Source organism: Harpegnathos saltator, unplaced genomic scaffold, assembly GCF_003227715.2.
Source record: "Harpegnathos saltator strain DR-91 unplaced genomic scaffold, Hsal_v8.6 scaffold67, whole genome shotgun sequence".
NCBI lineage: Eukaryota > Metazoa > Arthropoda > Insecta > Hymenoptera > Formicidae > Harpegnathos > Harpegnathos saltator.
In genome coordinates, this window is record NW_020230504.1 from 398,470 (window position 1) to 470,558 (window position 72,089).

Below are 72,089 nucleotides of genomic sequence, written 5' to 3' on the forward strand. Positions count from 1 at the left end.
GCCATTTTTGGATCTCATCCACTGATTATAAGTGCATATCGGACAAGGCGTATTGCATCGACCGGAACAAGTGATAATCGGATGGAGCAATGTTTGGTGAATACGCCAGCCATGCTGCAAGACGTCCCAGCCAAGACTCATTATGATGTCTTTTGTATTGGAAGCAATGTGTGGCCTGGAGTTGTCATGCAACAATTTCACTGGACGTTCTCCTTTGTCAGTATACGGGCGTTTTCGTTCCAATTCTTGACTCAAGCAGATTAATTGACGTTGGTAGCAGTCCGCAGTAACTGTTTCACCCGGTTCCAACAACTCATAATAAAGCACGCCCTTGATATCCCATCAAATGAGAAGAACCTTCTTTCCGAAGCGATTGGGTTTTGCGACCGATTTTGATGATTCGCCGGGATTTACCCATGTTTTTCTGCGTTTCGGATTGTCATAGAGTATCCATTTCTCATCGCCCGTAACGATTTTCCACAAGAAAGACTTTCGACGTTGCTTATTGAGAAGAGAAAGACACGCTGCCACTCGTTGATTTTTGTTGGTTTCAGTGAGTTCATGCGGAACCCATTTTCCTTCTTTCTGGATCTTTCCCATCTCATGTAGGCGTTTGGAAATCGTTTGCTGCGTTACTGCCAACTGTTCTGCAAGCTCTTTTTGTGTTTGAGCCGAATTCTCAGCGAGCAGTTGTTCTAAATCATCATTATCGCACTTCAGAGGGCCTCCAGGACGTTGTTTGTCGATTAGAATGAAATTACCGCTTTTAAACCGCTTAAACCAAAATGCGCACACATCGTACGATACAATACCTTCGCCGAGAAAGGAACAAATCGATTCGCACGCTCTTGCAGCATTTTTTCCTTGTTGGAATTCGTAAAGAATGCAGTGTCGGATATGCACCTTATCTGTTGCCATTTTCGACTGTATTGAACTGAATACTTTTGAAGGTTATGTTGGACCTTTCGCCAAACTATATGTCCTTTTTAACAGCTATATGTCAACATTGCATAATCACAAAAGAGCGGGAAAATCTATTCAATTTAAAATTGATTTCATAACTGCTTAAAATAATTTGGATTATTCATTTGTACACCTAATAGTTCAATGCGATATATATGCTTTTCTATTTAATTATTATCGTGTATATTATTGAAGGAATCTTGAACACAAGCACTACCGAAAAAATAAGCATGCCGCTTTTCGACAACAGCAGAGGATCATTAGCGCGAGTAAGTAAGTAATTCTAACTGATTCCTCAATAAAAGATGCATAATACGAGGAATATTCAAAATGGAAGTAATTAATGCTATAACTAGCTAATGGATGCAATTAAGAAAGAATTAAGTATGTCCTGGTTTTCAAAACGATTTGAACATTTTCTTTGAGGTGCAATTCTCAATATAACCGATGCCCCAGCGAGATAATTTGTTTTTAGAAAATTCTTACAGATTAGGTGTTTTCTCTCATTGGACATCTGCCATGTTCTGAATGCAATAAGAAAAGCATTCCAACTTTTTGAAACATAATGTATACATCTAATCTAATAACACTTGAATTCGGCAATATGAAATTTAGAAGAAATAAGTTTCTATTCTTAAATAAAGTTAGTAATTAGATAAAATCAATCATCAAAATAAAAAGTTGTAGCAATTAACAAATTTTGCGTTACAACTTATGTCTTTTATATATTTTTGTTTTCCATTTGTATTTATATGTTGAGACAGAAAATAATAATGAAAAGACTTATTTATCTTTAATTTAGCCTTAATTTATTTTAACTCTTTTACTGTGAGGTCCATCTACGCGGTATATGCAAAGACTGCCAGGGCCGATTTGATATGCACCTTCTATAAATTGCTTTATAAAGAAGTTAGTAGAATGCTTCACCTTTTACTAAGTGATTGCACACGAGAGACTGAAGAAAAAACGACCGATAAACTTTCAAATAAAAAAGAAATATGATACTAAGCATTAGAGATAATGATTAACCGTGAGCGAAAGCAACTTGACATCGAGAGGAGTGATAATCTAAATGTAAACATACGGAGCCTATGTATCGGCCCGTGGCAGTTCTCGATTACGTATCGATAGATCGGCTCGTTAACAGCCAAAGGTTAAGAACAAAATTGCAAGCAATATTTTTACTCAGTTTGATAAATTCTTCTCGAGTATGAGTGGACATGCGCGACAAGACATTTCGAGGAAAAAAAGATTAGATATGAATTTTATCCATATATGGCCATATAATGATGCATTATCATATACAGGGTGCACGATTTATCTGAAGACATTGAAATATCTCGAGAACTATGCATTGGATAAAAAAAAGTGGTTAATAAAAGTTGTTAGTCTCGAAGGAGGACATCCAATGATACCAAACTCGACCTCCCACTCCACCCCCTGGGGGTGGGGGTTAGGGGCAACTTTGAAATCTTAAATGGAAACCCCCATTTTTTATTGCAGATACGGATTCTACGCCACAAAATACGTAAATTTTGTCCGAAACTTTTTTTTCGATTCGTGATAGATGGCGCTGGAGTCGCAAAAAATTATATTTTCCGCAATTCTCCAGAAATGATCATTGGATTGAGAAATGAAAAATACCTGTTCAATATTTTTAAAGAACATAATAAAAGTTATTCCCCCCCCATCCTCTCGGGGTAAGGTGGGTGATAACGTTCAAATCTCAAATGGGGACCTACATTTTTCATTGCAGAATTAGATTGTACGTGAAATTTTTATTGAAACAATTTTTTTCATTCATGATAGATAGCATTGCACTGCCTTTTATAATAAGCCGTAGTTCGCCATACACCCACAGTGGCGCGTCGAGCAGTTCCCTCTTCGATTCGGGTTCCCATTTGAGATTTGAACGTTACCACCCACCCTACCGCGAGAGGATGGGAGGGGGAATAACTTTTATTATGTTCTTTAAAAATATTGAACAGGTATTTTTTATTTCTCAATCCAATGATCATTTCTGGAGAATTGCGGAAAATATAATTTTTTGCGATTACAGCGCCATCTATCACGAATCAAAAAAAAAGTTTCGGACAAAATTTACGTATTTTGTGGCGTAGAATCCGTATCTGCAATAAAAAATGGGGGTTTCCATTTAAGATTTCAAAGTTGCCCCCAACCCCCACCCCCAGGGGGTGGAGTGGGAGGTCGAGTTTGGTACCATTGGATGTCCCCCTTCGAGACTAACAACTTTCATTAACCACTTTTTTTATCCAATGAATAGTTCTCGAGATATTTTAATGTCTTCAGATAAATCGTGCACCCTGTATATCAGGGGTTTCCAACATCTAAGTCTTCGAGGGCCACAACCGACTACAGTGGCGGGCCATATAATAATTATCTAACATTTGTCATGTTATTCAAGGATAAAAAATGTATTCAATTGAGAAAAAAATAAAAATCATAATTTTGAAGTTTTTCATTGGATATTAAAATTAAAAAAGATACATTAGTTAGACACAAACTTAGGGAGGGAATTAAAATTAAAAAAGATACATTAGTTAGACACAAACTTAGGGAGGGAATGCTGATGCGATTCCCCCAACTCCTCCCTTCGACCCACTTCGACCCACCTGAAAGATACGCCGGAAAGGTTTAGTTGATAAGAATCCGATATAACCCTCGCCTGCCCCCAAAAGAGCTGGGGTATCCATGAGGACCTCCTCCTTGTAAACAAAAAAAAAGTCAGACACAAACTTTAACAACAAAATTAGGCTTGTCAAATTTTTTAATTCCTGCTTTGTCAGATAATTTTATTTGTCATTGTTTAATACTTTTTTCAACGACTTCGCGGGCCGGTAGTTGGTAACCTCTGATATCAGGTGTAGTAAAAAGAAATCCATTATGTTTGCATGAAATTGAAGGCTTTAATTACCGTAGTTAGGATGATCCTATTTAGATCAAATTTGCGCCGTTTTGTTCGATAACTTGTTGCCATTTTGAAGGTAATTTCATTATGCCTCTCTCATAGAAGTCCTCGTCCCTATTGGCAAAAAATTGAGACAGTCTATTTTCACAAGCCTCTCTTGAAGCGAATTTTTCACCAGCAAAATTGTTCGCCATGGACAGGAACAGATGGTAATCACTTGGTGCCAGGTCCGGTCTATAAGGTGGATGCATAAGAACCTCCCAACCAAGCTCCCGGAGCTTCTGGCGAGTCACTATCGATGTGTGTGGCCTCGCGTTGTCCTGATGGAACACAATTCCTCTCCTATTGGCCAAAGCTGGCCGCTTCTGGGCGATTGCTTCCTACAGACGGTCCAATTGTTGACAGTACAGTTCTGAGTTAAGAGTTTTGCCGTAGGGGAGCAGCTTATAGTAGATAATTCCCTGCCAATTCCACCAAACACACAGCAAAACCTTCCTGGTCGTCAATCCTGGCTTGGCCACCGTTTCCGCCGGCTCACCGCGATTCGACCACGACCGTTTTCGCTTGACGTTGTCGTAAGTGACCCACTTTTCTTCACCAGTGACCAACCGCTTCAGAAATGGGTCGATTTTGTTGCGATTCAGCAGCGATTCGCAGATGGAAATTCGGTCCATGAGGTTTTTTTTCGTTAACTCGTGTGGCACCCATACATCGAGCTTCTTTTTGTATCCAGCCTTATTCAAATGGTTCCAAACGGTTTTTTGTGCAATCTTTAGCTCTTGGGCAATCGAAACAGTGCTTACGGGCGGACTCGACAATGTCCATGATTTTATCGATATTTTCGACAATTGGCCTTTCAGTACGTGGTGCATCTTTGACATCGAAATTACCGGAACGGAACCGACGAAACCAAAATTGCGCGTGATTGGCTGTTACAGTATCAGGACCATAAACACTATTCACATTTTCAGCCGCCTGGCTTGCGTTTTCGCCTTTATCGAAGAAAAACTGTAAAATATAGTGTATTTTCTCTTTATTAGTGTCCATCTTTGACGCCCGCTCAAACAAAACTGAGTCAATTAATCACAAAACTGTCACAAAAGTTTTTTTAGTATGAAATCTCATCTTTCTAACGCCATCTAGTGGAACCCGATCAGACTTATACAACGCGAGATACAGATAACTAAAGCCATCTGTTGGAAAAATAATGGATTTCTTTTTATTACACCTGATATATATCAATAATGGAAAAATGCTGTTATACAAATATAATCGAAATGCATGCATATGCTATGCTAACATATAATGTGGTCGTTTTTTTCTTTTTGAATAAAATTGTTTTTTTATTTAACATTATTCTTTTTTCATGTGTGCAATATATGTAACCATTATACAGGTTGTTTAAAAAAAAAGGACTTTAAGGGCAGATAAAATACTCATAAAATGGAAGATAAAGTCCTGATATATGTTAAAAAATTAATATTGTCGAAGTTATGAATAATTATTTATTTAAATTAAATAAAGCTGACTAACTCACTTCTGATGCACAACCATACATGAAATGCATGTCTGCCATTTTTTTATTTCAATAATACGATATTATTCTTATCGTACTATGAAAGCACGAAAGTACCAGCAGCAAATGATTTATTTTAATTAAAATAAATTATTTATAACAACAATATTAGTACAATTATAACATACAACAACACTAATTTTATCGACAATATTAATTTTTCGACCCATATTTATTAAGACATTTTTCCTCTATTTTGTAAGCATTAGCGCATCCTTATATCGTAGAAAACGCTTCATATATTAAAATAAAAATAATCCTTGAGATGTAACTTTTGTAAGTAATTACTATATGTATATTTATTTCAATACAATTTCTTTATATAGAATGTGCGGAGAGTGCGGAAGCTGTTTTTGATTTGGAATTAGTATTTAAGTTTTACCAGATCATCGAGTGAACATGTCGAAATACGCTTTGATAATGAGCAAATTAATCGTCGAACGTGAAGTAGCCGAACCGAGAGAATTTCCGCACATGACAGCCATCAGATTCGAAAATGGAAAGAATGAGATATTGTGGCATTGTGGTGGTAGCCTGATTTCCAACAGAATGGTATTGACAACAGCCCATTGTACTCATAACAAAGATTGGTAAGTCGAAGTATATAGATATATAATATTATATATCTTATCCCTTTCCTCCTTTTAAACCTCAATGCATCTATCTTAATACATTTCCATCCTACATACATCCATCTTAAAGAGGAATCGTGAAGTGGGCACGAGTCGGTAACATGACTAGCGCGGACGAATGGATAATGCAAGAACGCAAACCATCAGAATCGTCGAAAGAATACTGCATCATGACTATCAAATCCTATCGCAGTACTATGATATAGCCATAATGAAGTTGGAAACCTCAGTTACCTATACTGGATGAGCCAGACTGGCATGTCTCCCGGTTGACTTGCCTGATACTGGTACTGATGGCGAAGCAGTTGCTATTGGATAGGGACGTGTTGATTGGGGTAAGAGATAACAAAAATCTTTCCTATAATTATGTAATCTAAAAAACAGGAACTATGTAAATTTTTCATATGATCATGACCTACATACAAAATTTATACTTTGCTTAATCATCAATTAAATACGTATGACTTTGTCAATTATCATAGAAGTAGTCTATTATCATCGAATTAATTAATTAAACTATGATTGTAAAGAGCACACTTTCTTATAATTACATGATTCTGAAAAAAGAAATTATTATAGATCTTACATGATCATATACATTCGCCTACAACACAGTTTGAACATATTCTTTCTATAAAAAATCAAGAGCACATTAAATAAATATCAATTGCGAATCGTTGCTTACGTGCCTAGTGATTGGTTTGCATAGTAATCGATTTTATGACAGAAGTCTTAAATGACAGCACATAGTGCGGATATTGATCCTTTATTATAATTTTATCTAATAGATAAAAGTATATTAAAAATATTTGGGTTTTTTTCTGAATCTCTTGCTGCAGTTATAACGTCGGATATTATCACTTATATCTCGTATATTGTCACTATAGCAAGAGTTAATAATATGTATAACAGATTATTATGCAAGTTGCTTAGCAGCTCATAATTGTAACTATTCATTGTGCTTTTTTACTTTATCGGACAAAATTTTTGTGAACGATTATTGAAACGGGTATATGCTTAATATCAAAACGGTCTGAATATTTCTTTCGATGCAACTTTAAATATAAGCCGATAATCTAACAAAAGAAATTGTTTTGGTTCAATTGTCAGAAGTTAAAGTCTGTCATCGGAGCATCAGCTGTATGTCCCAAACTATAATATGAGGAAAGTGTTCAAATTGTAAAGTACAAAATACATAAGAAATCTACCAATAATTTACGAGATATTTAATATCTTGTACTGAAAAGTATATCAAGATAAAAAATGCAAAACAGCTCGAAAAATATTTATTTTCTTATTACTTTATTTTAGTAATTTTACATGTGGAATATACTATAGAAATTGATTTATGTTAAAAAAATACATATGTTTATTTATTTATTTATTATATAGAGTATATTTAAATGAATATGTTTGCGTGTGTACGTAGATAAGATGGTCCACTTAAATTAAATATCTTAAATTTCTCACTTGTGTGTGTTTTTGATATAGAAAAATAATTGAAAAAAAATTTTGTTAAGGTGAATAATTACGAGAACTGTATGATAAGTACCCGTGTTAGGGAAGAAAACGCATTTTTTTTAATTTTTTAAATTTATTTTTAACATAGCCTCCTTTCAACTCGATATACTTGGTTTAGCGATATTCCAACTTTTTTAAGCCATCCAAAAAATATGACTTGTCAAACTCCGCAAATTAGACTGTTTTAACGATGACTTCCTCATTTGACGTGAACCAAGCCATTTTTTCATGTTTGGAAACAAAACGAAATCTCATGGGGCCAAATCTGGAGAATAGAGTGGATGAGGTAGCAATTCATAGCGTAATTCGACCAGTTTTGCTGTGACGATTACGAACGACTGAGCTGGTGCATTGTCATGGTGAAAGAGCATTATTTTCTTCGCCAAATGAGGCCGTTTTTCATCAATTTTAGCGTCAGCACAATAAATCAGCATAGTACTATTCCGTGATTGTCCTTTGGTCTTCCAAATAGTCGGTGAAGATGATGTCTCGCGAATTCCAAAAACGGTGACCATGTTTTCCGGCCGATAGAACTGTTTTCGCCTTCTTTGAAGCAGGTTCGCCGGATGAAGGCCACTGTTTTAATTGTTCTTTCATTTCTAGTGTAAAGTGATGGATCCATGTTTCGTCAACAGTCATGAAACGCCGCAAAAACACTTTCGAATTGCGTTTAATCATATCCAAACAACGCTCCGAAGTTGTCATGCGATTCTACTGTGAGCCAACGCAGCACCCATCTCATCAACAGCTTTCTTATGCCCAATTTTTTGTTTAGAATATTTTATATGCGTTCAATTGAGATCTTTACAATGTCAGCAATCTCTCTGATCTTCACCCAGCGGTCTGATAATACGATATTATAGATTTTGTTGACCATATTCTCCGCAGTCACCTCAATCGGCCTGGACGCTCGTCATCAAAAACGAATGTTCGGCCACGCGTGAGTTCATTAAACCAATATCTGATGGTAGTCATCGAAGGTGCATTATAAACGGTCCTTATAAACGAAGGTCCTTATAAACGGCATGCAACTTCATTTTGATTTCCTCACATGTCTTCCCATCCAAAAAAAGGAATCGAATCACTGCCCGATATTGCTCTTTTTCTGATGGTTGTAAATAAATACGAACTTGCCCACTATCAAAATAAAACTACTTGATAAATCTGTTTGAAATTTTAACAGGTATCGTTCGAAAGATAGCGTTACACGATGGTATACAGATTTTGGATCAGTGGTATTATCTGTCGTTAACCACGGGTACGTATCATACAGTTCTCGTATGATAACAAAATATTTTCTTCCTAAAGGTCATTTTTTAAGAGATTAGAATGTCGAGGTATAATGTTTTTAAGTGGAACTACATGTTTTTATTTGCGTGCTTTTGTAGGTAACATTGAGAGGAGCTATGACAATATACCTTTTAAATAATCTTGTATATGGTAAAATATAGAAATATAGAGTAAATCATTTACGCATTAAAAGTTTCTTGATTAGAATATATAACATTACGAAGCAAATTGGATTACAAAATATTATAAAACGTATCTTTGTTGTGAATCTTTGAATAGCTTTGTAATTTTGCATTGCTTTGTGCTATAGCCGATGCGAATAGGGCTCCGACTATTTATTAAAAGTGACGCTCAATTTGGTTCCACAACAGTCTTGCAATGAGAGCTTTTTCGATGTCAATAGCATTATCAAGCTCACACGAGGCATTGTTGACGAATGGCAAATATGTGCAGGAGAAAAAGGAAAAGATACTTGTCAGGTAATATTAATTCTTGCTTCGAGTCGAGAATATTTATCTAATAATATGTAAATTACTCTCTCTTTTCAAAATTGTTTTCCCATATTTCCGATAATTAATTTCAACAATATCTTACTGTAATTTCTGAATCTAATTCTAGATTAGAGATGTGCGAACTATTCGAATTCGAATCGAACCGAATCGAATCGAATCTAATGTAATTCAATTCGATTCGAATCCGAATCCCTATGATTCGAATCCGAATAATTCGAATAGGAATCAAATATATTATCGTTTGCGTGCATCAGCTACAAAATAGGCCATTTTGGCCTGTATGTTTGAACCCTTAACTTGTAATTAACTTAATTTATAATTAATAACTTAATTATAAACTACTTTAAATATTTAAATATATATTTTACTTTAAAATGATGTTACAATATCAATATTCCCTTTCATATTAAAATCTTCCATCATTATTTACATATTTAATAGTCATATTAAATTTTTTAATAATTCGATTCGATTTCATTCGATTCGATTCGAATTCGAATGAAATTTCATAGATTCGATTCGATTCGAATTCGAATGAAATTTCATAGATTCGATTCGATTCGAATTCGAATTTAAAAAATGAGATTCAATTCGAATCGACTCGACATAAAAATTCTTGATTCGCACATCTCTATTCTAGATCTAAATAAAATAATCAGTTATATTATTTAATCAATATTAGATGACGTTAGAACGGAAAAGCATCAAAAGATCAGAAGATCCGAAAAATTATTTAAATAATAGTTTCTACCATCCACGCAAAAATAAAAAGTTTCAGTTTTATGTTCCTCTCGAAACCAGTATGTTTTGTGTAACATGTTACATCAGGGTTTGTCAGGGTGACAGCGGAGGACTTCTGGCCATTTTTAACCCTTTAACTGCTGAGATATTAAATGACCAGTATGACCCTCTTTGCTGAGTTATTTTTACAATTATAAAATATTTTATAATGATAAGAGATGGCACTATATGCCCGCTCAATTCAAATGCTTTTTACAAACTAAATTAAATGGGTATTACACATTGAAAATCCAAATCGAGTAAACTCAATCAGCAAGGCCGCCATTTTTTCCACTCGAGTTATCTCGACCGTAACAGTTAAAGGGTTAATATGGTTCATAATTGTATGTATAACATAATTGGTATTACGAGTGTAGGACGACTGTGGAGAAGCATCATACCTGGTACGTACACTCGAATCTATCACTACATCCCCTAGATAGAAAGAGTGGCATGGCCGGAGTACTTCAAAAATAATTAATACAAGGTAAATATGCACATAAGGTTAAGCTCCTCAAAAGTTCATGATCTTTATATATGTTGTCAAGGACATCATTCTGAGTAACATGCAAAAAGTTTTAGCTGTTGTTTATTAAAAAGTTTTAGTTGTTGTTTATTAAAAAGTTATTAACAAAAGAAGTTTCGGTAAAATTCTTATTTAAGGGAAGATATTGCAATGACATTGATCTTGACATATATTGTCAAGGACATCATTCTCAGCAACATGCAAAAGGTTTGAGCCGCCGCTCGTTGTTTGTTAAAAAGTTATTAATAGAAGAATTTTCGAACTTTTATCAAGCATAATTTTTGGACACTATATTTAAATAGATAATCTTTACACATATGTGAGTAGAGAAGAGACTTCGCATTTTTAGAAATACGTACTGTTTATAAACAAAGCAAATGTTGTTGTTTATCAATAATAACTAAATAACTAATAAAAGGCTATACTCTCACCTTATTATTTTTATCGATTCTTTTTCTTTCTCCTTCTCTCTCTCTCTCTCTCTCTCTCTCTCTCTCTCTCTCTCTCTCGCTCGCTTGCACATTTCTCTCCCTAAATAGCATATTCTTATCTCTCTCACTCTCCCTCGCTTGCTCACTCGCACTTGCTGCTGTCTGCTCTTTTAGCGCGCTTTTAGCGCTAACGACACAGAGAGAAATGAGAAAAGAAAGAAAATTTTTGAAAAAAATAAAAGAACTCGGTCAAGAGGCATGGTAGTACCTCTGGTGTCGGAAAAACGAGATGCATGTTTTTCCCCTTTTATATGTCCAGCGTTTCTTACTTTTTTCCTGAATCGAAATTTTCCGTGATGAGGAATTTATCTTAAAATATCTCCATTTGGAGACAACGTACACGAAAAACACTATAACACTTTTCTTTCTATTTTTAAGGCTGAATCGATTATGATTAAAAAGACCTCGATCGGTTCAGCCATTGCTGAGATATGAATACTTCACCTTGTTTTTTAACTTATAGTTTCACGTAATAAAGGCACGGTTTGTCTCACGCCGTTCGGGCGCACTTCGTTGCGCTCAACTTGGCGCGAGGCACTACCATGCCTCTTGACCGAGTTCTTTTATTTTTTTCAAAAATTTTTTTTCTTTTCTCATTTCTCTCTATGTCGTTACATGAGATTCTTAAAGCAAATAAAATGTTACTGGCTGATTCTTGAACGCTGATTGTACTTGCATGATTCAACTGTCGATTATGCACTTGACATTGCATGATCAACTGTTCATAAAAAGTGGAACGTATGAATTTAGGAAGCTTTCAAGAAACTATATTGTGATCAATAAACTATTGTATAAAGTATTGTATGTTATTTTATACATATAAACAAAGTCAGGTGATAAATGGGAAAATTCTCCTGTATATGTAAATTAAATCAAAATAAAATAACTTTGTCATTTTATTCTAATCTACTATCTGATAATCTACTATTTTATAAACAATTATGTAAAAGTTTGTAATTTAATAAAAATTAGTGAATAATTTTATGTGATAGAGTAAATAAGCTGTAACGAAGAGACCTGAATATGAAAATTTAAGAAATGTAGTCTACAAATATAATTTAGTTAATAGCTATAACGACTACAATTAGTACGATGTTTATTAATGCAAAAGTTTCCGACGTTGTATGATCCATACAAAAAATAACGAATTAAATGATAATTATGGAAGTAACAGTATTATACAATTATACGGTTATTAAATTATATTATGGAAATAATAATTGTACAATTATATAGAATAGATTTTAAAATCTAGTATTTGTAGTATTTGTAGTATAGTAATATACTAATGACTAAACTTATTCATCCCAAAGTAAATTATCTTGCTTTTTATCCTTCTACCGTATATCGTATCAAGGTTTTCTTGATAAAATTTCATAAATATATTTCTATTCAGAATAAATTCAGAATAAATGAAGACATCAGTATATAGGATGTTCAATATAAATACACCTGTAATATTCATATAGTAATACTAATATGGTGAATAATTTTAACACAGAGTAAATTAAATTCTTTTTCGTAATTCTTTAAATATTTTTCGCGATATTTTAACGTTATATAAAAAATTCCGCAAATAAATTATAATATAGGAATGTAAACATCGTTAATGCGGGATTTATTTGGAATTAATGCAACATAACAGATTATATCTAACGCAAAAAATTAAATTTTTATATAAATATAGCATTATATTTATTCAATAATATACATAAAATATTTGAACTAGGAATCTAAACCAAATGTAATTGTGTTTAACTTTGAGTGGATATATGTTGTAACAAGATATAAAAAATCTCTATTGCTATTTGTGAAAACGGAAGCATAAAATTTACACAAGATATTATTACGAAAAGTATCAGCTTTTCTTGTAACGGAAAGTTTACATATTGAATTCACCGTATATGTATTGGTTTCCTTTCCACGAAATAATTTACTTTGTGCGTCGAATCTTACATTGATAATTTATCGACTACACACTATTCAGTTCTACGGTAAATGACTGTGAAAATGATTATTTTCCTCGAAAACACACACGCTAATTATATCGGGTGTTTCAGACCACCCAGGTCACACGATTTTTTCGTTAATGTGACATTTTAGAGAAAAATATTTCAGACAAAAGTTATAGGGCTTCAAAATATCTATTTACTGACGCTATGAATTTGACCTTGGGATAACCTTGAATAGTCCAGTCAAGATCAACATAAAAATCTTAAATGGATACCCCAATTTTTTTATTACATCATCTTTTTCTAGCAATTAATTTGAATAACTTTTGTTTGAAACATTTTTTTATTTACCTAATATTTTTTAGATGTTTAAGGAAAACTTGATAACTTTTTCAATATTTAACTTACGATATCTCGCTAATTATTTGTCAGAAGAAAAAAGCAGTACTAGACATTTTTGTTCTATTTGGTCTCAAGAATATATTGTTCTAATAGCGCCCTGAATTTGGTTAATTTGATGATTTTGAAATTTCCAAAAATCAGCAAGTTAACAAAAGTCAGGGCACTATTGTAAAAATATATTCTTGAGACTAAATAGAGCAAAAAACTTTAGTACCACTTTTTCTTCCGACAACTAGTTAGCGAAATATCGTAAGTTAAATATTGAAAAAGTTGTCAAGTTTTCCTTCAATATCTAGAAAAATATTAGGCAAATGAAAAATATTTTAGATAAAAGTTGTCCAAATTAATTGGTGGAAAAAGACGGTGTAATAAAAAATCGCAGTCATTTCAGATTTTTATGTTGATCTTGACTGGACTTTTCAAGGTTATCTCAAGGTCAAATTCATAGCATCAATAAATAGATCCTTTGAAGCTCTACCACTTTTGTCTGAAATATTTTTCTCTAAAATGTTGCGTTAACGAAAAAATCGGATGATCCGGGTGATCTGAAACATCCGATATAGCTTGGAACGAGAAATGAAAAAAGGCTTACATGAGATGATCTCACACTCCACCACCACTTCTATCATGGAACTGTTTGCGACATGGTGGGAACCAGGAAAATTGATAGCAAATGGATATGAGCGAGCGGACAAGTTAGACGAGGTATATCTTCTGCCGCGGAGAGTCCTTGGAACCAGAAACCTGCGACCAAGGCTATTATTAAGAATGTCAACTGGCGTGGCAACCTTCCTACTGACGTTACTGACGTTATTGTCGTTAATCCTGTCACCGATATATGCGAAGATTGTTGGAGGTAGGTAATCATGTGTATTAAGTATACAAATGAATAATTTAAAATTTTCAGCAAAATTCAAGGTTTATTTTAAAAGAAAGTAAAATTTGTCAATGAAAGTATTCGTCGTTGTTTTCTATAACTTTAAGCCATCTTTCAGGCAGCTGATGAATTCCATGTCAGAAAATTGTATCTTTGGGTCATGATAAAGTCGTCAAGCCATTTTCGGATCTCATCCATTGATTTGAAGTGCGTATCGGACAAGGCACATTGCGTCGACCGAAACAAGTGGTAATGGTAGGAGCGATGCCTGGTGAATACGCCGGGTGCTGCGAGATGTCCCAGCTAGGGACCATTTTAAAAGACTCATTATGATGTCGTAGAAATAATGTGTGGCCTAGTGTTATCGCAACAATTTCACAGGACGTTCTCCTTTGCCACTATAGAGTGTTTTCGTTCTAACTCTTATCTCAAACGGATTAATACATGTTATTAGCGGTCCGCAGTTGTTTGTTTCATTCACTCTTAATAGCTTATAGTAAATCACGCCCTTCATATCCCATCAAATGCAGAGCAGAATCTTCTTTCCGAGGTGTTTTGGCTTTGCAACCGATGTTGATGGTTCGTCGGGATTTACCCATGACTTTCTGCATTTCGGATAGTCATACGATATCCACTTCTCATCGCCCGTAACAATTTTCCATAAGAAAGATTTTCTATGCTGCTTTTTGAGAAGGAAGACACAGAGCGACTCCTTGATTTTTGTTGACTTCAGTAAGTTCATGCGAAACCCATTTTCCTCCTTTCTGAATCTTCCTCATCTCATATATGCGTTTGAAAATAATTTGTTGCGTTACTCCTTACTGTTCTGCAAGCTCTTTTTGCGCTTGTATTGAATTCTCAGCGAACAGTTGCTCCAAATCATCCATTTCCGAAAGCCTCTAGGACGTTCTTTGTCACTCAGATTGAAATCGCCGCTTTTAAACCGTTCAAATCAAAATGCACACATATCGTACGGTACAACATCTTCGCCGAGAAAAGAACAAATCGATTTGCATGCTTTTACAGCATTTTTTCCCTTGTTGGAATTCGTAAAGAATGCAATGTCAGATACGCACCTTTTTGATTGATTTTTGATTGTATTGAACTGAATAATTTTTGAGGTTATATTGAGTCTTCCACCATACTAAATGTAATTTTTAATTGCTACATGTCAACACTACGTAACCGTAAAAGAGCTAAAAAATTTGATCTTTTGAAATTTAATTTCTTAATCGCTTAAAAAATTTGAATTATTTATTTGTATACCTAATATATATATGTATATATATATTTATTAGATATACAGGATGTCTCAAAAGTAACGGACCATCCTAATAACTCTTCAGTATTGAAGTTTCAAGGAAAATAATCTGAATAAAAGTTATAGGGATTTAAGTGAGATATCTTATGATGACCTTGACTTTGACCTCGACCTCTATTTTCAAGGTCATTTGAAAGTCAACTTGCATTTTTTTAATAAGAACCCTTATTTTTTATTACACTGTTTTTTTCTACTAGTTAATTTGAACAACTTTTGTCTAAAACATTTTTTTATTTGTCTGATATTTTAGGAAAACTTAATAACTTTTTCAATATTTAACTTACGATATCTCGCTAACTATTTGTCGGAAAAGAAAGTAGTACTAGACTTTCTTGCTTTATTTAGTCTCAAGAAGATATTGTTACAATAGCGCCTTGACTTTTGTTAACGTACTGATTTTTGGAAATTTCAAAATCATCAAATTAACAAAAATCAGGGCGCTATTGTAACAATATATTCTTGAAACTAAATAAAGCAAGAAAGTCTAGTACCAGTTTTTCTTCCGACAAATAATTAGCGAGATATCGTAAGTTAAATATTGAAAAAGTTATCAAGTTTTCCTCAAATATCTCAAAAAATATTAGACAAATAAAAAAATATTTTAGACAAAAGTTGTTCAAATTAACTAGTAGAAAAAAACAGTATAATAAAAAATAAGGGTTCCTATTTAAAAAATGCTAGTTGACTTTCAAATGTCCTTGAAAATAGAGGTCGAGGTCAAAGTCGAAGTCATCATAAGATAGCTCACTTAAACCCCTACAACTTTTATTCAGATCATTTTCCTTGAAACTTCAATACTGAAGAGTTATTATGGTAGTCCAGTACATTTGAGACATCCTAATATATATACAATATATGTATACAAACGTGGACAAAATTAAGTGGACAGGATCATAAATAACAAAAGGTTAATTTAACCCTTTGAGGTCGGCAGATTTCGAAGAGATCGATAAACATTGATATCTGTAAGTTGATCTAAACATTTGAATCGAGAGAATAGTTTTCTTTCATTATCGCTAGCCTCGTTCGCCGTGCCGCACGTCAGGCGGTCATGAATGCCAGCTTGGCGGCATCGACTTCTACGACGACTTGCCACTGCTGCCAATGCTGCCACTGTGACGGCATCGACCACAAAGGGTTAATTTAACTAATAATGTCAAAAAATCAAACCTTTATTGCTTACTTAAATTAACGAAGTATAATTTGACAAAATATAAAAAAACCAATTGTAACAAATAATATATTAGAATTTTTATTGATTAATGATAATAACATAAAACTGCACATATCAAAATTAAGTGGACGCTTTATACAAAATAAGTATTAATACTTTGTATTATAGCCTTTTGCTTTTATTACTGCTTATAAACATTGTGGTATAGTTTCAACAAGTTTTTCCAGATTTATCAATTCTTTGAAATTTTAATTACAATTTATTAAAAAAAAAACTCTTCTTTATTATTGCGTTTTTCTAATAGAATCTCTGCATCCAGTAAACTCCATAAATTTTCGATTGGGTTAAGGTCCGGACTTTGTGGAGATCATTCAAGAACTTCTATTTTATAATTCTGGAAAAATTGTTTCGTTTTCTTTGCTGTGTGCTTCGAATCATTGTCTTGCGGAAACATCCATTCCTTATCAAGATCCATTTTTAGAATTGATTCTTCTAAATTTTCATTTAAAATGTTAATATATTTTCAGCATTCATGATTCTATAGCTACTAAATTTCCAATCCCATACTACGAAAAACAAGCCTATATCATTATTCCACCTCCTCTATACTTGACTGTTGGTACAACATATTACTTCTTTATTCATCCTCTCCCCATACGTCTGCACTCTTTTTTTTTATTCAATAATTCAAATTTACTTTTATCACTCCATATTATTCGTTTCCAAAATAATAATGGCTTATTTACATATTTTTTTGCAAAAGCTAAACGTTTCTTTTTATGCACTTTATTAATGTATGATTTACGTCTACATACCCAACTTTTTAAACCCACTTCTTTTAATTTTCATCCCACAGTTCTTGGAGATATGTTTAATTGTAGTTTAATTGTGTTCAACAATGTTTTGTGACGTTGTCGATGAGTTATGTTGAGCTTCTCTCACAATTCTTCTGTCATCGTATGTACTTGTATTACGTCTCCATTTCCGACCATATACATTTTCGACAGTGTTATATTGTAAATATTTTGTATAAATTTTATGAACTGCGCTTTTCCAAATTTTATATTTTTCGGCTGTTTTACGCTAACTTAGCTTATTTTTGTAGTCTGAAATAATTAGATTTCGCAGATGAACGGAAAACTTTTCTTTTTTGCTTACAAGGGGAAGGCACGTACGAAATCTCACGGATCGGGACGAATCTTTTTGAGGTTATTCCACAACGGTAATAAACCTTCTGTGTAAAAGGATTTGTCTCAACACCTCTTCGTCTCGGAGAAAAAAAATGCAATATTTACGTCTCCTATTCCAGCGGCGGATAGACTAAGTGTGAAGCGAGGCTCTCAAGTCAGTAACTGCAGCGGCTGAATGCGGCGTGTCAACTTTTTGGCTCGAGTTCGATCCTCGGGCCACCAAATTTTTTTTTCGTTTTGTTTTTTTTCATTTTAATAGCACGAAACGGATACGCTAAACAAAGTATGAGAAAGGAATGTATTAAATGGTTATTATATTTAATAGGTATCAATTATATTTCACAAAACATTAAAAGTGTTTTGTGAAATAATGTGAAAATTAAATTTATGCTGGTTTTCCCACTCTCTAAAATTTCATGTAATATTTCGTACTGTATACATTTCCAACGAAAATTCTAAAGGAAAGGAAGAAAATGAACAAAACGATCCAAGGTCGGCCAGTTTCAAAGCCTGCAATGGTTCCTTTTATTCGGACCGAGTGTTCTGTTTGAACTGCGTCTCTCTAACAATGAATAGTATCCCTTTCTAAACGCCATCCCTTCCTAAACAACATCCCTTCCTAAACGGCATCCCTTCTACCTTCTTCAACGTTTCTTTTTAGAACGGCGTTCCTGCTTGAATATTGGAAGGGACATGTAGAATATTCTAGTTTAATATTAAATATTTAATATTTAATATTTAATATTTAATATTTATTCATTTATTTAATAATTATTATTATTTAAATAATAATTATTATTTATTTATTTAATATTTAATATTTAATATTCTAGTTTAATAGCACCATCTATGTCAGCGTTATTGTACACACCAAGAAAGTGTGACTCTCTTTCTTCAGTAACTCCGCTTATGGAACACTGCGAATCCATAGTTGGCATATCACTTATTTCTATCTCCATTCTATCACGAAAATGCGTCTGTTCGCTATGAGTGAGCAAACCAAACTAGAATATTCTACATGTCCCTTCCAATATTCAAGCAGGAACGCCGTTCTAAAAAGAAACGTTGAAGAAGGTAGAAGGGATGCCGTTTAGGAAGGGATGTTGTTTAGGAAGGGATGGCGTTTAGAAAGGGATACTATTCATTGTTAGAGAGACGCAGTTCAAACAGAACACTCGGTCCGAATAAAAGGAACCATTGCAGGCTTTGAAACTGGCCGACCTTGGATCGTTTTGTTCATTTTCTTCCTTTCCTTTAGAATTTTCGTTGGAAATGTATACAGTACGAAATATTACATGAAATTTTAGAGAGTGGGAAAACCAGCATAAATTTAATTTTCACATTATTTCACAAAACACTTTTAATGTTTTGTGAAATATAATTGATACCTATTAAATATAATAACCATTTAATACATTCCTTTCTCATACTTTGTTTAGCGTATCCGTTTCGTGCTATTAAAATGAAAAAAAACAAAACGAAAAAAAAATTTGGTGGCCCGAGGATCGAACTCGAGCCAAAAAGTTGACACGCCGCATTCAGCCGCTGCAGTTACTGAAGCTGACTTGAGAGCCTCGCTTCACACTTAGCCTATCCGCCGCTGGAATAGGAGACGTAAATATTGCATTTTTTTTCTCCGAGACAAAGATATGTTGAAACAAATCCTTTTACACAGAAGGTTTATTACCGTTGTGGAATAACCTCAAAAAGATTCATCCCGATCCGTGAGATCTCGTACGTGCCTTCCCCTTGTTAGACATATCTGTTTATTAACTTTGATTGTACTGGTACAAGGATCAACGTACACTGAGGATGTAATAAGATCACATATTAAATAAAGCTCAACGTTTGTTTATATTGTTCCACTTTGAATATAAAATTTTCTGTTTGTCCACTTAATTTTGTCCAAGATCTAAATGCTAGCCATTTAATAAATAATAAATTTCCTATTAATTTTTCCGACTACAAGCCGCCATATTGGAACCGTCACATTGATTTTCTGAACAGGCTGCGGTTTAAACGAAAGTACACATCCATAGCTTCAAAATGAGCCCGGATACAGTTTTTTGTTGCTCCAATTTTTGGACAAAGGGAGTGTCAGATGTGACAGAGAATGCCCCATATATATTTTTTTCTCTGCTCTCTCTCTCTCTCTCTCTCTCTCTCTCTCTCTCTCTCTCTCTCTCTCTCTCTCTCTCTCTCTCTCTCTCTCTCTCTCTCTCTCTCTCTCTCTCTCTCTCTCCCCTCTCCCCTCCCCCTCTCTCCCTCCTCTCCCTCTCTCCCTCTCTCACTCTCTCCCTCTCCCCCTCTCCCCTCCCCCTCTCCCCTCCCCCTCTCCCTCTCCCCCTCCCCCTCCACCCTCTCCCCCTTTTCCCATCACCCCCTCTCCCCTATCCCCTATCACCCTCTCCCTCTCTCCCTCTCTCCCTCTCTCCCTCTCTCCCTCTCTCCCTCTCTCCCTCTCTCCCTCTCTCCCTCTCTCTCTCTCTCCCTCTCTCCCTCTCTCCCTCTCTCCCTCTCCCTCTCTCCCTCTCTCTCTCTCCCTCTCTCTCTCTCTCTCTCTCTCTCTCTCTCTCTCTCTCTCTCTCTCTCTCTTTCTCTTCCTTTTTCCTTCTTTCTTAACAAAAGTATATGATTTTCATTCAGTGAATGAAACTCATGATTTTTTCTGTTTTTAACAGATTAGCTGATATCTCGTAATTATTAAGAATCGCGAGAAGATTATGATGCATATATTGGGGACTTGAATAAGTTCTCACTGTTTTTTCGTGAAAATAAATGCTTTATTTAAAAAAATTAGTAAAGAACATGTCATTGAAAATATTGTCCATCACTAGCCACTACTTTCTCCCATCTTTCTGACAGCATACGAATACCATGTCGAAAGAACGACTCAACTTTTGAGATTATCCACGAATTGACCCATTTTTTGGCATCTTCATAAGAATGGAAGTACTGCTCAGCCAAGCCATGAGTCATCGATCGGAATAAGTGGTAATCGGAAGGAGCAATGTCCGGTAAATACGACAGGTGGAGTAAGACTTCCCATTTGAGCGTTTCCAAGTGGTTTTGACCGATTTTGCAACATGTGGCGGAGCGTTGTCATGCTGCAAAATTATTTTGTCGTATCTCTCCTCGTATTGCGGCCGTTTTTCCTTCAATGCTCGGCTCAAACACATCAATCAATCAATCAATTGTAGTCGATAGCGATCTCCCGTGATGGTTTCGTTGGGTTTGAGGAGCTCATAATATACTACACCGAGCTGATCCCACCAAATACAGAGCATGAGCTTGGACTCATGGGTATTTGGTTTTGCCGTCAACGTTGATGCATGGCCGGGCTTATCCCACGATTTTCTACGCTTTGGGTTATTGTAGTGTATCCACTTTTCATCGCCAGTCACGATACGATGCAAAAATCCTTTCCTTTTCTGTCGTTGGAGCAGCTGTTCATACGTGAAAAAACGCCATTCGACGTCTCTCGGCTTCAATTCGTACTGCATCCAATTTCCTTGCTTTTGAATCATTCCTAATGCTTTTAAATGTTTGGCAACTGTTGTGTGATCAACTCCTAATGATTCTGCAAGTTCATTTTGCGTCTGACATGGGTCTTCACCGAGTAATACTTCCAATTCTTCGTCTTCAAACTTTTTCGGTGCGCCAGAGCGTTCTTTATCTTCAAAATCATTTATCATCACATATCATCAAAATCATTATTTTTAAAGCGTCTAAATCAATCTCTACATGTTGTTTCCAACAGAGCATGGTCACCGTAAGTCTCCACAATAATTCTATGTACTTCAGTTGCAGATTTTTTTTTTAAAAGTAATGCAGTAAAATTCCCCGCAAATACTCTTTTTTGGCACGAAATTCGACATGTTCAACGCTATGAAAAAATATGTTGTTTACGCTGCGGCAGAATAACATATACTGTCACTTCGAGCCTAATAGTGGAGCTTCACGATGAAGTTGGCTGTAGTATTGCCCGATGCAAAAAGGTTAAGATAACACCATCTGTCAGGAAACAGCGAGAACTTATTCAAGTCCCCAATATTTTTTTAGAAGAGAAACCGATATTTTCAAATGTACTAAAAAAGCATGATATCTGTTAACAGAATGAATAGCTCAATATCTATCTTCAATGTATGCTTAAAATTATACCGAAGTGGCTACCACATTTTAAACGAAATTAAATGCATCGAAAAGGTTAACTAAAAATATTTGATTTATCAATGTCGAGCAAACATGTGATTCAGTTTCAGGCATATGCGTACATTTATTTATAGCAATGCTCGAAGTTCTATCATTTTCAACATGATTTTTAAAAGCTACGTTTACTTTTTCCCCCTTGCCTCACTCATCGAAGCACACTAACTACGTCAGTATATGCGACAAGACTGTCAATTCTATAAGAACTGTGAAATGCACCTTAGTTTCCAAAAAAATTTCTACCTCTGAAACTAGTCCTCTATACGTGTTATTTCTATATGTTACTAACTATACATTACTATACATTATTCTATACATATTCTACATATTACTATACATTACTAACATTCATATTATTATAATTATAATACAACGAGAGGATACTAGTTTCAATAGGATCTGTTCAATAATTAAAGACCATCTCATAGACAGTTTTATGACTAGTGAAATTAATTGTTTTGAATCCAAGTGCCACAACAGTTAATCGCATAATTTGACAGTTGAACGAGAGAGACAAGAAGAATAAATTCGTAATTCTCAGAAATCGTTTGGAAAATGCACGTAATTTGAAAATTGTTATAGATAAATACACGCATATACGTAAATTGGAATGAACCTAGCATAATAAGGCTTGTGTAAGTTTATAAGCATGTTAAGCAGATTAAAAAAAAAATTTCGTATGATAAAGATTATACATATGTATATAATTTTGTTATTTTCTCTTTTTCGACAAGAACATAAAGATAACATCAGTAAATTTTTTTTTAAGAACATCTAAGGATGTCTCTAATCTTGATATATGTGATTAAAAAAATGTAACAGAGTTTAATATAAATTATGAAACAGTATAATATAGAGAAACATATTGAATATAAAATCAGATAATATGCCCTACATTAACAATATGCTCCACCAGAGGTTTCTGTGAAACCTCTGGTGTATGTATATCGTTTTGTTACAGTTGTTACAGTATAAAAAACCAATTAAAACTAAAATAATTTTAGTTAAATAAATTACAATTCATATATATTAAAGATAATGTAAAAGCGATATTTTACGATATATAAAAAAAATATTTTATTGAACTTGAAAACATTGTGTGGCGTGTTATACAATTGCATTTTATATCTCTAAATATTGTGTTTCTCTATATTATAGTACTCCATAATTTAAATTAAACTTTATTGCATTTTCTTAATCACAATTGTGAATAATATGCTATATTTATACACGCGCGCTTGCGTCTGCAGAAATAAAAAAATTTCTGTTTCTTTAATTTATGCATTGTGGCTATGTTAATTCAGCTTGACCTTGTATTAAGTTATATCTTTAATATTATACTAAACATAGATTTCACATATATTTAATCCTAAAAATATGCTTGAGAAACTTGGAAAACTTTTGCACAAATTTCGACGCGCACATGTTACATTTGTTACATATGCACATTCATCTATGTTCACTTCTTTATATTCTGTAGTATGTTGCATATTATATAATTGGAATTAATTCATTTTTATGTTATAGTGTAAAAATTATACCTAAAAGACAATCGTTGAGTATAACGCAACTGAAAAGAAATAACGTAATATATTTACTTATTTAGAATTCCATATCTTTATTTTCGTCCTTGCAAAATTTGTATATTTAACTAAAATATTTTATATTAAGAATTGATTTTAACTGAAGTACTTACTTTCAGTTTTGATATTACATATTAAAACAAAAACAATATTAAAAAAAAAAAGATGAATGCTATCAGAAGAATATTTAAAAAAAAATAAAACTTTTAATTAATGATAAATAAATAAAATTTTAATTAGTGATAAATAAACAGGTTTAATTAGTGATAGATAAATAAAGTTTAATTCAATTGTAAAATCTGCGTTTTTAATTCAAAGAAAATTTTATTTTAATACACAATATCACTAATGAAAAGAATTATTTACATTTTTAGTTGGAATAAATTTTTCTGATAAAATCAAAATCAAAAGAACTATGATTAAAAAATATATATTTTTATTGTAAAACAGTATTTACTTCATGTAAGAAAGTTAAGTTATAAAACGAGATAACAATTTTCTTGTAAGCATACAAATTGCTAGTTATTTTGTCTTATTTATTTATTTAATTTAAATATTATTCTATGGAAACGAACACTTCTTTTAATGTGTAATGTTATTATTATTATTATTATTATTATTAAGAACTATTGTCGACAAATACTTTTTTATGAAGTGATAATTGTTAAAAAAATATACATGGTTATATACATGGCAGCGACTGTCAAAATGTTAAAAGTAAGTTTTTTTAAAGTTCGCTAATGATACTTTTGTAATTTCCAGAAGGATGTACGATTAGCAATTCAAGCGGGTTCTTGACGTCAGGTGTATGCAAGTTCCTGGAAGACTGCCCGCCAGTTTACGACGCATTGTTAGCCGGAAACTCACCAACTACATGCGGATATATAGATTTTAAACCAATAGTCTGTTGCCCGACAAACAATGAAAACGGAAAGGATATCACCACGGAAAAGATAACGTCAAAACTAACTACAAGCTCCACCGAAAGAATAAACACGCCGCGGACTTTGATATTTGACAGCAGCAGAGGATCATTAGCGCGAGCAAGTAAGTAATTCTAATTCATTTCTCAATGAAAGATGGATAATACGAGAAACGTTGAAACTGTAAGTAATTAATGCTACAATTAGCTAATGGATGCAATTAAGAAAGAATCGTGTACGTATTCGTTCTCAAAACGATTTGAACATCTACTTTGAGCTGCAATTCTGAATATAGCCGATGGCTAGCAGCAGGATAATTTGTTCATAGAAAATTCATACAGATTAGGTTTTTCTTCTCATTGGACATCTGCCATGTTCTGAGTGCAGTGAAAAAAGTATTGCAACTTTTTGAAACATAATATATAACATCTGAATTCGGCAATATGAATTTTGAAAAAATAAGTTTCAATTCTTAAGTAAAGTTAGGACTTAGATAAAAACAATCATCAAAATAAAAAGTTGTAGCAGTTAACAAATTTTGCCTCTTTTATATATTTATATCTTTTATATATTTTTATATTTTCCATTCGTATTTACATGTTGAGATAGAAAATAATAGTAAAAAGACTTATTTATCTTTAATTTAGCCTTAATTTAATTGAAGAACAAAATTGCAAGGAGTATTTTTACTCAGTTTGATGAATTCTTCTCGCGTATGAGTGGACTAATGTATTGAACTAGACATTTCGAGAAAAAAAAAATCATATATGAATATTATCTATACAGGATGTTTGAAAGCTTATCGTGCAGACGAAAGTTGGAGATAGATTGGGTGTAGTCGAGAGAAAAAGTCATGTACCATAATGTCAAATTGGCAATAGTTACCGAGTTATTAATTAAAACATGTGAGCCAACGAGCGCGTAGAGAGCGGAGGGCGACCGCAGTAAGCACGTAGTCATTTGATACAGGCAGAGTCAGCGAGTGCCGGTAGGCGAGCGCGCGCGGCGAGGGGCAACGTAAACGACAAGAGGCGAGCACGCGCGACGAGGAGCGAGCGAGCTTTTTCTTTATAGCTTTTTCCTTACAGCTCGCTCGTTCCTCGTCGTTCGCGCTCGCTCGCTCTTCGTCGCGTTCGCTCGCCTCTTGTCGTTCGCGCTCGCTCGCTCCTCGTCGTTCGCGCTCGCTCGCTCCTCGTCGTTCGCGCTCGCTCGCTCCTCGTTGTTCGCGCTCGCTCGCTCCTCGTCGTTCGCGCTCGCTCGCTCCTCGTTGTTCGCGCTCGCTCGCTCCTCGTCGTTCGCGCTCGCTCGCTCCTCCTCGTTCGCGCTCGCTCGCTCCTCGTCGTTCGCGCTCGCTCGCTCCTCGTCGTTCGCGCTCGCTCGCTCCTCGTCGTTCGCGCTCGCTCGCTCCTCGTCGTTCGCGCTCGCTCGCTCCTCGTCGTTCGCGCTCGCTCGCTCCTCGTCGTTCGCGCTCGCTCGCTCCTCGTCGTTCGCGCTCACATGTTTTAATTAATAACTCGGTAACTATTGCCAATTTGACATTATGGTACATGACTTTTTCTCTCGACTACACCCAATCTATCTCCAACTTTCGTCTGCATGATCAGCTATCAAACGCCCTGTATATTACATACATGGAAAAAGAATAATGTTAAATAAAAAAAGAAATAATTTTATTCAGAAAGAAAGAAAACGACAACATTATGTGTTGCCAGAAGTATATACATTTACTTCGATTGTATTTGTATAACAGCATTTTTTTCATTATTGATATATCGCTCGCCTACCGACACTCGCTGACTCCGCCTATCAAATGTCTATGTGCTTACTGCAGTCGCCCTCCGCTCTCTACGCGCTCGTTGGCTCACATCTGTTAATTAATAACTGGATAACTATTGCCAATTTGACATTATGGTACATGACTTTCCTTCTCGGCTACACCCAATCTATCTACAACTTTCGTCTGCATGATCAGCTATCAAACACCCTGTATATGACTATTATACAGAATATTTAAGAAAAGGATTTTAAGGCCAGATTATACTCATAAAATGGAAGAAAAAAGTCCTAATATTGATCGAAAAAATAATATTGACAGAGTTATAAATAATTATTTATTTTAATTAAAGCAATTGACTCATTCGCTTCTGATGCACAGTCATACATAAAATGCATTTCTGTCATTTTTTTTATTAATACAATGTTATTCTTACGATACTGTGAAAGTACAAAAGCACCAAAAGCGAGTGATTTGTTTGAATTGAAATAAATTATTTATAATAATATTAATACAATTATAATATACAACAATACCAATTCTATCGACAATATTAATTTTTCGATCTATATTTATTAGAACATTTTTCCACTATTTTAAGCTCCTCTATTAGCGCAGCCTTATACAAGGTGGATGATTATAAGTTGCCAACCCGAAGTGCGAAAGTAGATTGGGTTAAGACAAACATAAAAGTCCCATACCATTTTGCGAGATTCGCAATAATTATCGAGTTATTAATGACAGAAATCTGAGGAGTGGTAGCGCGCCGGCATAGATGATTGGAGAAGCATTGCAGCTACTCAGACCACAGTGCGGCCTACTCGACCCAGCAACTGTTGGCGGCGTGCGGCGAGACGTAGGTCGGGCGAGATAAAACAACGAATAGCAGCGCATTGTCTTTCCCCTCGCCGCACGCCGGCAACAGTTTCTGGATCAACTGGGCCGCGCTGCGGCCTGAGTAGCTGCAACGCTTCTCCAATCATCTATGTCGGCACGCTCCCATTCCTCAGATTTCTGTCATTAATAACTCGATAATTATTACGAATCTCGTAAAACGGTATAGGACTTTTATATTTATCTTAACCCAATCTACCTTCACATTTCGGGTTGGCAACTTATAATTAACCACCCTGTATATCATAGAAAACATTTCATATACAGGGTGTTTGATAGCTGATCATGCAGACGAAAGTTGGAGATAGATTGGGTGTAGCTGAGAAGAAAAGTCATGTACCATAATGTCAAATTGGCAATAGTCACCGAGTTATTAATTAAAACATGTGAGCCAACGAGCGCGTAGAGAGCGGAGGTCGGCCGCAGTAAGTACGTAGACATTTGATACAGGCGGAGTCAGTGAGTGTCGGTAGGCAAGCGCGCGCGGCGAGGGGCAACGTAAGCGGCAAAAGGCGATCGCACACGACGAGAAGCGAGCGAGCTTATTCTTTATAGCTTTTTCCTTATAGCTCGCTCGCTCCTCGTCGTTCGTGCTCGCTCGCTCTTCGTCGCGCTCGCTCTTCGTCGCGCTCGCTCACATCTTGTCGCTTGCGCTGGCTCGCTCCTCGTCGTTCGCGCTCGCTCGCTCCTCGTCGCGCGCGTTCGCCTCTTGTTGTTTACGTTGCCCCTCGCCGCACGCGCTCGCCTACCGGCACTCGCTGACTCCGCGTGTATCAAATGTCTATGTGCTTACTGTGGTCGCCCTCCGCTCTCTACGCGCTCGTTGGCCCACATGTTTTAATTAATAACTCGATAACTATTGCCAATTTGACATTATGGTACATGACTTTTCTTCTCGGCTACACCCAATCTATCTCCAACTTTCGTCTGCATGATCAGCTATCAAACACCCTGTATTGAAATAAAAATAATCCTTCAGATGTAACTCTTGTAAGTGATTACTATATGTATATTTATTTCAATGTAATTTCATTATATAGAATGTGCGGAGAGTGCGGTAGCTGTCTTCGGCATAGCAATACCACCTACACTTTTACTGGGCCAACGTCCTGTGAATATATCGAGGTGCGCTCTGAGCACGCGTAAATTGATCCCCGGTGGTAAAAAAGCTGAGCCAAAAGAATTTCCGCATATGACGGCCATCGGATTTCAAAATACAGAGAATGAGATACTGTGGCTATGTGCTGGTAGCCTGATTTCCGACAGAGTGATACTGACAGCGGCTCATTGTATTTATAGCCAAGCCTGGTAAGTCGAAGTATATGTATACGAGGGCGGTCCGATAAGTACTTAGCCTCACCGCCCGATGGCGCCACTATCGCAAGAGAAATTTACTATCGTGTAGTACATTCTCGTAGACGGCTACTGTCGAAATTTCAGCCGAATCGGACTCGTAGTTTTGTTTTGACCGCGTGTGGAAGCGGGCGTGTCCGCGGATTTTAGAAAAATGGAAAAAGAGCAATATCGGTCGGTGATTCGATTCTTGTTTTTGAAAGGGAAATCGCGCAGCGAAATCAAAGAGCGCTTGGATGCTGTGTACGGTGACTCTTCTCCTTCGATGGCGACCGTCAAAAATTGGTTTAACGAGTTTCAACGTGGTCGCACGTCGGTTTTTGATGAGCCACGCCCAGGTGCCCCGAAAACGGCTACCACGGAAGATAACATGACAAAAATCCACGATCTCGTATTGGCAGACCGCCGATTGAAGGTGCGCGAGATAGCTGAGACAGTAGGCATCTCAAAAAACCGCATGGGTCATATCCTGCATGAAATTTTGGGCATGAGACAGCTGTCGGCGCGATGGGTGCCGCGTTTGCTCATTCCGGACAACAAGCGCAACCGTGAGACCACTTCAGAGCAGTGTTTGACGCTGTTTAAGCGCAATCCGAAGGAGTTTCTGCGTCGTTTCGTGACCGTCGACGAAACATGGATCCACTGGTACACACCAGAGACCAAGGAACAGTCAAACAGTGGACTTCACCCGGCGAACGTGCTCCGAAGAAGGCGAAGACTGTCCTATCGGCCGGAAAGGTGATGACCACCGTTTTCTGGGATTCACAAGGTGTGATCTACATCGACTACCTGGAGAAGGGCAAAACGGTCACAGGGCTGTACTATGCCGAATTATTGGGCCGATTCGACGCCGAATTGCAGAAAAAACGGCCTCATTTGGCGAAGAAAAAAGTGCTCTTCCACCATGACAACGCACCGGCTCACACCTCCGCCCTCACCACGGTCAAATTGGTCGAATTGGGCTACGAAATGCTGCCCCATCCACCGTATTCTCCAGATTTAGCCCCGTGCGACTTCTTTTTGTTTCCAAACTTGAAAAAGTCACTCGCCGGGCAGAAATTTGAGTCGAATGAGGAAGTCATCGCCGCCACGGAGGCCTACTTTGCAGACCTCGAGAAAACGTATTTTTCAGACGGGTTAAAGAAGTTGGAGCATCGCTGGGTCAAGTGTATCGAGCTAAAAGGAGACTATGTTGAGAAATAAATCGCCACTTTTCCAAAATTTTCGTTTTTCTTTTGTAGGCTAAATACTTATCGGACCACCCTCGTAGATATATTGGGGGAGTAAAAAGTTCTGGGCGTTTTTCCTCTTTATTTCGACGATGAAATTAACAAAGTTAAGATTATCGGATTTAGATCAAATATGAGCCGTTTTGTTCGATACCTTCTGTCCATTTTGAAGACAATTTCATAATTCCGCGATTGAAGAAGTCCTCGTCCCTATTGGTTAAAAACTTGACCAGCTCATTTTCACAAGCATCTCTTGAGGCCAGTTTTGTACCATCAAGAAATTTTGCAAATGCTTGAAAAAGTGATAATCGCTTGGAGCCAGGTCTGGGCTATACGGCGGGTGCGATATAACCTCCCATCCAAGCTCTCGGAGCTTCTGGCGCGTCGTCAAAGATGTGTGCGGCCTGGCATTGTCTTGATAGAACACAACACCCTTCCTATTGGCTAATTTTGTCCGCTTCTCGTCGATCGCCTGCTTCAATCTGGTCAGTTGTTGACAGTGTAGGTCCGAATTGAGTGATTGGCCCGATGGGAGCAGCTCATAGTGGATGATTCCCTTCCAATCCCTCCAAACACACAGTAAAACCTTCTTGGCCACTAATCCGGGCTTGACGATCGTTTGGACCGGCTCACTGCGCTTGGACCACGATCTTTTTCGCCTGTTGTCCTCGTATGTGACCCATTTTTCATCGCCAGTCACCATCCGCTTCAAAAATGGGTCGATTTCATTACGTTTCAGCAAAGAATCGCAGGCATGAATTCGGTCCAAAAGGTTCTTTTGCGTCAATTCGTGTGGCACCCATACATCGAGCTTCTTCTTGAGGCCAGCCTTATGCAAATGGTTTCAAATGGTTCCCTGGCTAATCTTCAGTTCCTGGGCAATGGAATAAGTGCTCGCATACCGGTCCGACTTGACGATTTCCATGATTTTATCGACATTTTCGACGATTGGCCTACCAGAGCGTGTCTCATCTTCGACGTCCATATTACCAGAACGGAATCGTTGGAACCACCGCTTTGCTGTTGCATTCGATACTGTATTGGGTCCATAAACAGCACAAATTTTTTTGGCCGCCTGCTCCGCATTTTTCCTTTGGTCGTAGTGGTACTGAAGAATGTATCGAATTTTCTCTTTTTTTACCTCCATTTTGGAACGCTCTAACACACAACTGGCTTCACCAAACACAAAACTGTCAAAGAACTTTTTTTAAAGCGTTATGTCACCTTTAAGTCGCAGTATAGAATGACCAGATGCGACGTATACATCGTGAGATATGACCTCACTAAAGCCATCTAGCGGAAAACGCTCAAAACATTTTACTTAACCCAATATTATACAGGGTGTCCCAAAAGTAACGGACCACCCTAATAACTCTTCAGTATTGAAGATTCAAGGAAAACGATCTGAATAAAAGTTGTAGGGATTTAAGTGAGATATCTTATGATGACCTTGACTTTGACCTTGACCTCTATTTTCAAGGTCATTTGAAAGTCAACTTGCGTTTTTTAAATAGGAACCCTTATTTTTTATTACACTGTTTTTTCTACTAGTTAATCTGAACAACTTTTGTCTAAAACATTTTTTATTTGTCTGATATTGTTTGAGATATTTGAGGAAAACTTGATAACTTTTTCAATATTTAACTTACGATATCTCGCTAACTATTTGTCGGAAAAAAGTAGTATTAGACTTTCTTGCTTTATTTAATCTCAAGAATATATTGTTACAATAGCGCCCTGACTTTTGTTAACTTACTAACTTTTGTAAATTTCAAAATCATCAAATTAACAAAAATCAGGACGCTTGTAACAATATATTCTTGAAACTAAATAAAGCAAGAAAGTCTGGTACCACTTTTTCTTTCGACAAATAGTTAGCGAGATATCGTAAGTTAAATATTGAAAAAGTTATCAAGTTTTCCTTAAATATCTAAAAAAATCAGACAAATGAAAAAATGTTTTAGACAAAAGTTTTTCTAATTAACTAGTAGAAAAGGACAGTGTAATAAAATATAAGAGTTCTTATTTAAAAAAACGCAAGTTGAACTTCAAATGACCTTGAAAATAGAGATCAAGGTCAAAGTCAATGGCATCACAAGGTAGCTCACTTAAATACCTACAACTTTTATTCAGATCATTTTCCTTGAAACTTCAATACTAAAGAGTTATTTGGGTGGCACATTAAAATGGGACACCCTGTATATATCAGGTGTAGTAAATAGAAATCCATTATTTTTGCATGAAATTGAAGGCTTTAATTACCATAGTTAGAATGATCCGATTTAGGTCAAATATGCGCCGTTTTGTTCGATAACTTGTTACCATTTTGAAGGTAATTTCATTATACCTCTCTCATAGAAGCCCTCGTCCCTATTGGCAAAAAATTGAGACAGTCGATTTTCACAAGCCTCTCTTGAAGCGAATTTTTCACCAGTAAAATTGTTCGCCATGGATAGGAACAGATGGTAATCACTTGGTGCCAGGTCCGGACTATAAGGTGGATGCATAAGAACCTCCCAACCAAGTTCCCGGAGCTTCTGGCGAGTCACTATCGATCTGTGTGGCCTGGCGTTGTCCTGATGGAACACAATTCCTCTCCCATTGGCCAAAGCTGGTCGCTTCTGGGCGATTGCTTCCTTCAGACGGTCCAACTGTTGACAGTACAGTTCCGAGTTAAGAGTTTTGCCGTAGGGGAGCAGCTCATAGTAAATAATTCCCTGCCAATCCCACCAAACACACAGCAAAACCTTCCTGGCCGTCAATCCTGGCTTGGCCACCGTTTCCGCCGGCTCACCGCGATTCGACCACGACCGTTTTCGCTTGACGTTGTCGTAAGTGATCCACTTTTCATCACCAGTGACCAACCGCTTCAGAAATGGGTCGATTTTGTTGCGATTCAGCAGCGATTCGCAGATGGAAATTCGGTCCATGAGGTTTTTTTGCATTAACTCGTGTGGCACCCATACATCGAGCTTCTTTTTGTATCCAGCCTTATTCAAATGGTTCCAAACGGTTTTTTGTGCAATCTTTAGCTCTTGGGCAATCGAAACAGTGCTTACATGACGGTCGGACTCGACAATGTCCATGATTTTATCGATATTTTCGACAATTGGCCTTCCAGTGCGTGGTGCATCTTTGACATCGAAATTACCGGACCGGAATCGATGAAACCAAAATTGCGCGTGATTGGCTGTTACAGTATCAGGACCATAAACACTATTCACATTTTCAGCCGCCTGGCATGCGTTTTCGCCTTTATCGAAGAAAAACTGTAAAATATAGCGTATTTTCTTTTTGCTAGTGTTCATCTTTGACGCGCGCTCAAACAAAACTGAGTCAACTAATCACAAAACTGTCAAAAAAGTTTTTTTAGTACGAAATCTCATCTTCCTAACGCCATCTAGTGGAACCCGATCGGACTTATACAACGCGAGATACAGATAACTAAAGCCATCTATTGGAAAAATAATGGATTTCTTTTTACTACACCTGATATGTATTGTATAGTATATTAGATGTACAAATGAATAATCCAAATTATTTTAAGCAGTTATGAAATCAATTTTAAATTGAATAAATTTTCCCGCTTTTTTGTGATTATGCAATGTTGACATATAGCTGTTAAAAAGGACATATAGTTTGGCGAAAGGTCCAACATAACCTTCAAAAGTATTCAGTTCAATACAGTCGAAAATGGCAACAGATAAGGTGCATATCCGACACTGCATTCTTTACGAATTCCAACAAGGAAAAAATGCTGCAAGAGCGTGCGAATCGATTTGTTCCTTTCTCGGCGAAGGTGTTGTATCGTACGATGTGTGCGCATTTTGGTTTAAGCGGTTTAAAAGCGGTAATTTCATTCTAATCGACAAACAACGCCCTGGAGGCCCTCTGAAGTGCGATAATGATGATTTGGGACAACTGCTCGCTGAGAATTGGGCACAAACACAAAAAGAGCTTGCAGAACAGTTGGCAGTAACGCAGCAAACGATTTCCAAACGCCTACATGAGATGGGAAAGATCCAGAAAGAAAGGAAAATGGGCTCCGCATAAACTCACCGAAACCAACAAAAATCAACGAGTGGCAGCGTGTCTTTCTCTTCTCAATAAGCAACGTCGAAAGTCTTTCTTGTGGAAAATCGTTACAGGCGATGAGAAATAGATACTCTATGACAATCCGAAACGCAGAAAACATGAGTAAATCCCGGCGAATCATCAAAATCGGTCGCAAAACCCAATCGCTTCGGAAAGAAGGTTCTTCTCTGCATTTGGTGGGATATCAAGAGCGTGCTTTATTATGAGTTGTTGGAACCGGGTGAAACAGTTACTGCGGACTGCTACCAACGTCAATTAATCTGCTTGAGTCAAGAATTGGAACGAAAACGCCCGTATACTGACAAAGGAGAACGTCCAGTGAAATTGTTGCATGACAACGCCAGGCCACACATTGCTTCCAATACAAAAGACATCATAATGAGTCTTGGCTGGGACGTCTTGCAGCATGGCTGGCGTATTCACCAGACATTGCTCCATCCGATTATCATTTGTTCCGGTCGATGCAATACGCCTTGTCCGTTATGCACTTCCAATCAGTGGATGAGATCCGAAAATGGCTTGACGACTTTATCGTGTCCAAGGACATAACATTTTTCCGAGATGGAATTCATCAGCTGCCTGAAAGATGGCTTAAAAAAGATGGTTTATAGAAAGCAACAGCGAATACTTTGATTGAACAATTTAATTTACTTTCTTTTAAAATAAACCTTGAATGTAGCTGAAAAAATTAGATTATTCATTTGTACATCTAATATATATGTATTACATATATGTTAGTTATCATATGTTGTCATCTTTTCCTCCTTCTAAACTTCAATGCACTTACCTTGATACATTTCATCCATCTTAAAGGGGAGACGCGAAGTGGGCACGAGTCGGTGACCTGAATCTAGCGCAAACGAATGACGATGCAAGGCCGCAAACCATCAGAATCGTTGAAAGAATATCGCATCCTGATTATAAAAGGCCGTCGGAGTATCACGACATAGCCATAATGAAGTTGGAAACCCCAGTTATCTATAACGCATGGGCCAGGCCGGCATGTCTCCCGGTTGACATGCCTGATATTGGTACTGATGGCCATGCAGTTGCTACTGGATGGGGGCTAGTTGATTGGGGTAAGAGATAACATAAAACTTTTTTATAATTATGTGATCTAGAAAACAGAAATTGTGTAAATTTCTTATATGATCATGACCCACATACCAAAGGACAATAGGTAAAAAATACTGATTTTAGCCCATTGTGGAAAAGAAACGAAACATGTCATTTCTATAGGATTATAATAGGATTAATCTGCTAAACACGCTGCCGTCGTTAATTTTCCTCTAAACCTCGGGGAACATGTTCAAATTCGAAATCATTTACCATTTAATATATCATTAAATATTGAAAAAGTTACCGACTTTTCCTTAAATATCTTAAAAAAAGGCAAATGAAAAAATATTTCAGAGAAAAGTTGTTAAAAGTAATTAGTAGAAAAAGATGATATAATAAAAAATTAAGGTTTCCATTTAAAAAAACGTAATGATCAGTAAATATCTCGGAAGTGGCGCCATCTGTAAACAAAATGATATAGTTATTATATGTCCCTTTTGAAACCATACAACTTTTGTCTGAAACATTTTTCCCTAAAATGTGTTTACAAAAAAATCAGATGATACGAATAATCTGTGACACGGTATATATTATTTGTTAGCAAATTTTGTATAAAAGGAGAACCCCTCTAACTGTTAGATCAAAAATATTTCTAAATCGAATATCTAAACTGTTTTCAGCTAATTTAGCTAATATACGAGTGTACAATAGCTTCAAAATTTACGCAAAATCTTCTTGGGTCATTCGATTATTGGATAATAAATTCTCGGATTCAAACATGTTCCCCGGGGTTTAAAGAAAAACTAACGATAGCATCGTGTTCAGCAAGTCAAAATCCTACATAAATGATGTTTTGTTCGTTTCCCATGATGGGCCAAAATCGGTACTTTTTACCCATTATTCTTTATACTTTGCTCAATTAACAATTAAATGCGTTTTAATGCAAATTAAATACGACTTTCAGTTATCATTGAAATAGCATCGAGTTAATTAAACTATAAAGAGCGCACTTTCTTATAATTACATGAGCTTTGGAAAAAGAAAATATTATAGATTTTATATTATCGTAATATAAAGGATGTCCCAAAATTCGCGCAAGAAGTAATTTTGATAGAAAACACAGTTTTATAATTAAAAATTGTAAATTTTTTATTGATTCATAAAGTATACAGTATAAGCTTATGTATGGAATAGCATATCGGGTAAATGGCCTCCACGGCTTTACTGGCACATATGCACTCCTTTGTTGAAATTTTTCATGACCGTTTTGCATAAATGTGGTTGAATTTTGTTGATACAGTGCTTAATTTCCTCCTTTAAAGCGTGGGTGGTCGTAAGCTTGTTGGCATAAACCTTAGACTTCAAAAAACCCCAAAGAAAAAAGTCCAACGGCGTTAAATCGCATGATCTGGGTGGCCAAATCTGATCACCAAAACGGGAAATTACACGACCAGGAAATGACTCATGCAGTAATTGAATTGTTTCTCGGGCTGTATGGCATGTGGCACGTGGCTTGTTGAAACCACATGTCATCCACCATCCTCCATATCTTGCAATTTAGGCACAAAAAATTAGTTTATCATGTCGCGATAGCGAGCACCATTAACTGTTATTGCCTGACCAGCCGCATTTTCGAAGAAGAATAGTCCGATGATGCCTCCAGCCCAAAATCCGCACCAAATAGTGACACGTTGTCGATGCATTTGTTTCTCAAAAATCACTCGTGGATTTTCTTAACCCCAAATGCGACAATTTTGTCGATTAACCAAGCCATCAAGATGAAAATGAGCTTCATCGCTGAAGATGATTTTGTTCGAAAAATCAGCATCCACTTGTTGTTCCATAATCTATTCAACGAACTCTTTGCGCTGTGGCCGTTTACCCGATATGCTATTCCATACATAACCCTATACTGTATACTTTATGAATCAATAAAAAATTTTCAGTTTTTAATTATAAACCTATGTTTTTTATCAAAATTACTTCTTGCATGAATTTTGGGACACCCTTTATAAACACTTACAACACAGTTTGAACATATTCTTTCCGATAAAAAGTTAAGAGTACATTAAATAAACATTAATTGCGAACCACTGCTTACGTGGTTAAATTTTTACAGTTACAGTTGTAATATCAGATATTACCACTTGTATCTCATATATTGTCACTAATTACATTACAGTTTTGCATTTACAACTAATAACGAATTATTGTGTAAGTTATTTAGTAGCTCATAATTGTGGCTATTTATTGCGCTTTTAACTTCATCGGAAAAAATGTGTGTAAATGATTATTGAAACGAGTGTATGCTTGGTATCAAAACAGTCTGGATATTTATTTTGATGCAGCTTGAAATATAAGCCGATAATTTAACAAGATGAATTGTTTTGATTTAATTGTCAAAAGTTAAGTTGGGCAGTATATTCTAAACTGTATTGAGAAAAGTGCTCAAACTGTAAAATACAAAGTACATCAGAAATTTGCCAACAGTTTATGAAATACTTAATATCTTGTATTGAAAAGTATACCAGAAAAAGAAATGCAAAACAGCTCGAAAAATATTAATTTTTTTATAATTTTACTTTAGTATTTTTACAGGTGGCATATATTACAGGAATTTAAAAAAATACATGTATTTATTTATTTATTTATTTATTTATTATATAAAGTATATTCATATGAATATACAGGGTGGAAAGTTATAAGTTTACAACTCGAAGTGTGAAGGTAGATTGGGTTAAGATAAACATAAAAGTCCCATACCGTTTTGCGAGATTCGCAATAATTATCAAGTTATTAATGACAGAAATCTAAGGAGTGGGAGCGCGCCGGCATAGATGATTGGAGAAGCGTTGCAGCTTAGGCCGCAGCACGGCCCAGTCGATCCAGCAACTGTTGCCGATGCGCGGCGAGGGGAAAGACAATGCGCCGCTATTCGTTTTATCTCGCCGGACCTACGTCTCGCCGCACGCCGCCAACAGTTGCTGGGTCGAGTGGGCCGCGCTGTGGCCTAAGTAGCTGCAACGCTTCTCTAATCATCTATGTCAGCGCGCTCCCATTCCTCAGACTTCTGTCATTAATAACTCGATAATTATTGCGAATCTCGCAAAACGATATGAGACTTTTATGTTTATCTTAACCCAATCTACCTTCACATTTCGAGTTGTAAACTTATAACTCCCCACCCTGTATATGTATGGTATATGTGTGTACACTCAGAGGCAGGTATGGTGTTCCTCGGCGATGTCGTATACGCCTGTAAAACAATCGAAAGCCATGACAGGAATATACGCATATGCATATGGGCATACTGTACAGCGCGAGAGAGAAGCGAAGAGGGAGAAGTGGTGGGAGACGTTCCGATGTTGCATTCTTATCGCACGTCGCACGATCGAGAGAGAAAGCATTACCAGACGTGGTACGGTTAATGGTGTCTCCAATAGCTGTCTCACTCTCTCTACGTTTGAATGCAGGTAATATGAGTGAGACAGCTATAGAGACACCGCGCTGTCTCTATAGGTGTCTCGCTCGCTCTAATAACCATGTATCACGCTTTCCTCTTTTCTCCTTAGCAGAAATGCCGATTAAGGAGGCAATCCTGTCTGTAGGTCAGAAAAATAAGCTATTTTCGCGAATTCTTTTTCGGAAACTAAGCAGATGATTGATTTCAAACTTGATAGAAATAATAATATATATTTTATTGATAAGAATTAATTTTTATAGCGTTATATGAATAATAATGTAGCAAATATACAGAAAATAACGTGACGTGTTTAGGCGCGCGCAGTTTCATGGTTCCTATAAAATCTCGAAATACGGTAGACTGGGACAAAAACGCAAGTAAAATAATTAATCTACGAAGTTGCCGCTAACTCGTTTGAATTAAGGAAATAGAAAACGAACTACTTTTTTAATATTTTAAGGCATTTAAAAATTATATTTGAAAAATCATCATAAATATCGATGATTTTACGTTAAGAATATTTTATTTGCAAGAAAACGATATTTCATGAAATTTACGAAAATACTTATTTTATGCCGTAAGATATGTCAAATTGTGCAATTTTTTTTTAGACGCAACATATCTTTACTTTTAAAAAGACTACGAGAAGGAGGGAGAATAAATGCAACATCTTCCTTAAAATGCTACTTAAAATATAGGTTCCGCTCTTGAAAATGTAAAAAAAATTAGGAGACATTTAATAATAATAAAAATTACAATAATAATAACGAGACGCTATATAGCATCTTCTGAAATCAGAGAAAAAACTTTTTTTTATATAAAAAAGTCGACCGATCGATTTCAGCATCTAATTACATATTCGAAACATGTCTATCTATCGTATGAACTAGCGAAATAAAAAAATATTAATTTTTTATATGCACCGCGCTATCTCTATAGGTGTCTCACTCGCTGTAATAGCCATGTATCGCGCTTTTCTCTTTTATAACGCCATAAAAATTCATTCTCATCAATAAAATATATATTATTATTTTTATCAAGTTTGAAATTAATCGTCTGCTTAGTTTCCGAAAAAAAAATTCGCGAAAATAGCTTATTTTTCTGGCCTACAGACAGGATTGCCTTCTTAATCGGCATTTCTGCTAAGGAGAAAAGAGGAAAGCGTGATACATGGTTATTAGAGCGAGCGAGACACCTATAGAGACAGCGCGGTGTCTCTATAGCTGTCTCACTCATATTGCCTGCATTCAAGCGTAGAGAGAGTGAGTTTCTCTCTCGATCGTGCGACGTGCGATAAGAATGCAACATCGGAACGTCTCCCACCACTTCTCCTTCTTCGCTTCTCTCACGCTGTATAGTATGCCCATATGCATATGCGTATATGCCTGTCATCGCTTTCGATTGTTTTACAGGCGTATACGACATCGCCGAGGGACACCATACCTGCCTCTGAGTGTACGTGCATATAAGATGAACCACTTAAATTGAATATCTTAAATTTCTCACTTGTATGTGTGTGTTTTTGATAATATAAGAAAACATAATTGAAAATATAATTTGAAAAAAGCATTGTTAAAAAGAGTAATTATGATGACAAAAAAGTTTTCTTTCGAAAGTCATTTTTTAAGAGAAAGTCAAGGTATAATGTTTTTAAGTGGCACTACGTGTTTTTGTTTGCATTTGTAACTAACATTAAGGAGAACTATAACAATATACCTTTTATATAATCTTAAATATAGAAAAATAGACAAACACATAGTTAATCATTTACACATTAAAAGTTTCTTCATTAGAATGTATAACATTAGAAAAAGAAATGGATTACTAAATATTATAACAGGAATCTTTGTTGTGAATCTTTGAATAACTTTATAATTTTGCACTACTTTGTGCTACAGCCGAGGAAGGAAGCCCCGATAATTTGCTGAAAACGACGCTCAGTTTGGTTCCGCAACAGACTTGCAATGAGAGCTTTTTCGAAAGCGACAGTGCTCAGTTCGCACGAGGCATTATTGACAAATGGCAAATATGTGCGGGAGAAATAAGAAAGGATATTTGTCAGGTAATATATTGATTTCTACTTCGAGTCGAGAATATTCATCTAATAATATGTAAATTATTCTTTCTTTTTAAATTTGTTTCTCCACAACCGATGGTTAATTTCAACAATATTTTTAATGTATTAGGAGTACAAATAAGTTTCCGCCGTTTTCTATCAAAAATTAGGAATTTATTGTGAAAGAACAGTACATTACGTTTTATTCAAAGTATTGTCCATCACTAGCCACTACTTTTTTCCATCTTTCTAGCAGCATTCGGATATCACGTCGGAAGAACTCTTCATCTTTTGAGGCTATCCACGAATCGACCCAATTTTTAGTATCTTTATATGATATATAGCGCTGCTTAGACAGGCCATGTGCCATCGACCGGAACAAGTGATAATCGGAAGGGGCAATGTCTGATGAATACGGCGGGTGGGATAGGACTTCCCAATTAAGTGTTTCCAAATAGGTTTTGACCGGTTTTGCAACATGTGGCCGAGCGTTGTCATATAGGAGAATAATTTTGTCGTGTCTGGAGTAGTAATGGGCGCGTTTTTCCTTGAGTGCTCGGCTCAATCTCATTAATTGTGTTCGGTAGAGAGCTCCAGTGATGGTTTCGCTCGGTTTGAACAACTCATAATACACGACACCAAGCTGATCCCACCAAATATACAGCATGAGTATTTTTCCATGAATATTCAGTTTGGCTGTCGATGTTGAAGCATGGCCAGATGGTCCCCATGATTTTTTCTTCTTTGGGTTATCGTAGTGGATCCATTTTTCATCACTAGTGACTATACGATGCAAAAAATCCTTTCTTTTATGCCTGGCAAGCAGCCAGGCCATTTCACACGTGCAAAATCGGCGTTCAACGTCTCTCGGCTTCAATTCATATGGAATCCAATTTCCTTGTTTTTGAATCATTCCCAACGATTTTAAACGATGTGAAATTGCTTGTTGAGTCACTTCTAATGTAAGTGCAAGTTCTTCTTGCGTTTGGTACGAATTTTCCTCCAATAATGCTTCCAATTCCGTGTCTTCGTATACTTTCGGACTTCCACTACGTCTTTGTCTTCCACGTCAAACTCACCGTTTTTAAACTTTTGAAACCACTCACGACAACTTCTCTCACTTAAAGCAGTCTCACCATATGCTTCTACAAGCAATCGATGCGCCTCAGCTGCAGATTTCTTCAAATTAAAGAAATCAAAAGTTCCCGCAAATGACGCTTATTCGGCACAAAACTTGACATTTTCGCACGAAAAAAATTATGTGATGCTGATACGGAGTCACTAATACTTCAAGGTTATGTTGTTACCAGATGTCCAAACTTACGATATTACGTTTTACATCTGACAATTTCAACATAACCTTCTGGTGGGGCCATCTTTGGTCAAATGGCGGAAACTTATTTGTACTCCTAATAATTTCTGAATCTAAATCTAGTTCTAAACAAAATAATCAATTATACCGTTAATATTAGATGACGTTGAAACAGAAAAGCATCGAAAGATCAGAATATCCAAAAGATTAATAGTTTCTATTATCCGCGCAAAAATAAAAAGTTCTAATTTTATATTGCACTGGAAGATAATTTTTTTATATAACATGTTATCTATTTGTTAGGGTGACAGCGGAGGACCTCTGACCGTTTTTAACAATGTTCATTACTGTATGTATAACATAATTGGTATTACGAGTATAGGACAACTGTGCGGAAGCATCTTACCTGGTGTGTACACTCGAGTCTATCACTACATCCCCTGGATAGAAAGAGCGGCATGGCCGGAGTACTTCAAAAATAATCAGGACACTTAAAAATTAATTTTTAAATATATTTTATTATTAAGTATAATTTATAATAATATTTTTGTCTTTATGAAAATTTTCTTTTCATAATTTTAATCTTATTCTCCTCTTATTTTAATCCCAATTATACAAAGTGTCTGACATAATACGTATATCTGCTTGTATATAGAAATTATGAAGTAAAAATGTCCTTTATCATATATATGTTACAAACAACTACGATAAATATTAAGATATTAAATAAAAATTTGATGAAAAAATGCATATGATATGAGTTGTGTAAGTTGATCTGATCAAATGCAATAAGAATGTGATCAAGGAATTTTAAAATCAATGTTTTAATGTAAGAAAAAAATTGATGAGGAGATTATTTTTATTTATATTTAATAATTCCTGCCTATCTTAAAACTGTCTTATATGTCTATGTATTTATCTATTTTAATTTTTCCATAACTCATAAATTCCGATTACCATAGTTCAAAAGTTACAGGAACGTAAAGTTTGTAACTTCTAAAAACTTCTTTTATTTAAATTGTTATTACAGAATTTAACAATTTGACGATATTTTGTCATTAGAAAGTATTATTGCACTTGTGTAGCACAATTCTGTACAAGTTATCAAAATTTGAATTAATTTGATTTGTTCAACCCTATTCGTTGCGATCAATTGTTTTCCAATCTCTACGATTTTCGGAACACCTTTGACCGTTTATTTATTATGTTATGTTATGCAGCATATAACTCAACACGATTTGCAGAATAACAGTTCAAAAGTTACAAAAATCTAAAGTTTATAATTTCTAAACAATGTTCCTTAAATTGATTGTAATCTATGATCAATTTATCTGACAATGTTTAACAATGTATCAGAAAATTATTCCTCTTCGCAATTATTACAAAGAAACTTTATTGTCCTTCTCTAGCATCTGGGATAATTTTGAAAATTCAGAAATCTTACCTATTACATACACTTCCAACTAATTATTTTATAAAATCTGCGAAAATTTTTTAGTTGTGTTGCATTTATATAATACAATTCAGTATAATTCGCAGAAATTCAATAAAAATGCTGTGTTGCAAAAATAATTACTTATTATTTTATGAACTTTAATATTTTTTATTAACTAAATAGGAGATAAGTTTCTCACTGAAATTTTTAATTTTTTTTCTTTCCAACTTATAATAATAAAATCATCTAAGATAATAAAAGTGTACTTTCATATTTATAATTTATAAATTAATATTTATACTGTCACTTAATGAATTCTGTTAATTTAAGTTTGTATTGACCAAGCTAAACTAGAATAGAAGACGCAGGACTTAACCGTTACAAAGGGCACTTACAGTATATTATACAATTTTACATAGGCGTCGACTTGTCTAATTGAATTGAACTTCTTATGCAATTAAGAGTAGATTACAAATTTACAAATAATAAACAGTGTTAATAAAAGATAATACAATTCGTCATTTCCAAGAACCCGATTGATTACGTTTTATACGTAAATTAGTATAACGGAGATATTATAGCACTGATTATTAATGATCACCTTGGCGGTTGAATAACAAGAAAATAATAAATAAAATTCATGCACTCACACAAACAAACAAAAAAATTTACCTTCTGCATTCTTCTATTCCTTGATTTCCTGATTGTCGTTCAAGGATGAAATGAGTCAATATAAAAGATGATAACATACCTTTAGGTTAATAGAATTTCAATTTATTCAATTTCTTTTGTCTATAGCCGTCGGTGTCTCGATTCTTATTTATAAAGGTATATAGCCGCAACGGTAGCAACTAATAATCGTATTCGTAATAATCGTAATCAATTATAATAATTAATATTAATAGTTATAATTAATAATTGCTCATAATTATAATAATGATAGCAATAAATGGCAAAATATTACGTGAGCAATCGCATCTTCAATTGTCGCCCGCGTCATCTCCCGATGTACGTGTGAAAGTCGTTCATTCGCATGGATTTTCAAGTGAAAGAAAAAAAAAACATCCTTGTTTTCACATTAATTCAAGAAAAGAAAAGGAGAATAACTAGATAAGATCACGAAATTATTTATTCGTTTCTGACTGGATCAGTGACGAAGCCCTTTACGCATCTATGTGGTGCCATTGCCGCATAGTAATTCGTAGACTTCAGCAACTATTGGATTAACGAAACGTTCCTAAGTACGTATCCGGCATAATAGCCTTAATACTTACTTATATTATTAGCGCCACTGTGGTTTTCAATCGTACATATTGTACGTCTTGTACATATGGCTGAAAATCGTGATCGCTACTTTCTTAAAATGAATCAATAATAATGTTGCTGATTTAATCAGAAAAGTGAATATTTCATCAATAATCACTGAGCATTATAACTTTTGATAAAAATATTGCCTTTTTATTCCTTATATATTACTCTTACATCTCATTAATTTGGTTAGTAGAAGTAAAATTTCATTGCAATCTGTAGTACATAAGTTTATTATACTAAATCCGATTTTCTAAACATGCGATGATGAAATTAACGATTTCCATTGTGTGCAATGATACTGTTTGTGTTCACAAACAATTTCAATAATGGGAACAGTTGTTCCTATTAATCAAATTTCAGTGAAATTTTTATTGCATTATTATACTTATAAGTGAACTCGTTAATAAGTGCTTCAATGAAAAATACATTGATTGCACTTTACAAGATACGTGTTAAGACGATTACATCAACTTCTGTATGCGGTACATAAGAAACAAACGCGAAAAGGCGGAGAATATCGTCGCGATCGAAGAATCGAAATTCAGAAGTTGTATTCTTTAAATTTGTAACAATATATCCTTATTAGTCAAGTTTTCGTTCATAGGCTGCAATTAACGGCTAGAAGATGATGACACACGTTAAACATATATGGAGCTATAATCTAATTTAAACTTGAATGAAACGTTCACTATTATAATTACGATACTGGTAATATTTTCGATATCGCTTCGCATGAATTTTCCTTCATCTTGAATGAGATTTTACACTAAGAAATTTAGAGTGATTTTTAGTATGCGTTTGGATCGATTTGAACAACTATTTCCGCCAATCGTCAACAATCGTGACATATTTTCTTGAAGGCTCCCTAAATTCATATGTTCCACTTTTTATGACCTCGCAAGACATAATCAAGTACATAATCGACAGTTGAATCGTGCAAATGCTATCGGTATAATACACAGCGTTCGAAAATCAACCAATAACATTTTGTTTGCTCTATGAAACTCGTCTAACGATACAGGAAGAGAGATGGGAAAAGAAAGGAAATTTTTGAGAAAATTGAAAGAACTCGATCAAGCACTCGATCAGTAGTACCTCGTGCTAAATTCAGCGCAACGAAGTATGCCCGAATGACACGAGACAGACCGTGCCTCTATTACGCGAAACTGCGAGTTGAATCGAGATGAGGTATTCAAATCTCAGCAATGGCTTCAAAACCATTGAGATTTTTTAGTCCTAATTAATTCGGTATTTCGGCTAAAAAATGGGGGGAAGGCATTTTCGTGTTTTTTGTGTACGTTGTCTAAACGAAGATATTTTAAGATAAAGTACGAATCACGGAAAATTTCGATTCAGGAAGAGAAAGTAAGAATCGCTAGAGGCACAGGAGAGAAAAAACGTGCATCTCGCTTTTTTGATACTAGAGGCATTACAAGCGCGCTGAAGGAGCAGACAGCAGGAGAAGAAAATCTACAAGCGAGCGAGAGAGAGAGAGAGAGTGAGAGAGAGAGAGGAAGGGAGGGAGGGAGGAAGGGAGGGAGGGAGGGAGGGAGGGAGGGAGGGAGGGAGGAAGGGAGGGAGGGAGGAAGGAAGGGAGAAGGGAGGGAGGAAGGGAGGGAGGAAGGGAGGGAGGAAGGGAGGGAGGAAGGGCGGGAGGAAGGGAGGGAGGAAGGGAGGGAGGAAGGGAGGGAGGAAGGGAGGGAGGAAGGGAGGGAGGAAGGAGGAAAGAAGAGAGAGAGGGTGGGAGGGAGGGAGGGAGGAAGAAAGAGAGAGAGAGAGAATCGATGAAAGTAATAAAGTGAGAATACAATCTTTTATTAATTATTTATTTATTATATTATTTTATACATATAAACAAGGTGTCAGATGATAAATATACGGGAAAATTTTCCCGTATATGTGGATTAAAATTAAAAAGAAAATTAAAAGAATGTAGCCTACAAATATAATTTAATTAATAGTTATAACGACTACAATTAGTGTGATGTTTATCAATGCAAAAATTTTCGACATATGATCCATAAAAAAAACTAATTAAATGATATTTATATTATGAAAGTAACAGTTATACAATTATACAGTTATTAAATTATATTACGGGAGTAACAATAATACAATTATACATAATAAATTCTAAAATTTATAGTACTTGTATACTCATGACTAAATTTATTCATTTCAAAGAAAATTATTCTGTTCCTTTATTCTTGTATCGCATATCATATCAAGGTTTTCATGATACAAGATTTTATAAACATATTTCTATTTAAAATAAATTCAGAATAAATGAGGACATCAGTATACAGGACGTTCAATATAAACACACCTGTAATATTAATACTAATATGGTGAGTACTATTAATAAAGAATAAATTAAACTCTTTTTCGTTATTTTTTAAATCGTACGCGTAATATTTTAACGTTATGTACAAAATCCTGCAAATAAATTATAATATAGAAATATATCACATCGTTAATGCGAGATTTATATGGGATTAATACAAGATAATTGCATATTATATCTAATGTAAAAAATTAAATTCCTATATGAATATAGCATTATATGTATTCAACAATATACATAAGACATGTGAACTATAATAGAAATTGAAATCCATTGTATTTGCGTTTAACTAGAAACTTGAGTCGATATATGTAAAAAAATTTCTACTTGCGACAACTGAAGTTCAATGGAAGCATAAAATTTATGCAAAATATTGTTACGAAAAATAACAGCTTTTTCTATTATGCAAAGTTATAAGTTTCCTATTATACAGGGTACTAAATTTCAAACGTAACAGATAAAAAATCTCGAAAACTATGAAAGATATTAAAAAAAGCTAAAACACGTGTTCCATGATTTCGAAGGGGAAAGAGAATAGCATTATCAGTTTTTTATTTGGAGGACATTTTCAAGGTCAGTTGAAGCTCAACTTAACTTTTTTAAATAGAAATTTTTTATTATATCTTCTTTTTCTGCTAATTAATTTTAACAGCTTTTGTCTGAAACATTTTTTTATTTGCCTAATATGTTTTGAAATACTTAAGGAAAACTTGGTACTATCTTTTTCAACATTTAACTTACGATATCTCGCTAACTATTCATCGAAAGAAAAAATATTATTAGACTTTTTACTTTATTTATATCAAGAATATATGCTATAATAGTGCTCTAACTTTTGTTAACTTATCGACTTTTGGAAATTTCAAAATTATTAAATTAACAAAAGTGAGGGCACTATTATAGCAATGTATTTCTGATAGTAAATAAAGTAAAAAAGTCTAATACTATTTTTTCTTTCAACGAATAGTTAGCGAAATATCGTAAGTTAAATGTTGAAAAAGTTATCAAGTTTTCCTTAAATATCTCAATATATATTAAGCAAATAAAGAAATGTTGCAGACAAAAGTTGTTAAACTTAATTGGTTGAAAAAGAAGATATAATAAAAAATTTCTATTTAAAAAAATTAAGTTGACCTTCAACTGACCTTGAAAATGTTCTCCAAATAAAAAACTGATAATGCCTTTCCCCTTCAAAATCATGGAACACGTGTTTCAGCTTTTTTTAATATCTTTCAAGGTTTTCGAGATTTTTTACCTGTTACGTTTGAAATTTAGCACCCTGTATAAATTGAATTCATCGTATATGTACGAGTTTCCTTCCTTACTACGAAATAATTTACTTCTTGCGTTGAATCTTACATTGATAATTTATCGACCAGGCGCTATTCAGTCCTATTGTGAATGACTGTGAAAATGGTTATTTTCTTGGAAAACACGCGAGCTAATTATATGGCTTGGAACGAGAAGTGAAAAAATGGCTTATGTGAGATGATCTCACAATCCGCTACCACTTCTATCGTGGAACTGTTTGCGACATGGTGGGGAGCAGAAAAATTGATAGCAAATGGATATGAGTGTGAGCGGACAAGTCAGACAAGGTATGTCTTCTACCGCGGAGAGTCCTTGGAACCAGAAACCTGTGACCAAGCCTGTTATCAAGAATGTCAACTATCACAGCGAGCATCTCACTGACACTACTGACGTTAATTCTGTCACCGATACATGGGAAGGATGTTGAAGGTAAGTAATTATATATATATAGGGTATACGAAAAGTATCGAAATCTCCCTTAATATCTCGGAAAATACGCATTTTAGAAAACAATGTTTCATACAAAATTAGTAGGGTTTTATAGTAGGGTAAGGCGCATTACATAGCAATATTATTATGACCTTGAATAGTATTGTCAAGGTCACGTGAACGTCATCTGAAATTTCTTAAATAGAACCTATTTTTTTATTACAATACATATTTTTGTAGCTTATCTCGAGGGCTTTCCAAAACATAATACTAGCGGTATTGCAATTTTTAAGTTCTGTAACTCGAAAAATACTTAACGAAAAAACATTTAATTATAGTATTTTAGAAAGCCTTCGAGATAAGCTACAAAAATATGTAATGAAAAATAAGGGATTCTATTTAAGAAATTTAACCTATTAACGCCGAAAAGTCCAAAACCTTTTGTTTGTTCATTTTCAAGTTTTGTGCTTGAAAATGCTTGCTTACTAAGTAAAACGTGAGCGATTTATATGTAACTTTATTTTCTAGTGTTTTTGGGTGTACTCTTTCGAATGGCGGCGTCAAAATTGAGCTATCTCTACTAGAAAAATAAATATGGCGGTTTAAACAAAAAAAACACGGAAAATACATTTTTTTTAACGATTTTTTTCACATCGAAATAGTATAGGTAACTGAAGACCAAATGTACCAAAGGACGAAATAGTTGTATTCTGAAAATCCAACCCGCAAAATTGTCATATATAAGAAATTTTGGACTTTTCGGCGTTAATGGGTTAAGACAGAGTTTGGCAAAATGTGCACGCGACGGCCGATTTTCGACTATCTCTGCCCACCGCTATTCCCTTTACCTCGTCGCTCCGCGCGCTGCCTACAAGCTGCTCGAGCCTCAGGAGCGTGTTTCCAATAGTTTTCACGTCACCCATGAGGTACTATTGTTGACGCGTTTTCTTTTTAAGTGGTATCCCCAATAGGCCTCTTCATTTTTCAAAAATGAAGTTTATAAAAAATGAGAAGTGTTCTTCTTTAAGCGACGATTCCTTATCACGTCTTATGCGGTTCGCTACATGCAATATCCAAATTGACGTTTCCACTTTTACCAATAAAAGACGCCGAAAATCGATTTGAATATTCTTCATTTAACATATTTTATTTCGCTTCTGTTCAATTAGTTACGGGTTGTTACAGTCATCAGTGGATTAGGCTTACTGGGGATACCACTTAAAAAAAAACGCGTCAACAATAGTACTTCATGGGTGACGTGGAAAACTATTGGAAACGCTCCTGAAACTCGAGCGGCTTGTAAGCAGCGCGCGAAGCGGCGTGGTAAAGAGGATAGCGGTGGGCGGAGATAGTCGAAAATCGGCCGTCGCGTGCACATTTTGCCTAGCTCTGGGTTAAGATGATTTTTACGTGACCTTGACAACGCTCTTTTAGTAATAATAATATTGCCATATAATACGCCTTATAAAATCCTACTACCTTTTCGTATGAAATATTTTGTTTCTAAAATGCGTATTTTCCAAGATATTAAGGGATTTCGATACTTTTCGTACACTTTGTATATATATTTCTCCCTGTTCTCGCTCTCTCCCCCTCCCTTTCTCTTTTTTCTTCTTTTTTCCTCCTTCCTCAACAGAAGTATATGATTTTTTTTCAGTGAACGAAATGATCATGATTTTTTTCCTGTTTCAGATTAAAATTTAGCTAAAAGGATTTAGCATATTAAAGACCTGCTTTTTAATAAATTAGCCAAAATTAATATTCTGTCATAAAAAACATCTAGTTAAATAATTATATTTCCACGTGCAAAAGATATGTTTAATAATTATTATTTTTAAATTATAGTCACAAAAAGTAGTAATTCCGTATCTCATGATTAGATGATAATAATATCTATTTTTAGTTCAATGCGATATATCTGCTTTCCTATATAATTATTATTATGTATATTTATCGAAGGAATCTTGAGCACGAGCACTACCGAAAGAATAAGCACGCTGCGAACTTTGATATTCGACAACAGCAGAGGATCATTAGCGCGAGCAAGTAAGTAGTTCTAATTTATTTCTCAATAATAGATGGATAATAAGAGGAACGTGTGTATTGAAAATGGAAGTAATCAATGCTTCAATTAACTAATGAATATAATTAAGAAAGAATCATGTACGTCCTCGTTTTTAAAACGATTTGAACATCTACTTTGAGGTGCAGTTTTGAATATAGCCGATGGCCCGAGGGATGTAGCAAGATAATTTGTTTATGAAAAATTCTTACGATTAGGTTCTTTCTCTCACCAGACATTTTACATGTTCCGAATGCAGTGAAGAAAGTATTCCAACTTTTTGAAACATAATGCATACATATAATCGATAACACTTAAATTCAGCAATACGAAATTTAGAAGAAATAAGTTTCAATTTTTAAATAAAATTAGGAATTAGATAAAAGCATTCATCGAAATAAAAAAATTTATAGCAGTTAACAAATTTTGCATTATAATTTATATTTTTACAAATTTTTATATTTTCCATTCGTATTTACATGTTGAGACAGAAAATAATAGTAACAAAACTTATTTAGCTTTAATTTAGCTTTTTAATTTAATTTAAAAAGAAAATTACAAAGAAGTTTTTTATTTAGTGTGATGAATTCTTTTCGCGTACAAGTGAACGTACGCATTGGACTAGACATTTTGAGGATAAAGGATCATATATGAATTTTATCCATATATGGCCATGTAAAATTATATATTATCATATATATATATATTATACATATATTATCAATAACGAAAAGAAAAAATACCGTTATATAAATATAATCGAAGTAAATGCGTACGCTTCTGGCAATACCTAATGTTGTAGTTTTTCTTTTTGAATAAAATTATATTTTTTTTATTTAACATTATTCTTTTTCCATGTGTATAATATATGTGATCATTACATAGAGTGTTTAAAAAAAGAATTTTAAGGGAAAAGAGGAAGAAGAAGAAAATTTTAAGGACAGATAATATTCATAAAATGGAAGAAAAAGATTCTGAAATAGGTCTTAAAATTAATATTGTCGGAGTTGTGAATAATTATTTATTTTAATTAAAGCAAGTCACTCACTCGCTTCTGATGCACGGCCATAAAATGCATTTCTGCCATTTTTTTATTAGACTAATACAATATCATTCTTATCGTACTGTGAAAGCACAAAAGCACCAAAAGCGAGAGACTTGTTTTAATTAAAATAAATTGTTTATAACAATAATATTAATACAATTATAATATATAATAATACTAATTTTATCGACAATATTAATTTTTTTATCCATATTTATTAGAACATATTTCCTCTGTTTTATAAGTATTAGCGCGGCTCTATGTATCGTAGAAAACGCTTCATTTTTTAAATAAAAATAGTGATATAACTTTTGTAAGTGATTACTATATGTATATTAATTTCAATGTAATTTCATTATATAGAATGTGCGGAGAGTGCGGAAGCTGTCTTCGGCATGGCATTACCACCTACACTTTTACCGGGCCAACGTCCTGTGAATATATCGAGGTGCGCTCTGAGCACGCGTAAATGGATCGTCGGAAGTAGAAAAGCTCAGCCAAAAGAATTTCCGCATATGACGGCCATCGGATTCCAAAGTACAGAGAATGAGATACTGTGGCTATGTGCTGGTAGCCTGATTTCCGACAGAGTGATACTGACAGTAGCCCATTGTACTGATAGCAACTGGTAAGTCTGGTAGTCTGTATTGGTAAGTCTGTACTGGTAAGTACTGGTAAGTCGAAGTATATATACTAATCAAAACAATTAGGGGAGCGCTTTAAAACTTGCAAAATTTAATGGTTTTTAAGAAGCCATATTTCAGCTTGGTGAGGTCGTAGAACAATGTTCCAGGGCACATTTTAACAGGTGAAGCCTCGACTTTAAAGAGGCTAAGGTTTTATTATTCGTCTCATCGAATTGTTTTTCTTGTGAGGCCCAAAGTCAGGTCGTGAAAAAATTGTGGAAATTTCATGATTTTGTAGCCATACAATAATAAAGCAGGGATAGAAATAAAAATAGCACCACACTCGCTTTGAAGTAGGAAACTTTCCCTTTAAAACGCCGCAAGGAACATTGTTCTATCATACTTTGGAGTCGAGTTGTCACATTTCATAGTCACCCTTGCATTTTGCAAGATTTTTAGCAACACCGTTGGCATTCGCGTTATCCGATGTGCACCACAGGGAAGCTCAGTCGAATTTTGCACATCATGTGTATAGTGTATGTATATGTTAATATGAAGTGTGCGTGATGTGTATATGTGTATGTGAGTGTGTCAGCAGAGATAAGGACTCTCTTCTATTAAAGCAATTACTTGCGCTACTTCATTTTTGCTAAGATGTCTCATTTTTATATATGTAAATTGTGCTACTCAAAGTCAATTACCTGGAAACACATCTAACAAGTAAAAGGAAGCTTTTACACTAGTAAACTTGCATCACATCAATTCGCAAGTTTGTAATAAACTCTAAACGCAAGAAACACAATTTACATATCTACATTGTATGTATGCATGTATAAAAATGAGACATCTTAGCGAAAATGAAGTAGCGCAAGTTATCGCTAGGGGGTATCATACTCTGGAAATTTCAAAACATCAATTTTTTTTATTGCATATTTTGAAAATACTATCCTTTCCGCGTATTTTAAGCCCTAGCTGAAATTCCAAAAATTGACGAAGTTATAGCTGTTGAAGCGAAGTAGCGCCGGCCGCTAAACCGACGATGTCTGAGACATCATCACTCGATGCTTACGAGAATTATACCTGCCGCAGGCCCCTCTCTTGTTCGTATTGTGTTTCCTATATTATATTGTCCATTTCTCATATGTCGACCTTACTTTGCAGAGGGGAACTAGAGCCGTTAGATTTAAATTCCTGTATACCTGCACCGGTGATTTCAACCAGTATCTCACAGTCCGTTCGACAGTATACATCGCGTGAGTCTAACAAGAGTAAAATGCTGAAGAGACGAGCAAGTGCAAGTCAGAAATTGGCGACAAAGCACATCAGTGGTGCGTGTATGCTGATGAACAGCGCGTCGAAGCTGCCGACCGTCGAGCGCAGGAAAGCACGCGAGAGGCACGATCAGCTCGTAGGCTTGAAAGATTGGCTACAGAGGACATTTTAACTGATGCAGAAGGGCTGCAATATGGTGCAGGAACAGCAGAATAATGGTAAGATGAAATAATTATCACTGTATCTCGTAGAAAACAGTCACCGAAACTTTAAACGCGTTTATCTCAAAACGACTTTTTCGGAAACGGTGTACACGATTCCGAACGTACTTTTATTCCGGCTGTCTTACTTTTTTGTTCACATCAATATAACAGCACAATGCTCAAGTTGACGTAGAGTTTTTTGTCCCCGGTGAACCATGTATTGATAACAATAAAAAACCGTCGTTTTTTTTCGATAAAAAATAGACCTTTTTTTCGAAGTGCTATAACTTTCACAATTTTTAACTTTTTTACAATTTTCCTTCGTCAACTTGTAAGGAATACATTCTAGTTTAATATTCTTTTAGCATTTTTGCTTTCAGGCACGCCGTACAGGAGGCACTATGTACACCGTAGTCAAGCGCGCGTGCGAACGGCTTCTGCGAGATTATATATAACTTTTATATTTCTCAATATTTCCTTACATAAAAAATACAGTAAATGCACCTAAACATGTACTTAAATATCGTATATGTCATATGGTAGGCCTGATTGGCCTACCACTTTGTCACAAAAAAATCCTGAAATTGACCCTCATTTTCGGGCCTCCAGAGTATGATACCCTCTTATAGAAGAGGGTCCTTATCTCTGCTGACACATACACATCCACACATATATCACGCACACTTCATATTAACGTACACATACATCATACACATGATGTGCAAAATCCGACCGAGCAACCTCCCCGTGGTGCACATCGGATAACGCGAATGCCAGCGGTATTGCTAAAAATCTTGCAAAATGCACTATGAAATGCGACAACTCAGCTCCAAGATATGATAGAACAATATTCCTTCCGGCGTTTTAAAGTTCACTACTTCAAAGTGAGTGTGGTGCCATTTTTATTTCCATCCCTGCTTTATTCGTGTATGGCTACAAAATCATAAAATTTTCACAACTTTTTTACGACCTGATTTTAGGCCTCACAAGAAAAACAGTTCGATGAGACGAATAATGAAACCTTAGCCTCTTTAAAGTCAAGGGTTCACCCGTTAAAATGCGCCCTGAAACATTGTTCTACGACCTCGCCAAGCTGAAATATGGCTTCTTAAAAACCATCAAATTTTGCAAGTTTTAAAGCGCTCCTCTAATTGTTTTGAGTAGTGTAGATATATAATATTATATATCTTGTTAGTCATCCTTTCCTTCTAAACTAAATGCATCTACCTTGATATATTTTATCTGTCTTAAAGGGGAGCTCCGAAGTGGGCACGAGTCGGTGACCTGAATCTAGCGCAAACGAATGACGATGCAAGGCCGCAAACCATCAAAATCGTCGAAATAATATCGCATCCTGATTATAAACAGCCGTCAGTGTATCACGACATAGCCATAATGAAGCTGGAAACCCCAGTTACCTATACCGCATGGGCCAGGCCGGCATGTCTCCCGGTTGACTTGCCTGATATTGATAATGATGGCAAAGCAGTTGCTACTGGATGGGGACGATTTGATTGGAGTAAGAGATAACAAAAAAGCTTTTTTATAATTATGTGATTTAAAAAACAGGAATTATGTGAATTTTCCATATGATCATGATCTACAAAATGACATACAAAATTTATAGTTTGCTCAATAAACAATCAAATGCATATGACTTTGTCAATTATCATTGGGATAATATTGAGTTATTTAAACTATGATTATAAAGAGCATTTTCTTTAATTACATGATTCCCAAAAAGAAAATATTATAGATCTTACATGATCATAATATACATTCGTTTACAACGAATATTTTTGGTTTGAATATATTTTTTCCGATAAAAAGTCAAGAACACATTAAATAAACATCAATTGTGAATCGCTGCTTATATGGTTAATTATTGGTTTTCATAGTAATCGATTTTATGATAGAAGTTTCAAAACAGCACATAATGCGGATATTAATCCTGTTTATTATAATTTTACCTAGTAGACAAGAATATATTAAAAATATTTACGTCTTTTTCTGAATTTTTCGTTGCAATTGTAACGTCGGATATTATCACTTATATTTCGTAGATTGCAGGAGCTAATTACATATAAAATTGTTTATCGTGCAAGTTACGTAGCTCATAATTGTGGTGATTTATTGCGCTTTTAACTCCATCTGAACAAATTTTTGTAAACGATTATTGAAACAAGTATGCTTGGTATCAAAATGGTCTGGATATTTCTTTTGAAGGAACTTGAAATATAAGTGGATAATCTAATAAGATAAATTGTTTTGGTTTAATTGTCAGAAGTTAAGTTCTGTAATCGGACCATTAGCTGTATGTCCTAAACTGTATTGAGGAAAGTGCTCAAACTGTAAAACACAAAAGAAATTTGCCAACAGTTTACGAGATATATTTAATATTGTACTAAAAAATATATCAGGATAAAAATGCAAAACAGCTCGAAAAATATTTATTTCTTAATAATTTTACTTTAGTATTAATATAATCTTAATATAATTAATATAACTTAATATTTAATATAACTTATGGTAATTATGCAGAATAGGTACTTTTTCGAATTTTGAGATTTTTTTGTTGCTATTGTAAAAATTTTTGTTGTGACTCCAAAAGTAATAATGAATCGGGGGAGCCCGAAAAGTATGCAACCAACATATTTTATTTAACAATTTGTGGTAAACTTGTCAAAAGACTACAGCACTTCCAATTTTGATGAAAATAGACTAATATATATGTTTTAATTATTGTTGGCGAAGCATTGTTGGCGAAATAATGGCGGGGAGCTCCTCCCCCCGCCTTCCAAAAAAATAATCAAATTTGTTTTGCCAAAAAGTATAACAAGGGCAATTAGTTTATTCTGAAATCGGGTTTGGCTGGTAACAAATATGGAAAGTCACATGTGAGTTTGCGACTTATTGCGACTTTCCACGTGAAGCGAGTTTCACTCGTTAACTCTCGAGGGGGGTGCGAGTGGGGGGCCGAAGGCCCCCCCGTACGCCCCCTTCGGTGTGTGTGTGTGTGTGTACACATGCTCGGTGCAAACTCTTATCACTAACTTCATTTGTTAGTAACTTTTTAACGAACACGTAGTAAGCACGGACTAAAACTTTTTGCATGTTACTCGAGAGGGTGTTCTTGATAATATATGTAAAATTCACTAATATATATTACTCTATTTTCATCGAAATTGGAGGTGTTGTAGTCTTTTGACAAGTTTTCCACAAATTGTTAAAAAAATATGTAGGTTACATATTTTTCGGTCTCCCCCGATTCATTATTACTTTTGGAGTCACAACAAAAATTTTTACCACAATAGCAACAAAAAAATCTCAAAATTCGAAAAAGTACCTATTCTGCATAATTACCCTATTTTCATCAAAATTGGAGGTACTGTAGCCTTTTGACAAGTTTACCACAAATTGTTAAATAAAATATGTTGGTTGCATACTTTTCGGGCTCCCCCGATTCATTATTACTTTTGGAGTCACAACAAAAATTTTTACCACAATAGCAACAAAAAAATCTCAAAATTCGAAAAAATACCTATTCTGCATAATTACCCTTATATTTATCTTAACCCAATCTATTTTCACATTTCGGGTTGGCAACTTATAATCAACCACCCTGTATATGTGTGTGTACGTCCATATAAGATGGCCTACTTAAATTGAATATCTTTAATTTCTCACTTATGTGTGTTTTTTTGATAATATGAGAAAATGTTTGAAAAAAGCATTGTTAAAGAGAGTAATTATGATGATAAAAAAATTTTCTTTCAAAGGTCATTTTTTAAGAAATCAGAATGTCAAGGTATAATGTTTTTAAGTGGCACTACGTGTTTTTGTTTGCATTTGTAGCTAACATTAAGAAGAACTATAACAATATACCTTTTAAATAATCGTGAATATGGAATAGTATACAAACACAGAGTAAATCATTTACACATTAAAAGTTTCTTGATTAGAATATATAATATTAGGAGAATTGGATTACTATATATTATAACAGAAATTTTTATTGTGAATCTTTAAATAGCTTTGTAATTTTCATTACTTTGTGTTACAGCCGACGATAAATACTCCGACGATTTGCTGAAAGTAATGCTCAGTTTAGTTCCTCAGCAGTCTTGCAATGAGAGTTTTTTCGAAGACGGCAATACTCAGCTCAAACGAGGCATTGTTGATGAATGGCAAATATGTGCAGGAGAAGAAGGAAGAGATGCTTGTGAGGTAATATATTAATTCTTGTTTCGAATCGAGAATATTCATTTAATAATATGTAAATTATTCTCTCTTTTCAAAATTGTTTCCCTATATTTCCGATGATTAATTTCATCAATATTTTATTGCAATTTCTGAATCCAAATTTAGATCTAAATAAAATAATCAGTTATATTATTTGATCAATATCAGATAACGTTGGAAAAGCATCGGAAGATCAGGAGATCCGAAAAATTATCTAAATAATAGTTTCTGTCGCCCGCGCAAAAATAAAAAGTTCTAGTTTTACGTTCCACTCGAAGCCAATATATTTTGTGTAATATGTTTGTTAGGTTAACAGCGGAGGACCTTTGACCGTTTTTAACACAAATCATGACTGTATGTATAACATAATTGGTATTGCGAGTATAGGACGACTGTGTGGAAGTATCATACCTGGTGTGTACACTCGAGTCTATCACTACATCCCCTGGATAGAAAGAGTGGCATGGCCGGAGTACTTCAAAAATAATCAGGACACTTAAGAATTCACTTTTAAATATATTTTATTATTAAGTATAATTCATAATAATATTTTTGCCCTTATAAAAATTTTCTCTTTATAATTTTAATTCTATTCTCCTCTTATTTTAATCCCAATTATATAAAGTATCTGACATAATATGTACATCTGCTCGTACATAGAAATTATGAAGTAAAAATGTCTTTTATCATGTTACAAGCAATTACGATAATTATTAAGATATTAAATAAAAATTTGGTGAAAAAATACATATGATATGATGTGTGTTGTGTTGAGTTGCTCTGCTTAAATGCGAAAATGTGATTAAGAATTTTTCAAAAACAACTTAGCAAACACAGAATATAACTGTTATATAACATAGAAATTACATGTAATATAATATATGTTATACTCTAGTTATATTGAGGTTATATAATTTGGTTTCATAATTGTAATATAATTGTATTATATATTTGTTACATTGTTTTGTTATAAACTGGAGATAACATTATAACAATAATATAACAGTAATGTAACATGTTATATAACAGTAATTACATTCATATTACATTGATGTTATATAACATAATTATTCATGCAATCTATTAAAAGCTGTAAATGTTTTCTATTGCGAATAAGGGTGCATTCCGATCGAAAAAAAATAGTAAAGTAGCACAGTAACAAATAAAAGAAATGGTGTAGAGCTAATCAATCAGAAATTCCGTTCCGCTTTTTTGTGGATGCTTTGTTGTGTAGTTTTATGTTTTTCTGTATTTTTAATGCCTTCATCAGGCTTGAGTAGACCGTATTGCCTATTTATATTAACCCATTAACGTCAAACTTACATGTGTTTATCTCTGCACTTTCGTTAGCCTGAAATTGATCCATCGAAAAAAATTATAAAAAATACATATCCGAGCATTTTTGTATGTGCTCTTTCAAAATCCAAAGTCCAAAAATCGATTTGACGCATATTTAACAATAAATTTTGCAATTTAAATAAAGAAAACGAGAAATTTATAGTTCTTTTAAAACCTTTTTTTAATCGATTTTTAAAAAGTCCAAATTCTCATCTTGATCCGGCATTGCAGTAAGCCTAAAACCAATGATGATCGTGCATAAACTATTTGTCATAAAAACCTATGCAATTTATTTTGTAAATTTTCAATATGGCGGACCCAATATGGCGACCGAAAGGTGAAAAAATCTCAAAAATGCAGTAAATTAGGTTTCATTTCTTTACTTCGCGATGCTTCGCGTTGTTTCCTTACCACAAAATTTCGACCTGATATGACATTCGAGTATGTCTAGAAGATATTTCATACGAATAAATATGGCAGAGAATAAAATGACGTCCATAAAAGTCGAAAAATCATTAAAATCGGGCATTTTTAACTATTTATACCAATTTATCAGTTATTTCTACATATACCATAATGTATATATATAAACATACATTTATAAATGTTAATATTCACGTGTATGCATACGTATACTTATTGATACCCCCGGAACAAAAAATATTATACTTATCTCGTACGAGTAATTATATAATTATATAATTGTAATCCGCTAGAGAAGGAAGTATGAAGAAAATGCGCAGTAGGAGGGAACCGCCGGAGGATTTCTCCTGACGCGGCATGATATAATGCACCCCAATGTACCTTTCACGTCAGTAGCAGCATCGTTCCACGAAGACCTCTGTTGACAGCGAAGAATTCTTCCTTCGCGCCTCGCCTCCTGCGCTTGCACTTCGGTCACATCGATGCGCACTTGGTCTTGATATTCGCAATATGCGGCACAATTGTGCACCAATATTTATTTGTAATGCATGCATTATTAATGAATATACAATAGCACCTTCATTAAAAATGCATGCAGCAATATTGGCAGCAATTTGCACAATGTGCACCGCTGTGCTGCACTTTTAGCGCCATGCGCGAAATCAGATTGCTCATAATTTCATTTACGTTTTACGTAAATCCACCAACGCATCTCTCCAGTAAATTGTCACTCGAAAGTTGTTCATATATTGGACGAATGGCTTTAATCACATAATCGTACATCGGCGGTTTATGTTGATATTACACCAAAGTTCCTTCGGTTTTTGCTCGCTGCTATGAGCACCATAATGGTCGTTTTCTCTTCCTCGCTCTGTCTCATCTACACGAAGTAGAAGCTCTTACTTCTCGACTAATTTTTTATTTTGGTACCATTGTTATTTTACGTATGCTTCGAAATTCTAAACAACGGAGCAAACAATTACAGTCTGTCAACACTTATTCTCGCTAGCTTAACAACTTCCGAACTGAATTTTAACAGTTTTCTCTTCCTCTACATTAAACAATAGAGACCCGAAACTAGTGCCTCCAGAAACATGCACACACAGAAGAATGCCGTGTTCGTGAACGCTCTACTGGCCGCGTCAGGTAGCAGAATTCGAACGCTCGAACGCTCGATCCTGTTTTACTCAACTTTCTGTAACTTCGCCATTTTTGCCATAATATCGACATAAAATGTTCAAGATATATTCTCAAAACTTGAAGTTTTAAGAAAATATAAAAAGAATCAATTTTTTTGACCCTACTAAATGTATATAACCCCTTAATTGAGCCACGTATAGATATTGCACGCATCATGTCGTTATCGGTTCAGATGGTTGACTTTTCGGCTGTTTGAGCTAAGACTCTAGTACGAAAAGGTGTAGAGTTAATGTGGTAATGCATTATAAAAATGTGAAAAAGGCCACGAAAATTATGCCTGTAGCGGGAAAAGTTTTAAGACTCACATAATGTTATTTTTTATTACATTTTTATAATGCATTACCACATTAAGTATCTACAACTTTTCGTATTAGGATCTTAACTCAAGCAGCCAAAAAGTCAACCATCTGAACTTGCCGATAACGACACGATGCGTATGATATCTATACGCGACTTAATTAACTACAGTGTTGTTGGTAATGCTAAATCATGCGGTAAAAAGTTATATCACTTACTCGTGTATACCCTGTATATAAGATACTGAACTAGAAATCAAAACCCATTGTATTTGCGTTTAACTAGAACTTAAGTCAATATATATAAAAAATCCCTATTGCTATTTATGACAACAGAAGCACAACGGAAGCATAAAATTTACGCAAGATATTGTTACAAAAAGGAGCAGCTTTTCCTGTAACGGAAAGTTTACAAATTAAATTCACCGTATATATACTGGTTTCCTTTCTTACTACGAAATTATTTACTTGTGGAATTTTACATTAATAATTTATCGATTACATGCATATTCAGTTCTACTGTGAATATAAAATTAGTCATTTTTGTCGAAAACAAGCGCGCTAATTATATGGCTTGGAATGAAAAATGAAAAAAAAATTTATGTGAGATGATGTCACAATCCACCATCACTCCTATCGTGGGACTGCTTGCGATATGGTGGGGACCATGCAAATAGATATAAATGAACAGACAAGTCGGACGGGGTATATCTTCTGTCGCGAAGAAACCTTGGAACCAGAAACCTGCGACCAAGGCTGTTATCAAGAATGTTAACTGGCGTGGCTAACCTCTCACTGACTCTACTGACGTTACTATCATTAATCCTGTCACCGATACATGGGGAATATGTTGGAGGTAAGTAATCTTTGATACTATTATAAAAGAATCGAAAACGAACGTTATACGTAACCAAATATTTTAATTTGGTTTATCAATGTCGAGCAAATATGTGATTTTGTTTCAGGCATATGCGTACATTTATTTATAGCAATGTTCGGAGTTATCATTTTTAATGCGACTTAAAGCTACGCCTACTTTTTCTCCTTTGTCTCACCCGTCGAACCGCATTGACTGACAGTTTTTGTGTTTAACATCAGGACCGTCAATTCTATAAGATCTGTGAGAAGCACGTTAGTTTCTAAAAAAATTTCTACTTCTAAAACTAGTCCTCTATATATATTATTTCTATATATTACTAACACATTTATATGATTATTATTATAATACAACGAGAAAATATTAGTTTCAATAAGATCTTTTCAGCAATTAAAGATCGTCTTATAGATTTTATGACTAATGAAGTTAATTATTTTGAATCCAAGTGCCGCGACAGTCAATCGCATAATTCGACAGGTAAGAGAGGGAGGCAAGAAGAATAAAAGCGTAACTCTCAGAAATCGTCTGAAAAGTGCACGTAATTCAAAAATAGATAAGTACGCATATTTACGTAAATCGGAATGAACCTAGCATAATAAGGCTTGTGCAAGTTTGTAAGTATGTTAAGCAGTTTTTAAAAAATTTCATGTGAAAAATATTATATGTAATTTTGTTATTTTCCCTTTTTTCGACAAAAACATGAGAATAACATCAGTAAATATATTTGTTTTTTTAAGAACACCTAAGAACGTCTTTGACCTTGACATATGCGATTAAGAAAATGTAACAAAGGTTAATAAAAATTATGGAATAGTATAATATAGAGAAACATATTGAATATAAAATCAGATAAAATGTCCTACGTTGACAATATGCTCCAACAAAGATTTCTATGAAAACATTTGTATGTATATCGTTTTGTTACAATTGGTAAAAACCAATTAAAACTAAAATAATTTTATTTAAATAAATTATAATTCATGTATATTAACAAAATATGCAAAAATAAATATTTTATTGAACTTGAAAACATTTTGTGGCATGTTATATAATTGCATCTTATATCTCTAAATATTATGTTTTTCTATATTATATCCATAATTTATATCTATATTGTACTCCATAATTTAAATTAAACTTTGTTGCATTTTCTTAATCACAATTGTGAATAATATACTATATTTATACACGCACTTGCGCCTGCAGAAATAAAAAAATATCTGTTTCTTTAATTTATGCATTGCGGCTGTGTTAATTCACCTTGAGCTTGTATCGAGTTATTCTTAATATTGTACTGAACGTGGATTCCATATATTTCCATATATTCCATATATTTAATTCTAGAAATGTACTTTGGGAACTTTGGGAAACTTTTACACAAATTTCGGCGCCGTACACTTATTACTTTTGTTATATATGCATATTCATCTATGTTCACTTCTTTATATTATGTAATATGTTGCATATTATAATTAAAATTAATTCGTTTTTATGTAGTAGTGTGGAAAAATATACACAAAGACAATCGTTGAGTATAACATAACAGAAAAAAAAACAACGTAACATATTTACTTATAGCGCAATATTATCCCATTTCGTTTTCCCAAAACTCCGTAAAATCATAAAAATATAGTATTATTATACATGAATGGAATTGACATTCGATGCTTTTTATTTTTGTCCTTGCAAAATTTTTATATTAAACTGAAGTATTTTATATTAAGAATTAATTTTAACTGAAATATTATTTCCATTTTTGATATTACATGTTAAAACAGATCAATACTTAACAAAATCAATACTTAAAAAATTTGATGAATGCTACCAGAAAAATATTTCTTAAAGATAAAAATTTTAGTAAGTGATAAATAAATAAAGTTGATTTAAAGTTTATTTAATCGCAAAATCTGCATTTTTTATTAAAAGAAAATTTTATTTTGATTCGCAGTATCTCCAGTTAAAAAAATTATTTTTAGGTGCTTGAATTAACACTCGCTGTTGACTAATAGATGTCAGTAGTTGTACCATTTTAACATGGTCAAAAATAACCTTTGGTGTATTGCGACCGCTCCTAGCGCTTAGGAAGCGGGCAAAATTCGAGACGACCTGTCAGTCGCCCTCCGCTTTCTAAAATTTCACCAAAACGGGAGTTGTTGGGCACCAGGTACGATTCTCGTGCTCACTAACGCGAACGATAGCTGTAGCGGCGGCGAGACGACTCAATCGCCTACGAGACCGGTAGCTCCTGTTATTATAGTCGGAGTCGGGAGTAGGTCTTTTCTCTCAGGATCCTCGGGAAACGGAGGGTATTAATTGGAAATAAAGAGGACTCAAGATTTCTGACATAAAACAAACGTATATTTCCGCCCGTGTAACCACGGGATCACAATTATGTATTCTCTTCCGGGCGACAACGGAATTCCACCCGAATCGCTACTCAGCAATAGCTCTTCGGTATAAAGCGGTGACTCGCGGACCGCTGACAAAAGGTCCTCGAATGACTTCTGACGAAGAGGCGATAGTGACCTCGGTGTGTCCTCGTGGCATGCGATCCGCGATTTCGATAGCTGCCGATACCCGTTTACGAGAGAGAGACGCCCTGCTCCCCGCATTCCGCGGGAAGACCGCTAAACGGCTTCGGCCACCAATACTCAACACAAATTTTTGCCAAAGTCTGACAGCCGCCGATCGGTCCCGCCGCGCAAGTGGTTCATACAGACAAAGGGCTACCACAGACAGATACTCTTACACGTTCGCACGCCGGCGGCAGCCTCCCTCGGGTAAGTCGCGCTCCTCCGCTTGTCAGATACGCTCGCTCTCCCCCTCACCGCCTGCGCTCGCTTCATCTCTCTCTCTCTCTCTCTCTCTCTCTCTCTCTCTCTCTCTCTCTCTCTCTCTCTCTCTCTCTCTCTCTCTCTCTCCTCTCTCTCTCTCTCTCTCTCTCTCTCTCTCTCTCTCTCTCTCTCTCTCTCTCTCCCTCCCTCCCTCCCTCCCTCCCTCCCTCCCTCCCTCCCTCCCTCCCTCCCTCCCTCCCTCCCTCCCTCCCTCCCTCCCTCCCTCCCTCCCTCCCTCCCTCCCTCCCTCCCTCCCTCCCTCCCTCCCTCCCTCCCTCCCTCCCTCCCTCCCTCCCTCCCTCCCTCCCTCCCTCCCTCCCTCCCTCCCTCCCTCTCTCTCTCTCTCTCTCTCTCTCTCTCTCTCTCTCTCTCTCTCTCTCTCTCTCTCTCTCTCTCTCTCTCTCTCTCTGGCTCGCTTCCGCCTGGGCCTCTCTACGGCACTAATCCCACCTCGACAACGGAGGCGATACTCGCGTTATTCGCAATATCGGTATGCGATCCACTGTCGGAGTCAGGGCGGTACCCGCACGACACCAATTTGCGGCCACTCGTACCTCTAATTTCGGTAGCTCTATGTTTTTTTTTTCCGACAACTAACAATTTCGACGGTCGTTCCAAAATCGCGTCCTCGCTCAGAGTGGATCCTTCTCCTCCGATCCCGAGAGACGTTGCTCCGGCTGCTCCTTCCCTGCTCCAATTTTTTCCTTCCGGGATCACGCGACGTCAAGATGTTGCTCTATATTTTCCTTTCTTTCGACGAGCATCTTCCGCGTGATCCAGGTTCCTCGTTATCAGATGTCGTGTCCCGGTTTGTTTTCTTTGCTGCGACAATATACAAAAATACATCAACAGCGGTGCGATGTTAACGGCACAATTGTTCGAGAAACAAAATTAGGAGCTGGCCAACGACATCACCTGAGAGGTCCCTTAGTGCTCGCGGCGGCTCCTCGATTCCTTCCCTCTTTCCTCCTCGGTCCAATTTCTCTTGTCCACTGCTCTTGCTGGTCGGAGGCTACTCGCGGCGAAGGGGCACACACGTTATAAGGAGGCGGGAGTATCACCAAAAAGAAAAAGAAAAGCAATCTCGCTCGTCAGTACGAGATCGCTCGTCAACACGAAATGCATCCGCGACAAAGTGTCGATAAAATGCCGCTCGCCCCGCGGGCGCGGGCGAGCGCGACGTCCCCGGAACCCTCTCGGAGGCCCTCCGTCTTGTGATGAGCGATCCAAAATCGCCACGTCACAGTATATAAAAATACTGTCAATAGGCTTTAATAATCAGTGTGTGACATTAGATCGGAGTACAAAGAACACAATTTTTTATTACATTGAAAATGTTGAGTTTCATATCAAAAAAAGAGCATTTGTGGGAAGCATTACTTTTCTGCTTTCATCTCAATAAATTTGCTGTTGAAAGTCATCGTTTGCTAGTGGAGGCTTATGGGGAGTATACTTTATCAGAAACAACTCGCAGAGATTGGTTTCGACGATTTAAAGATAACGATTTTCACATGAAAAACAAAGAGCGCCCTGATCAGCCGAAAAAGTTTAAAGATGGAGAATTGGAGGCATTACTAGAAGAAGATGTCAGACACTCAAAGAGTTTTCGGAAACACTAAATGTCGATAAGTCAACCATTAGCAAACGTTTAACAGCAATGGGAAATAGAAGCTAGAAAACTAGATCCCACATGAATTGAGAGAAAGAGACATTGCGAAACGTTTAACCATTTGTGAATTGCTGTTTCGAAGACAAAAACAGAAATTGTTTTTGTATCGAATTGTGACTGGCGATGAAAAATGGATTCGTTACGACAATCCTAAGCGCAAGAAACCATGGGTGCATCCCAGTGAACCATCAACATCAAAGCCATAATAGGATATTCATGGAAAAAATGCTGTACATTTGGTGGGATCAAGTTAGTATAATATATTATGAGCTGCTGCAACCAAGTCAAACCATTAATGCTGAACGCTACCGACGACAATTATTCAATTTGAATCGAGCACTCAAAGAAAAACGCCTGCAATACGCCAAAAGACGTGAGAAAATTATTCTTCTCCATGACAATGGTAAACCACATGTTGCAAAGCCAGTGAAAGAAATCTTGGAGACACTTGGATGGGATGTCTTATCCCACCCGCCCTATTCACCAGATGTTCCTCCTTCAGATTACCATTTATTTCGATTGATGTAGCATGGCCTTTCTGAGTAGCACTTTAGATATTTCGAAGACCTTATCTTATCTAAAGATTATATTATCTTATTATTTTATTATCTAAAGATAAAAAATGGCTCGATGACTAGATTGCCTCAAAAGAATCTTTCTCCTCAAAGCCTCAAAAGAATTTTTCTACCGCGAAATCCATGTGTTATTCGAAAGGTTATAGCTTCCGAAGAACAGTACTTTGAATATAATATAATGTACCGTTCTTTTGAAATAAACATAAGTTTTTTTGCAAAAAACAGCGAGAATTAATTGAAACATCTAACAGCAGAAATAAATTTTTGTGAAATCAAAAATAAAGAGAGAACTTTGATTAAAAAATATGTTTTTTTATTGAAAATAATATTTACTTCATGTAAAAAAATTAATCTGTAAAATGAGATAACAATTTCCTTGCAAGCATGCAAACCCACTAATCATTTATTTGATTTATTATTTAATTTAAATATTATTCTATGGACTCGAACAATTTTTTTAATGTGTAACGTTATTACTATTATTATTATTATTATTAGGGACTGTTGTTGACAAATACTTTTCTATTAAGCGATAATTAGAAAAATAAGGTCATATACATGGTAGCGACTGTCAAAATGTTAAAATAAGTTTTTTTAAGTTCGCTAATGATCCTTTTGTAATTTCCAGAAGGATGTATAATTAGCGATTCAAGAGGGTTCTTGACGTCAGGTGTATGCAAGTTCTTGCAATACTGCCCGCTAGTTTACGACGCATTGTTAGTCGGAAACTTACCCATTACGTGCGGATTTGTAGGTTTTGAGCCGATAGTCTGTTGCCCGACAAACAATGAAAACGGAAAGGATATCACCACGGAAAGGATAATGTCAAAACTAACCACAAGCTCCACCGAAAGAATAAACACGCAGACTTTGATATTCGACAACACCAGAGGATCATTAGCGCGAGCAAGTAAGTAATTCTAATTCATTCCTCAATAAAAGATGGATAATAAGAGGAACGTTGAAAATGAAAGTAATCAATGCTACAATTAGCTGATAGATACAATTATGCTATGCGTTTCGTCCGAGTAGATTATATGTAGTCATGTCACATGACTCCCGAAATGAACAAGCATCTTCAAAGATGAGCGCCAAAACAAGACAATTTGGTGCCCCGCTCGGTGCCACGCGCGGTGTTGTCCGCTGTGCACGCACCCGTCTTCATTGTGTTGCTTGTTCTCCCGAACAATAGCATCGAGTGTTTCCTCTCTTCAAATTATGGGAAAGCATTCTCATTCAAAGTCCCGAAAACGGTCTCGCTTCCGGTCACACTAATCTATTACTTTTTTCCTTCAGGATATTCTGGCGAACGTTCTCCGGACACGAATACAGAGGTAATATAACCTCCAGATCGAAGTGTCCGCGTGACGAATCCCGCGGACAACGACACTGCTCTTCCAGTGTGCATTCTCGTTCATCAGAACGTCCGTTGACAATTTCCTTGGAGAAGAAGTTGGATGCTCTTCTCAATTTACTCATGCACTCGGGCTCAACCCGCACGGATCGGCAGGAGGCCGATCGTGTCGAACATAACCTCTCCATCGGTGCGGACGGTCAGGAAACCTGTACGACGGAACCAGATCCTCCGCTTGAGAACACGGAAAGCTCTAACCCTGGAGGTGAGCCTGAGTTAATGTCTTGAGGCTGTCCTTCGAGGCAGGCCCAGTGACATCATTTCTGGATTGCAAACTATTACCTAGAGTTTGGTCTTGTCCACTAGATTCTCTCATAGTGAGGCTGTCCTTCGAGGCATGCCCAGAGCCGCTTATCTCATTCTCATTAAGAATAACGTTTCTCTGGCTCTATGTTCACTCGCAATAATATACTCAGCGACTTGCCAGTAAGAGGAAACGGAGGAGATAGCTCATCCTTCTGTTACTTTTACGAAATCCTCTCTTCCGGATACGACGTCACACCTTCTCAGCAAGACGAAATTGCTGAGAGTGTAAGAGAGTTTTATTGAGGGATGATCCGGATGATGTGGCCCCAGGTCCGTCAGTCCATGAGCTAATGCGACATGGTCCTCCACCTTTACAGTGGTTAGGCGAGATGTTTATCAGTACTTGCTTCGGCAATACATATACTAAAATTAGAACGACACAGGGAAGATTGGCATAACCCCTGCGCAGGATGACACACAAAATCGTGAAGCGTTCCACATTTAAAGTCGTCACTCAAAGTGTTATTGAAGCCGCAATTGCAGCGCAATTGCGGCTTCAATAACACGCAAACGTATTTTGAAACTTCAAGCGATGCTGGCCACTTAATCTCTCAGGTCCAGCATCATACATCTAAGGCTAGACATGGTCTGATTATGCCTATGTTAACTTCATCCGCTAGAAACGTTCTTGATGCGTCGCCTATTGACAATCAGCTTTTTGGTGAACAATATTTAACCAAAAATGAAAGATGTAGCAGCAGCAGACAAGTTAGTTCGCAGCTTTACTACTCTAGTGTAGGCACCTGCGAAAGCGAATACTACAACTACAATAAGAGCCGATCTTCCTTTGCTCATAAACCCTCATCATAGGGAAATACGAGAACCTTTGCCAACAAATCAGCGTCTTGTCGCCAGGCAAGAGTTGTACCTCAGTCGACGAGACATCGGTCGAGCTCTCAGACCAGGAGCCAGCGCCCCCACATATAGAGGTAAGCATTGCGGACAGGCTTGCTCAAATTTTCGAGATCTGGTCAGATCTCACTAACGACTCTGACGTTTTAAGCGCAGTTTCAGGCTATAAAATACCTCTTCTTATAATTCCTTTCCCCCGCTCGCGGGAACTTTGGTTGAATCCATTAGAACAGACGCTGTATGCAAAGCAAATAAGGCGCCTCATCTACAAGGGCACAACATTTCCCTGGTAATAGGAAGATTATTAGGCAAGCGTTTAACCGAAAAGGTTTTCCGGACGACGCTATAGAGACAGCCTTCGCATCGCTTGAAGCCTCGACGCTATCGCAATATTCCAAGCCCATTCAATTGTGGTGGAATTTCTGCACTCAGCATAAACTTAATTGGTTTTGCCCGGCTATATATAATAACATATATACACTCAAACGCAAAAAACCCGGTACACTAAAAATTTGGGAAAAAATTACAAAATTTCAAATGATCATAACTTGGTAAATAATGAAGATACAAATATGCGCAGAAATGCAAAATGAAGCTTGAAACGTCCTCTTTAAGAATATCTGAATGGCAATTATGCTCGGCCATTTTTTTCAAAATGGCGGATGATAAAGTGAGAGGATGCAAAATTGATAATCAAAGGTCCGTGTTTGCGATGGTGCATGGTGTGCATCAGGTATCGCAGCGTAATGGGACCAAATGCACATGAAAGTATAGAGTGTTATCTTTAAAATGCTACTTTACCGAGCTCGATGTGATCATTTTTCATTGAGTTGTCCAAATTTTGCTAAAAATGCGGTTTTCTTGTTAAATTTGCATAATTCAGTGAATAAGTATCGCATCAAGCTCTATAACGAAGTATTTTAAAGAAAACATTCTATACTTTTAGGTACTTTTCGTCCCATTGAGCTGCGACACTTACTTTGCTCCATGCGCCGTCACACGCTCGAACCTTTTTTTAGCAACTTTTCATGTTCTCCTTTTTATCACCCGCCATTTTGAAAAAATATCGTTGCGCACAATTTCGATAGATCTTTCGAAAAGTACGGTTTCAAAGCTTTCAAACAATTTTTGAAATTTGCTGCTAGGATATTTAGGTGTCGAGATATTCAATTTCGAATTTGCAACAAATGTCGATTCAGCGAGGCTTAAGGGGCTAAGAGGCTCTGCGGTTCGTTTGGCTCTTTCATAATTTCAATAGCTGTGTTCATGTTTCTCTATATAATAATTTACATAACCAGCACAATATATTCAATGATTTGCATTTATTATTTTGAAAGCCAGGGAAATGAAAGTAAAATTCAATTTAGGTTCTTCATTTTGCGTAATCGATATTACGTAATAAAGATGAATTGCGTTTTAAGATACCGCTCAAATTATGGTTGTAAGTCTTCCCAATATAAACCGCATGGAGTTTTACTGGTAGGAAAAGTCCCATTGTATGTAGTGTGTGTGTGTGTGTGTGTGTGTTTGTATACCACAAGGATAAAGACCCCGTGGTTCGTCAGCTCCACAGTATTTCAAGATTTCACACCCTCCTTGTGGTGTGTGTGTGTGTGTGTGTGTGTGTGTGTGGTGTTACAGCAGAGATAAGGACCCGGCAGTTCGTCACTCCTGCAGTAATTAATGACTCCAAACCCTCTCTGCTGTGTGTGTGGTGTGTGTGTACTAATAGTGGGTATGACTGCCTCGTGCGCATATTACCTCATTCATACGATCAGGCATACTCCTTATTAGTCTTTTAATTTCATCCTGCGTAATTGTATTCCATTCGTTTTCGAGAATTATTCGCAGTTCTCGCAGTGACTGAGGAGCAGGTACGTGATTTCGTACTTTCCTGCCGAGGTTGTCCCATAAGTGTTCGATTTGATTTAAATCTGGA

The 72,089-nt window shown here is 35.6% G+C and overlaps 4 protein-coding genes, 1 long non-coding RNA gene and 1 other non-coding gene across 11 annotated transcripts in view; all 6 read left to right on the top strand.

Moving 5' to 3' along the window:
* Positions 1 to 5,865, top strand: part of LOC109504052 (uncharacterized) — a 6,807-nt gene extending 942 nt beyond the window's left edge. Inside the window, exons 2-3 of the mRNA XM_019842563.2 lie at positions 1,159 to 1,232; positions 5,795 to 5,865. Of these exons, the coding sequence (XP_019698122.1) occupies positions 1,159 to 1,232; positions 5,795 to 5,865 (145 nt within the window). The remainder of the gene's footprint in view (positions 1 to 1,158; positions 1,233 to 5,794) is intronic.
* A 307-nt stretch (positions 5,866 to 6,172) lies between these two features.
* LOC109504053 (uncharacterized) lies at positions 6,173 to 10,794 on the top strand. 2 transcript variants are annotated; one of them, XR_003113878.1, is made up of 3 exons: positions 6,173 to 6,435; positions 9,222 to 9,390; positions 10,581 to 10,794. It is a non-coding gene; the product is annotated as an uncharacterized LOC109504053 (long non-coding RNA). The 2 variants fall into 2 exon arrangements; XR_003113877.1 differs by lacking the exon at positions 6,173 to 6,435 and adding an exon at positions 8,788 to 8,879.
* Positions 10,795 to 14,120: 3,326 nt separating this feature from the next.
* LOC105185634 (serine protease persephone) lies at positions 14,121 to 42,931 on the top strand. The gene is made up of 6 exons (XM_025305042.1): positions 14,121 to 14,430; positions 24,691 to 24,975; positions 28,560 to 28,827; positions 35,010 to 35,275; positions 40,617 to 40,780; positions 42,390 to 42,931. The coding sequence occupies exons 1-6, from the start codon at positions 14,151 to 14,153 to the stop codon at positions 42,579 to 42,581; spliced, it is 1,455 nt and encodes a 484-aa protein (XP_025160827.1). The 5' UTR covers positions 14,121 to 14,150; the 3' UTR covers positions 42,582 to 42,931.
* Positions 42,932 to 48,712: 5,781 nt separating this feature from the next.
* On the top strand, positions 48,713 to 59,081 carry LOC105180912 (serine protease snake). Its single transcript, XM_011137258.3, has 6 exons — positions 48,713 to 48,916; positions 50,876 to 50,962; positions 52,387 to 52,651; positions 55,378 to 55,643; positions 58,188 to 58,351; positions 58,675 to 59,081. Exons 1-6 carry the CDS (start codon positions 48,838 to 48,840, stop codon positions 58,864 to 58,866), a joined length of 1,053 nt encoding a protein of 350 aa, XP_011135560.2. The 5' UTR covers positions 48,713 to 48,837; the 3' UTR covers positions 58,867 to 59,081.
* A 3,226-nt stretch (positions 59,082 to 62,307) lies between these two features.
* The window catches only part of LOC105180913 (venom protease), a 27,022-nt gene continuing 17,240 nt past the window's right edge, over positions 62,308 to 72,089 (top strand). Inside the window, exons 1-3 of one of the 5 annotated variants that reach the window (XM_025305046.1) lie at positions 62,308 to 62,479; positions 68,207 to 68,248; positions 68,333 to 68,488. In XM_025305046.1, coding sequence (XP_025160831.1) covers positions 62,392 to 62,479; positions 68,207 to 68,248; positions 68,333 to 68,488 — 286 coding nt within the window. In that variant the 5' untranslated portion in view covers positions 62,308 to 62,391. Of the gene's footprint in view, positions 62,480 to 62,880; positions 63,115 to 64,751; positions 65,281 to 68,206; positions 68,489 to 72,089 lie in introns of those variants that run through there. The other 4 variants (XM_025305044.1, XM_025305045.1, XM_025305047.1 and 1 more) reach the window with 4 other exon arrangements.
* LOC112589952 (U6 spliceosomal RNA) lies at positions 69,638 to 69,743 on the top strand. Its single transcript, XR_003113880.1, has one exon. It is a non-coding gene; the product is annotated as a U6 spliceosomal RNA (small nuclear RNA).

Bases quoted from the DNA above. Each gene is read 5' to 3' on its own strand.
- LOC105185634 (XM_025305042.1), top strand. From the start codon at position 14,151: ATGAAAAAAGGCTTACATGAGATGATCTCACACTCCACCACCACTTCT. The intron at 14,431-24,690 runs GTAGGTAATCAT...TGTAATTTCCAG, and splicing joins ATATGCGAAGATTGTTGGAG to AAGGATGTACGATTAGCAAT. The intron at 24,976-28,559 runs GTAAGTAATTCT...TTCATTATATAG, and splicing joins AGGATCATTAGCGCGAGCAA to AATGTGCGGAGAGTGCGGTA.
- LOC105180912 (XM_011137258.3), top strand. From the start codon at position 48,838: ATGTCAACTATCACAGCGAGCATCTCACTGACACTACTGACGTTAATT. The intron at 50,963-52,386 runs GTAAGTAGTTCT...TTCATTATATAG, and splicing joins AGGATCATTAGCGCGAGCAA to AATGTGCGGAGAGTGCGGAA. The intron at 52,652-55,377 runs GTAAGTCTGGTA...TCTGTCTTAAAG, and splicing joins CATTGTACTGATAGCAACTG to GGGAGCTCCGAAGTGGGCAC.